Genomic DNA, 72,089 nt, shown 5'->3' with positions numbered 1-72,089 from the left:
TTCCTGTTAATAGCTCTGCACATAATATCATTTGCATACATGTACCTCCTAATCGACGAAATCGACGAGTCCCGAGAGTGTCTCTCGCATTCCCGCGGCGGCGTCTTGCTCTATGCGTCACCGGAAGGCGGAAGTATCTTATGGGGTGTTCGCCATATATTGATTCGTGAACACATTATATCGTAGAATATATTATTATAAATATATAGGCAAATCGTACACGTCTGACGTCTTGTAACATCGTCGGCGAAACACGCCTGCTTTGGCGTGGTATTTCTACCCTCAAGACGAGCGTATAACATATAATTATATTATTACGCCAGCTCTCCGCAGGTCCACCCTCCACCACTACGGAGTACGGACAGTCACCACCACAGCCAGCACGTCTACGACCCGACCGTTTGATCGGGTACGGCGTAATCGGTCTGCCGCAGTCTATATTTAAAACAACAAATCGGCGTGTACCTCTCGCGCTGAAACTAATTAACCGGAGCGGAATTCGTTTGTGTATAGGCGGTGCGAACGCGGGATAACCTTGTTAAAAAGTCGAGAGGGCGAAATAACGAAACGAAAAAAAAACAAAATTATAATATATAAACTATGTACCCAACACACACACACACACACACACACACATAATATTATTTTATGCTACCCACCTACATACGCAATAGGTATTATAAAACCGTCCGCCATTAAATTTCACTACGGTTTCCGTTCAGATTGTGACGCTCATCTCTGGGGTACGATTTTTCGGGACGTAACCGTCGGTGTGCTCGCGCTCATTCCGAAACGATATCACCTGCTAAACTGCCTCTCACCGAAGCCCATCGCGGGGACCCATCAGAAAATTTGCATACACGCGCTCGCACACATACTCACGGGCACACGTGCGTTTATTCGACGCCATTATTTTAAATTGCGTTCGACGATTCTCGGGGACCGAATTGCGAGCAATATCCGCCGAATCGTCCCGCCACGCCGCCGCACCCGCGTCCGCCGCTGTCAGACCTCGGAGGAGGAACATTATCGCTAGCGACGAGATCGCTTCGGTCGTGTATGATAATATGCGTACGTACATATTATAATATTATACATGCGTACTGCTGCGTTGCGTTATTATACGGGCATCCCCGATCCTTAAAAATAATACCACTCCTAAAATCGCTCGAATCGTTCAAGACCACGGACCTAGTATATCTTAGCCCGTGACAAATACTCTGATGTACTGCTTGAATAGCTATATATAATATATTATATGATATGTACCTTGGATGAATATTAATTTTTTTACCTGTTTTCATATATAATATGTTGTATGTAAAGCCACATAGCTCGTATCGCTGAGCTCTGGAACACACCCATTACCCCGTTTAATCGGGACTTGAAGGTTTTAAGCACCCTGAGCACGATTTCAACGTCTACAGATACACGTTTTGATGACAAAGATTTCCGGGCGATTGATTTAAACCATAGCCCTAAGGTATCGTTAGCTGTAATTTCGTTGTTATCGGACTAACATTATTAGTCATTAATCGTTGTAACAATACGTATTATACACAATATTATAATAAGATATTATATTATTTATTTTTTCGCTCTTCAGACGTCTCAGAGGATAAGTTTGTAAAGGGAATATACGCCTGCACACACGCATAATGATTTACGTACACATTTATTACTCTCGAGTCTCGATGCCATTATTTAAATCACGTTGTTCAACGATTCTTTGGGGCGTAACCCGAGCGCAAACAATATTGGAATTATCTCATCGTCGACGTCGTTTTAAAGATAATATCTGCAGAAAAGTTCTCAGACGACGTATCAATCGAAGCGATCAAATCGCATTGTAAACGTTTATCCAAATATTTGTCATGGGGGATAAGTTTCTTCGAGTGAAACAAAAACAAACAAACCATTAGAGGCAAAAAAAAAAAAAAATATCAAATAAATTCTTTCGTTAAAGTGCGAACGTTAGTCCTCGATAAAAAATAAAACTCATTTATGTGAATGGATCGGAATCTCTTCGGAGCTTTGCTCTCCGAAATTCAATAATTATCAGCGTAGGTACATCTTGATAAATCATCGTATGGCACACGTCCTACAATAATTATACGTATAAGTACACACCGTCACAGCGTATTTTTTTTTACAGACGATCAAAATGAAATCGTATTAAACCATGTATAGCTCTTTATGTTCGATCGTCTTACCGTACATTTTCCTTTGAGGGTATGTAGAATTATAGCATTTTAATTGAAAATTGTATCCGATAACCTAGGCAACTGCTGATTGGAAGTAGCGAGATGAACGTATACAATTATTATTGTATAATATTCCGACCTGGCCCGTACGATGGCGGTAATAAACTATTGTTAAATTATTATCCATCGAAAGCTCGCACATACGTACGGGCTGGGAATAACGGAATATTATCTATATACCATTATAATTATTATTATTATCGGGAGACGCTACGAAAACAGCATAGAGAGTTTAATCTCGAGAACTCCTCTTGGTTGCGCGGTGCAAGGATACGGCCGAGGCGGGCGATGCTCCTCTCCCCTTATTTCGTGCGGTATAGATTTTTGTTTTTTTTCGCGCAAACAATAAACGATAATGCGCCATCGTTACGTATTGTTTGACTAATTAAAAACAAACCCTGGCTCGAATATCTCGGGGGTATTAAAAGAGCGAACACTGCTCCCCTCCATTTTTTATGATAGTCGTTACTCGTGTGTATATATATATTATATTAAATATTCCTTTTTCATCCGTTCTCTAAAGACAATAAACGTATAATAATACAATATGTCCCGCCGATACGGTAGGTATATATTATTATATAGTGTTTGGTGTGTGCGGGGGTTCTCCTTTATTTAACGCTCCGTTGCGTTTCGCAATCGGGTCCGCAAACATTTAGAATATCAGACCACAAGTATAATTATATATAGGTACGTATAAAGTGTATACATAATAATAATATATAGGTACCTTATATACTGAACACTATACTATATTATGGGCAACCTCGAGTGTCATCCTTGTACAAAGTCGGTATTTTCTTTGTTTGTTTGCAGTTGGTTTTTTTTTTTTTTAACTCAGCTTATTGAGCGAAATTATTATAAATTATATTATGCAATCAATTACTTATATGCATATTAAATATACATTACTACATTAGTATAATAGGCATAGTGTGTTCGATCAAACTTTATCTGTTGCGCCTTAAAAAACCTTCTAATATGGCATGTATCAGATATGGGCAACTCTAACTCTACACCTAAAACCAAAGCATGGCTTTTAAGTCTCGCCTCAGATCGGACATATTAATTTTTTTTTAATTTTCTTATGAAAAAAGTCTTAATGAAGAGCGAGCTGTACAAAAATGGTATATGGGTCACAATTTTTTCGGACATGATGTATGAAGTACAAACATATTATATACAGCCACACATGGGTCATAATATTATATACATGGGACGAAAGTGTTGATCGCTTGTCTCGTCATAAACACATTTAATAAATATTGAAAGTTATAAGCTGCATACATCATGCAGATTATAGGTACCTATAAATATATATATACCTCTATACTACACGTTACACACCCTCGCTAATAATATGCAAATGTTTCGCACACAACATCGCTTATTTGTGTAGATGTATTCCTTGTATTTGAGAAATAACTGAACTGATATCACTGTTCAAATTCTTTGTTAAACATTATATTATGCACCGCTAGTTAAGGGCGATGCGAGAACTATGAGTTCACAAATCACGGTGACCTTAAATAACAATATGAAAACAACAATTGTTACGTAGCATTATTTATAGTGCAAGTTAGTGTAAACTTTACAAACGTTCAATGTACATTTTTCTTTTTTATTACGAGTAGAAACCACATTAAAATATATTTATTTCTGACATAGAAAAATTATATAACTTTAAGCACTATGCAGAAGGTATATAATGCCATTAAAATTATACAACTATAGTTTTTAAACATGTGTTGTTACTCGCATAATCAAAATGCCGTAAAAATGTTTAGCGTACTCTAAATTATGTATGCTTACCAAATTATAAAACTGAAAGTACATTTCAAACACATTTAACACGTTTAAATAAATTATAAATTTATATTAATAATGGTATAATATATACTAATTACATATTATTATTAATACTATTATTAATATACAATATTTGATTTTTATATTATTGTATTACAATCTATAAACTATATTATATTATTGATATAAAATTAAACCGCTTACACACAAAATTTCGTTAGTATTTAGCGTTCATCGCGTGTGTTAAACATTGTTTCAAATCGTTGGAATAAGATAAATATGAGTCACCCATATTGTGCACTTAGAGAAAAAAAAATGCAAATGGGATAACAATATATTTTGTTTCATTATATTTTGAACTGCGATATAAGTGTCAAAAAATGAACCCAACTTAATCATGCACCGCACTTATCAGTGTGATATGGCATGTATTTTTTTATTGAATTTTATGTTATTTAACTCCTGCTGGTTAATATAGTTACAGTTATTCCAACTACGGTTGGCCGTCTACATCATAATAACACTCAGAGTAGACAATGGACGTCCCGTTTTTTTTTGCAGGTTAGGTAGTCAAAAAAATTCTGCAGTGCGTATATTTGTGATCCCGATTTCCAGCAAAGTAAGCGAGCGTTGAACAGTAGGTTCACCTATAACTAATCTGAAACGACGACGACGACAACGAGTGAACATATCACTCGCGTTAGCCGAATCAAAAAAGGATGTTGTCGGAAACTCGAAAACCACCGGTTACTATTACATAGATGCGTCATCGTGACTTATAATACCGCGGACTGTACGCATGTATACCGGAATCCGGAAGTCGTGGTCTTCGAGATGCCGAACAAATGAATTCCTCGCGTTTATATACGTATGTGTATATATATATATATAATAAACGACGAACGGACGTCTTTAACGTCTCGACCGCCGCCGAGCAGCGAATCCACGATCGAGCGGCTGGCATATAAATCTTCGACTCGGCAGCCGCGGGTGGTCGGTCCGACGCGCTACTCCTCCGCGGCCCCGTTAAACGGATATCCATCACTATGCGGGCGCGCCCTCTGCCCGCCGCCATCCTCGGTAGTCGGGGTGAACGGAAAAACCGTTGTAGATTTCCCACAAGACAGAAGGAATCTCGAAGGTGTATGTAATGTATATATATATATATAAATGAGTGTGTGTGTGTCTCGAAATAGGAGCTAAACATTGGGGCGCGCGGGGATGGCGGGGCGGTTGCTAGGAGCGCAGGGTGGCCGAACTCCTTTGATAACTAATTAAGAAGGTTTGGCTTCTGCCAAGACAAAAGGAGTAATTAGTTACCGCCGTGCCGCGGCGGTGGCAAGTTCCTTTGGGCGCAAGCTGGCTAAACAATATCTTTTCCGATGCCCCGAGGGCACACAACCAACAGTCCAAATTAATAGCGCACATCGTAATTGCTTTTAATACAAACTGCCCGGTCGCCCGGCGGATCGACAAGACGCGCGGCCGAATTCAGTGGCGGCGGAGGCCCAGAGCAATCAAACTTTATGTGTACTGCAAGACGCGAGTGCGCCAGACTTTTTGAATTTACGATCCACGCCACGACTATGCATCGCAGTAAATAAATAAATTTATACGTATACGGATGTATATGAACGAAAACCACATAATTGGCAGCGGCTAGTGCATCGCAGCAGCAGTGTATAAATACACAAAATACTTGAAAAATAAATCCTCAGTATCTACACCCCTAAACTTGGACCGTTCCCCTCGACAAAACAAAAAAAAACCGCAGGCACACGGCAATCTTCCGAGGGGAAAATAAGCCTTTCTTTTTTTTCTTACCTCTGTCCGTGTGTACGGCTTCGACTCCATCCGGTCTTTAATCCACATCCGCCCCGCGTCCTCAGCACACTCATCTAGACAACTGCACTGTATGATATGCGAATGTATTGTTTCGTTTGTCGTGTAAGGTCCGTCGTTTCGTGTGATATATGCTCTTTTTCCGCATACGAAGACTTTGCACTTTATCCAAAAACCATATATTACTATATTATATTCATTATGCATGTCATATACTGATAAAGCAAACCGCAAATAATAATAACAATATTGTATCCTATATGGCTATATATGTAGAAGTGCATAACACACTTTGTAAAAATTCTGAAAAATTAGATATTTATATATTTTTGATTAGTAATTTTTAGATTAAAAAGTTCTAAAAGAAAAACTCATGCTATAGTATTTTATTGAATATACTATTTTTATAAAAAGTTGTTTAGGTAATGCATGCAAATTGGAACTTATTACAACTATAATATGGAATGAACTCTTTAATTTCGTAATCATATTCAACAATTTTACTTCTAAAATATTAATTATACAACTATACAATTTTAATAAACGCCTGCTGCTTAATAATATTAATAATTATTTCATTTATATACTGTATTTTATGACAACCTAGTAGGTATGTAAAATAAATGTATACGTGCCCACGAAAAAAATAATACCACATGTTGGTGGAGTTAAAGCAACACATTTATTTTATAAATACACATAAAGTCTAATTTAAGTTTATAAAAAAGACTGCATTCAAACACAATAGTTGCATGTTAAACGCATTAACTCATTACTAACGAATTGTAGATTTTATCCAAATCATACACCAAATTATACAAGTCTATTTTTTATTTGGAAGGTTTTGATTTATACTGACAAGTAGAAATATTAATGTTTCTTTCTTTTAAAATAAACGAGATAAATCAAATTTATGTTGAAATTATACAAATTTTAATTGGTAAATATTTTAACATCATTTTTACGAATCAAATAATGAAAATAGACTCTAAATGACATTTTTAACAAATATTTCTCTTTTTAACTTAAAAAATAAATTTATTATAATATACTTACTAAATTTTCAAAAAAAAATTAATACAAACTTTTTTTTCAATGAATAATATAAATTAAAACAAATTATAATACATTTAAGAAAATTCAAAAAACAAAATCTTAACTTAATGTCTCTATATTCTGTACTTAATCATATAAATTATAATATTAAAGAATATGAGTTATATTATAAGTGTTTTGTTAATTTATAACTTATAACTTATAATGTTTGATGTTGAATGTTGTACTTTCTTATTTTAAAAATATTGTTTTATCAACATGCAATTGATTATTTAATTTATAACCATATGCTACAGTTTTAAAAAGTATAGAATATAAAATAACTAAATTGAATTAAACATACATTGTTCATTCTCGATAAAAACGTAAAGTAGGTATAATTTTGACGAAAAGGAATATTTATAAAATATAACTATCATGAATACATTTGTTATAATAGTTAAATGATCACAAAATAAAATGTTCTGTTACATTTAAATAATATATTTTAGATTAAATTTCAATTAAATTTATTAATAGAATAATCAACTCAATAAATCACATTTATGATTTAAAATGTCTAAGATACCCTAGTACCTAATACCTATATATTACTAGAAAGCTTTTTAAGAACTAATAAACATGATATTGTAAGTGTAAAAAGTGGATAAGTGAAATTTTTAAATCACAACAAAATAACTTAAATCATTATTCTTAGTTATTTAATAATATATAATTTGGTCCAAATTTTAACATAAAATAACTCTAAATGTTAAATTTTGTCAACATTTGAACTCTAAATGATTATTCTATCAGAAAAGATGCTGTTTAAGAAAATCGAAGCACTTTTACTGTCCTAAAAGGCCGTCAGACACAACAAATGAATAAATTAATCTTCCATTCCCTGTAGAGTGTTTACAGTTTAAAGTGCCTAAGTCAATACGTAAAGTAAAAAATGTTCTACTTATAATATGAAAAAAAATTAGTAATAATACTGATATTGAATTTGGAATTTTGTTAATGCTGGTTACACCCAAATCATATTGAAATCAATAAGATAATAATTCAAAACTTATTTAATTCGGGTTATTTTTTTTTTTTTAATTAATGTAGCATATGTTATTTTTTAATTATTATATTATACTGTTCTTATAAATATTATTGTAAATGAAATTGATTTCCATAATAAAAAATATTATTATTATTTTAAAAAAAACACATCATTGTATAATCAATACATTCATCGCTTTGCTCAGAATCTAAAATGTACAAATATAAGCACTAAATGGAATGCATTTTTTAATTTTTATCCTTTTAATCATCTAAAAAATAATAAAAATCATAATTTTTGTGATTTGTTATACACATGAAATATTTGAAAGGTTTATTTGTTTGTATGTGTTAAAAAGTGTATAATAGATTTTAGCGTTTCGGTCACTCCCCAATTTCAGCCCACTGGGAACGCCTTTATTAATTTTTGTTTCAATTACAGGCCGCGGAGTCATCCAGTCGGGACTCAGGATTCAATTACCCTATGGAAATTTGTAATGCATACAGCATGTATAATATAACACAATATATTAACAAGTGTTTCACGTGTTCTGTCCGCATAACTTTCAGGGCCGACAATGAAAAAAAAAGTTACTTATTTATGTTTTTAACGAGCAAATATCATGTTCGAAAACAGTAGACACGATCGGACGCTATTTGGTCAAAACAACAGTATCGAAATATTTGTTCAGTGGTTCTCAAATATTCAATAGAAACTATTAGGTATACATTTTAAGTGGACTAAAAAATATTATATTTCATACAATGAGCATTTAGTTTTAAATTAATAATATATTATTATTATTATATATGTTATATTTTGTTATTATTATAACAAATTATCTGAACTAATTTAAAAAAAAAACAGAGTATGTAAATTAGTATACACATTTAATACGTCACTATAATATACCAATAGTAAATATAATTCATCTTGTATAAAGCATTTATGTTTGTATCATTTAGTAATTTGATTAGTTCAGAATTGAAATCTATCAAAATTACATTACCGGTGAATTGTTCACGAAGTCAACTATATACGTAACAACAAAAAAACACTGTAGCTTATGAATGATTATTGATTATTGTGGTTTGTACGTTTTAATATTCTATTTTTTTAATAAGTCAAACATTTGCTTACCTATTTAATATTTATATCATATTTTGAATAGTGTTCAATGTTCAATAAAAAGCATAAAAGAATCAAAGTTTTGGAACTCCTGAGCAACGGTCGTTGACGTGAGGGCCGGCTTTAACGATATGTAGGTACTTACCTTTAACCCGAAAGAGAATTGGTATATTGAATCGTAGGGTAGCAAAATAAAAAAATAAAAATAGGGGGTTACGATGACCGCCGATAAAGATAAGCTCGTAGTTAATTTATACGAATTTCGCATGTAAGGTCACGTGATCGAAGCAAAAGACATGAAAAATATTACGAAACGATATATTTCATGCACGGTTGTTCCACCGAATACGTTTTGCATATAAATAGGCCGGAAAATGATCGTCGAATTCAAATTTTTATATTTCTGACGTGAACCCGCCCCCTCCCCGCATATAAGTAGAACACAAGTGTCTTGTATTACAATACACGGTCATTGTCTGAAAGTTTTTTTTTTGGAAAACACGAGAAAATGTATCGCCATCAGCGGCGGAACGCTTCCGGTTTTATTCATGTGTACTACAAAACGCGGTGGTATTCAAGACAAACGATATTAGCATTATGTGTTTGTAAGCTTTGACATTTCTTTTCTCGTGTCTCCGGTTTTTCCTACCCTTCTCCTTCGAGCGCGCACGTGTGTGTGTATTTTTTTTTATTGTGGAAAAACGTTTTCCCGCTTTCCCTTTGACAGGACGAAACATTTGATGGATATCAAATCCTGTAAGGAACGAGACTATGACGTCTGGTCGTATATACAAGTATGCATTACTATACAGCATACGTAACGATTACTAACCCCCTCACTATAATTTTGTTTCCGCCTCGTTTTCTCATATAGAGTTACGATTTTGACGTGGTTTCTTTTTCAGTTGCATAATAATATACAAAATATATTATGTATGTATATACGTAAACACATATATATTTATAGGTTCATTTATATATAGGAATAACGTAAATATATTAGGACCCTTTTGCATGGTACTCGGTAAATCGTTTTTATAATACACATAACATGGAATCTAAAAATATGTCGATCTTCTAATACAATATAGTAATACTAAAATTCATTAATACACCTGTGAAGAAACCACAGAAGTGACTATTGACATGACATTTTATTTTCTCACTACAATGGAAATAACTGTACTATTTCCATGTGTAAATTCTAGGAACATATTATAATGTCGAAAAACTAATTTCGCGAGTCCAAAGGTAGATTGGAAATCATTACAAGTTGGTACTGCAGTTTAAGTTTTATTACCTATGTATTATATATTTTATATCAAGGGTTAGCAAATGGCAGTTCGTTGGTCACTTTCAGCCCGTGTACAAACCTTTTTGGCCCTCAGACAGTAAATTTATTTTTTAAGTGTTTTTATTTGATGGGGCATTAAATGAGATTTTCATTAATTTTGGTTTTATCTTTTGATTTTTCTTTTACATTCTTCGGATAAATATTTATATTACATTCTTATGGAACCCTGCAGAAACTCCCTCAATTCTTAAAGTGGCCCTACAAAAATATTAATTGGTGATCCTTAATATATATCACTTTTTTTTTATCATAAATAATTTAAATAATTCAATTAATTTCATATGTAATAAAAATAAAAATAATATATTATACTTTATATTCCACATAAATCCAGATATTTTAATTTTATTAATCTGTGGCTGGAAATGATCTTTATAGATAATATTGTGATACCTATGTGTACTGTGTATTCCCTATACTTCCAAAATATGTTATGTGAAATTATTTTTGGTTATTTCATACAATCGATTAAAATGTATTTAAATAGGGATGGATTTTAATTATGTTATATATTTCTTATTGGTAAGTATTATATTTAAGTATACCTTATACTATTATTATAACTATTTTACCTGCTTATATTAATTGAAATACTTTTATTAATTTATTATTTCTAGCAAAATGTATTTCATATATTATTATAATAAATTGTTATCAGCATGGTAAACGTGAACACAATTTCCAGCTAAGTGAGTTGAGCTTTTAAGGTGCATGCAGTTGCCACTATAAACAAACAGAACCTACACAAGTTACACCCGATTTAGAGCCAACTATAAGTGGTGTGTTGTAGGCATGATTATACATCGGACTATTATAACCGCACACGGAGTGTTATGAAATCATCCGAATCGATTGATAAAGTTTAGGGAACCCCAAAACACAATTATATGTATAATATAATATATACCTATATACAATATATATTATATATACATGCACAATCGGTATATTATTTCGGATGGAAGGTTCTTCCACCGTGCGCATTTGATCACATCAAGGCCATAAATTGTCAATGTTTACCCGTTCACTAGCCCTCCTCTCATCCACCAATCACCGCCCTATATCTATTTTGGACAAGGTAGTTGGCGGCAAAAACGTCCGATAGCTATTAAACCGGGTACAATACCTATATACTTTTGACAGCCCCCATGCGTGTTACGTAATACCTATAGTTACTGCGTACAATATTATATACCCCGCAGAGGAAGTGGGGTGAATGTTTGAATACAAAACTTGGCCCAAGTGTGCGTTTAAGAGCCCTTTTCTCCATTAAACCCGCGCACATCGATGTCTCCACACCTGTGCGTAAATCACCTCGCAAGTCTAGAGACTTAACCTGTTAAAGACGCTCCTTCACACCCACCCCACAACCCCAAGTATATAGTATATATTATTATGTTATATACATAGCCTGAGCGTCTTAATTACAAACGCACGTTTTCAGTTTTTGAAGCTTTGTCTACTATATAATCTATATTCTATATTATCATGTAAATTGTATAAGCAAACTACCTATCATGTTATTTCATTGTTCCGCACCAGTGTTAATAAATATTTTATTAGTTGTATGCAAACAACATTGCGTAATTAGAGCTGCAATATTTTTAAGATTGAAAGTATTTAATATAAATATAATTTTAAAAAAAAAATGTCGAATAAACTAATAACTATATATTATAATATGATTTATAAACTTTCAAAATATCATTGAATGATAAATGATAATAATATTATAACAAATCGTATAACGAATATAATGTACATTTTATTTTGTACTTCCATTCTGTAATTGGATTAGTAAACATTTGTTTTCTAGCATGTATTTTCTGGTAGTTATAGTCATACTTACATTGAAGAAACCAATAGGTGTTATATAATTCATATTACATATTATTGAACATTATAATATAAGACATATTCATACATATGTTGTATAATAGAAAGTAGTAACATAAATTTGAATCATTTTATGATTATATAACATTATAACTTAGCACTTAGTAATTTGTATGCTAAACGCCTAAACCAAATATTGAAAATTATTGAACAAGAAGCAAAAATTATTCAATCATTGAAATTTTAAGCCAGCATAAACTAAAATTAATTTAGTAAACATATTTTAATAATTTTAATGAAATCCTAAATTATATTAATTATTCAAAAAGATCATTCAATAGTCTGTTGTTATTATAATATTATTACCGTAAAAATATTTCAGGGGATTATATTGTGGAATATAATAGTATATAATAACCTATAATCTAATCTAGATATAGTTATCGCGTATGTATTTAAGGGTATCTAAGCTGTAATATTTATCTAACACCTACATTATAGGTACAAGGTATCTATAAAATAAAACAATAATACATAATATGAAATAAAAATAAATACTTAATACCTAGAAAATTTTTTTATTCTTTTAACTACATTTGGAAACAGTAACAATTTTTTTATACCAATATATTATATCCTCTTTTTAATTTTAATTTGAAATAATGATACGTATACAAAGTATACATTATATATTTATGTACATATTGTTCTTATAAATATTAATTTAAAGAATGATTTATAATCAGTTTGTTTATTATTTCATTTGTGATTTGTATAGGTGTGGAAATATTTCATTTCATTTTTTTTTAAAACAAACTACATTATTACAATGGTAGGTAGTGTGTTCAATATTATATTATTGTGTACTAAACACTCTATATACCCATAATACATTGACATAATTCGACAATAATTGTGAGTAATAAAATAATTCGTATGAAATACACATATAACAAGTGTATATGTTTATTGTATACTGGTAGGTGTATGTCTTACCCAGTATTGTATTTAAGGGTGGTTGGGGGTTTCCAAGTTCAGTCACTAAAGTAAATTTATTATATTCATAAACATTTTCTTGCACTTGTACATAAAAAAAATACTAAATACCTAATACATTTTTTTTCAGGAATATTTATTATCACGATTTAGATAAAGTAGGACAAGTGGGTACCAATGTTAAGAAAATGAAAAATATGATATACATAAAATAGTTTTAGATTATAATATTATATGAATGAGATGGATGGAGTATTATTAGCTGCGGTGCATTAATAATTGTAGTGACTATTAATTATTTTTTTATTGTTTTATTTTGTCTCATAAAATTATTATTCCATATAATCCACAGATTCTGCTCATAAAAGTATATGGCACAATGTATTACCTACAGCTATACCACATGAACAAATATAGGTAATATTTTATCAATCTTTACAAAATATACATTAATGATTAACACCCATATTAAAAATGTATACTTTGTAACTTTGGCATTGTTGGAATACTTAATACACTCTTTGAATACGATATGATGTGTGTATAATTTCAAAATATCCAAAGCGTATTTTTGGCTTAACGTCTGCACGAAACCAAGATAAACTCGTAGAGCATTCAATCTTTCAAATTGTCCAATTTACGGGAAACGAATTACGTATATATATACCAGCTACCTACAGTGTAGTACACGAACAAAAAGTTGGCAAACACTGCGGCAATCGTCTTTTATAAAGGATAACCACGTGTCCTTATTGAAACAACGCGCTATACAGAAGCGAATCCCAGGAGGAGAAATAAAAAAACACGTGCACACATCCAGGATAAGTCGTTAAAGAAGGGAAAATAATGATATATATATGTACTCATGTATACATATTGCACATATATATGTCTACTATACGGCAGCAAGTATTAATAATTTAACAACACTTTGATCGTTGTTCAATACATGTATATATAAGGCTTATGGGAAGTATTTTTTTTCAATTTCGTTCCTCGAGTCTATTATCTTCGAAACAATTTTTTCATCGCCTTAATAATTCACAATATATTATGCTTTACTCCACACCGTCCTCCCCCGTCTGGGCGCTGAACAAACATAATATTTTGTAGTTGCAGCAGTTGCAACAGGGCACCGAAGGGTTACAGCAGCGGCGATACACACCGCGGGCGCCATTCATCACATAATAGCTTCAGCTCGATTAAAATTTCACTACGTACTAAATCGGTTTCTTGTTTACATTCCACGCTCTCTCTCTCTCTATCTATCTGTATATATATGTACAAATATGAGTACCTATATTATATAGATACACATTCACGAACAAACACACACGTGTACAGACACGCTCATACGTCCATATTATATATTATATATTATAGACCCTTATTAATTTAATGAACTGTCCGGCGCATAGGATAAATGAGAAAAAAATTCTTGCTGTTTTCTATAATATATATAATATATATATAATTTACGCTGGACTTACAACTTTTGTAGCTGTGTGTTATGTCATATATAAGATCGTTCTGTGTAATGAGCTCGTGCCGTACCCCTATTATCCGTATAGGCTATATACTTTCCTTCGACCATAGTTATATAGTTCTTAATTCGCGGGCTGGCGGGCTGGCGGGGTGTGTCTTTGTTTGTGTTTTCCGAGCATACGTGACCAGAATTTCACCTGCTGCCGCACATGGCACATCCCTTTTATAATTTGTTTACCGACACCAGTAGAAGAAACAAAATCGGTCGTCCGGAACAAGAACAATAACAACCATTTAACTGATCGTCACGCGCATTCGTAACAACCCCGAACTTTCTGCAAGTAAAATTAAATTAAATTACGAGTGCAAAAGTGTTTTTTTTTTTCTAGGAACCTATAATGCACTGGATTTTAAGTCAATACCGCAGCAAGGTATACAATATAATATATCATTAAAATATGGCATGGTTTGCCAGTTTTATGTATTTCAACGAAATGTAGCTAGTTTGTACTACTTACATTATAAAATGTATTATTATGTTAAAATATCGAGTATAGTATACCCACATTCACCTATTTCGTACACTAAAAACCTTCCATTGGTTTTATGAAGTCTCATATACAGGGCATAGATAAATATTTTACTTGGAGAACAACGTTACTCATTTGGGACTAACATATACTTTTCATGAAACTTTGGTAAAATATACACCGAAAGGTATTATTATAGACCCTTGAGTTATATATAAGTACTTTAACTGTTAAATTATAATTAAAATTAATGCGCAAACTAACAACAAATTTCAGGATAAAATATTTTTGGCTTAGGTAACTATATACTGATTACATTAATGTGAATTTGAACTCATGGTGAAAAAACTGTTACTGAAGTTAACAATTAAATAATTAAACATTTTATGAATAATCATTGTTGATTAAACATAGTCGATAGTCAAAATATACATTTATATTATGTTGAATAATACACTCAATACTGTTATACACTTATACTAGATATATGATATATATATATATATCTAAACACAAACATAAAGATGTTGAGGGACAATTATTAGGAAATTAGATAAATAAATCCATCAATATCTGAGTATTTGGGATGATAAATAATGTGTTCTACCCATACAAAATAAACTCTTAAATCTTGAAGCGCGTTTTTCGTAGGTACTTACCACATATTATTTACACTGGCAACCAGAAGTGCACCACCATCGTCGACCGAGTGATGTGTAATGCGAATGTGCCAAAAAACGTGTTTAGGTGCCGTCCTTCTTTCCCCGCCAGTCATAGGTTTGACAAACCGTTTTTTCGTTGTCACCAGCGAGTATGACGAATATTCCCTGCAGAAAAACGCAAGAATAATATCCATCATAAAAAGTAATTTTATACACAACTTAGAAAGTATAGAAATGATTAAATTTATATCAATTCAATGTTTAAACGTAGATGTATGGTAAAAGTTAAGACTTGGATTATTGTGAAAATTAAATAAAAATTGTATTATAATATTACACTCAAATATTCAATACATGACACCCGGACGTGTATAAATACATTTTTAAAAAAGTAATAATTATAAACGCAAACGAATTCAGTGTTCACATACATAAGTGTGTGATCAGTGTTCACCCTTCCCTCCAAATACCTTTTATGTTTGCGCCTTGTATATCAGTAATCGTAAATCGGAATAATATGCCAGTTTTTACCTAAATGCACTATATTATTATTATTCAAGAAAAATTTTACTTTGAAATTTCGCTCGTTTTCTTACGAAAATTTGTGCTGGCCTGTGTGGTAACACTGATTTCATAGCAATGGCAAGCTTATCACAGCCCCGGCCGGACCATATTCACGTGTGATAAACAACGTTATTATTTGTAACTGATAAAATTCATAAAATCTTGTATTTTCGTTTGTAATTCTCAAAACCAGTATATTATCGTAAAATTGCTTTTTTTGCTATACGTCCTGACTCGCGCTTTCGAAATGCCTTCCATCACAGACATGCTAAACTTGAATAAACTGGACATGTTCCAGACAATGAGGAAGATATTAGAAACTGATGGCTCAAACACCGTCCGAAATCTAATAGCGTACAAAGACCAAATATTGTATATTTGGAATTCCGACGAATGCTGTTTGTACTCGCTACTGTTGAACACAGTTCACGAAGAACAACCTTCATACCAAGTAAGAAATTTATATTATTAATTTTGTTTAATTTATCCTATTGTAGGTTGTGCGTATCACTTTATGTCCGCTAAATAGTTGTTTTGTCAACGTTTATTATTTTCCATTACATCATGCCTCAAAACTACTTTTTGTACGACACGTCTAAAACATCCATATTAAATAGATATAGACTTATAGTTTAACTATCGTAATACAATTTTTTTTGTTAAAAAATACAGTAAACTTTGTTTTAATCCAATATATTAATATGTTTATGGTTTCTACTGTCAATGTATTTTGTTTTATTTTTTTATGTATGCTGGACATTAAAAATGTTAAATCACAACATATTAATAATTCAAAAAACGTATTGTAGTCGAGTTTAACCAATGCACGTTTGTTATATACGACAACAAAGTAGGTTCTAAGATGAACCTTCCATACCTACCGCTTTATGGTAGGTACTCGGTTGTTTGCTTTAAATTATAACATTTATTATTTTATTTGGTACATCATTGTGTCAGTATTTAATGACCTATTTGGTCACTAATCAATAATATAGATATAGATATTTAAACTTATAAGCATTTTATTTTTATACTCAAAATTATCTAGGCTTTGTTTAAATACATGTAATAACAGATATGATAAAATAATGTTCTCATAACTTTTGGAAATCTTTTTAATCACTTAACAAAATTGATTATTTGAATAATAGGTGGATACTTCACATATTTTATGTCTTAATATTTTACATTTTATTATTAATCTTTCATATACTTTCAAATAGTTAGTAATCTTTTTTCAGTTTGTTATTACACAGATCATTAATTACACTAAATTGACATTTTGTGTTGTTTCAAATTATAATACTTACCTAGATTATAAAATATAATGTGGACAATACAAGGTGTTATAGTAAATATAGTACGGTACAACTATACCTATTTCTTATTGTAAGTTAATTTACTTGATAGTATTAGCAATAAAACACCTACATTCCAATGTATAATAATTGCATTGTACAATCATAGATTAGTTTTAGGAATATCATAAAAATAAAGTTATAATTATTGTTTTATATTATAATTGTATACTTATATGTCAGGAGTTTTCGATCAGTGCGTAGTGTCTCCCAAGGGCGTTACTAGTTGTTACCATTCCCAAAGATGCCACAGTAATCTGCAGTGGGAAATGAAACAAAAATTTGTACATTTTATTATTGTCTTTATTTGTATGGAAGCCGTTAAAATTGTTTTCAAAATTGGAACAGTGGTGGACACAGAAAGATTAAAAACCCCTGCTATAAGTTGTAAATTTCAAGACATTAGGTATTATTGTTTTTTATTCACATGTACCTAATTCCAAATTCAATTTTTACTTTTTTCAGAATACCTAATAATTTGATTATATAGATGTTAATTAGTAGTTTTAATTCAAATTGAATTTCTTTCAAAACATTTAAGCTAGGGATTTGATTGAACTTAATTTGTATCATATGACTAGGTGAAACATATGTATAGGCGTCATTGATTGGTATGGTAAATCAGTACATGCTTGATCTTGATAGACTATCCTTTTTATTATTATTTAATGACATGCTTAATCTGAGTAAAATAAAATATAGAATTCATTGTTGAAACAAAAATATTTTTCCTACCTACATAAGTTTGACTGCATTATAATCTTAAATGTACTATTTTTGAGGGTTGCATAAGTGATCACTTAACATTTAATGAATCAATAGTGCTTATGAGTTATGGTTTTTTAAATACGTTTTAGTGGTCCACAATTATTGTTCCATTCAATTTTTGTGAACCATTAAATTAATTTATGTTATCCCAATAAATAAAATATATAGGGACATGATGAATAGAAATATGAATGGTTACCTAAGCCTGTACCTTAGTAAAAGTATAATTGCTAGGCATATATTGTAGGTAGGTACATTTTTTATTGTAAATATTAAACACACAATGCCCACATTTATATTATACTAAACAATATTAAATTATGATTTTACATGATTTTATTTTGCAAATAGGTACTTATATTTAATTTTTTAATTTAATAAAGGTAAAATGTATTGGTAATATCATCATTTTAAAATGTATTCTAAATTTGATTGATTTAATGCAAAATAATATGTAGTTGATAATTTAAAAACAAAATTTCCTTTTAAACTCAAAAGTGTACTTGAGTTTAAATGTAAAGTGCACATGTAAATATTTAATTTACAATTAATGTAAATACACGAAACATTTGCTGCACTTAATTTGATGAAACTAATGATTTTTTTAAATTATTGAATCCTCAAACAAATCTGAAATAACGGTGGGCTTAAAAAAATATCTTCAATCACATTAGATTGCACCTTTTAGGAAAACCAGCATAATTTTCTAATAAAATCTGAGCACATCCCCTACTGACTTCGGTCGTGTTGTGTATACAATATATAAATATATTATATACGTATATATAATTCTACGTTTAGTAACAATAATAATAATATCCATTAATTTGCAAATTTACAGTGCCGCCGGTTGTTCCGCTTGCAGACCCCTGCCGCTACAGTGTCGCGGCACTATACGATAGAGGTAGAGGGGGCAACAGGGACATTCTTCGCAAAAGTACCATTTGGCGTTGATTCCTCTGCCGTTTTTCCTCGGTTTCCGTTTAGCGGCCATAAATCGGCATGAAATATAAGTTCCTATTCGGAATCGCGCAATATAAACACGAGCCGTTAACACAAACGCGAGTGCGGGGACGATGACTATATACGCGTCTTCTCTCCCCCCTCTCCCGCTTACCTCCGACCGTGCTACGGTGTGTGCCACCACTTCACAGGACTAAGGGGTTTTACTTAACAATTATCATAAATATAAACAGGCCCGAACTTCCCTCGGCGACAACTACTACCACCACCACTATTACTACTCTGACTACTACTACAACTACTACGACGACGACCAAAGATGTGGTTTATCTTTTGAGGCCATTGTTGAGTTTATGTATGTATGTGTGTGTGTGTGTGTCTGAGTGGAGCGTAGGAAAAATGGAATAATAAATTGCCATTATCGCTCCCGATTGTTCCTTATATTATATTATGTGTAATTATGTATATAAGTCCGCGGCCGCGGGTGTTTCTTCTTCGCGTCTCATCCTTTTCCTTTTCCTGTCGGCCGCCGCCACCGTCGTCGTGGTTGGGGTAAACCGCTAGCGGCAATGTCGTAGGGAAACGTCTTCGTCCGGCTGTTGAATTATCGTTTATTACAATCCTCTTCTTATTATTCGGTGGCGTGGTTTGTCTTCCCTCTCGCACCTCCCGCGCTTACTTGTCGTCATCCTCTCGACCAAAGCACAGACCTCATGCACGCAAAACGGCTCTATTAATGCTAATACACACCCCCGTGGAAGAAGCGGACTCAGTTCGCACAATGGTATTTCATGAAAACGTCGCTGCCCGCCCAACAACTGCAATTGTTCTTTTGGATGCTCCTTTCTACCATCACCCCACCCCCCTGTCCATCGTGACGATCCTGTATTTCCTACTCCGGCATACTAATATCGTTTATGTTTCAACATTTGCTGAGCTCGAGCGATTTTTAGCACAATAGTGGGTACACCATCATAATATTGTAATACAGAAAATTCACGGTCGTACAAAGTAGACTTCTCGAATTATAAATTATTAGTCATCTCTGCAGTTAATCAGACATTCATTTAAATCATCTATATTGTGTCTTTATTGTTTACGAGATTTTTTACTCAACACATTGAATGTTACATATCGCCTTGTATCTATAGAATTCTTAGCCACTTTTATTAGATTATTAGACATTATTGAGATACACACACACACACACACACAAATAATCAACGTAATCATTTTTTATTTTATTTAAATCATGAAATTAAAAATGTAGTACTTGCCTTCTTTAAAAAAAAATTACTACCCTCAATTATTTGTATTATTTATTTATATTTTAGAAACGAGTTTATTATTTATAACTTAGAAGTTGCGCAGCTTAGTACTTATTTATTATGAAATATTTTTTTTTATTTACCTTTTTATATGTAAAGTGATGTCGTTCTTAAAAAAATGTTAAAAGTCTACATTAAAAAGTTTTAAAAATATTGACGAACCACTTTATATTTAACTGTAGTCCGATTGAATATTTTATTGATACCTACTTATTAAGAGATATCAAATTTATTTACTACTATATTATAAAAAAAATCAAGTAAATACATAAATTTATTGTACGAGTAGACTACATATTTTAATATACCTAACAAATGTTACTATCATCGTCGAGCTTTTTGAACACATTTGCAAAATTAACTACGAGTTTTGAGGCTACTGTGATACTGATTTATTATTTAATCCACACGTATACTATACACAGTACCTATAAAAAATTACATAATCTATTAGATATCGAAGAGAATGATGAATCGAGGTTGGAAAATTAAACATCTAAATTACTTTTTCATTATTATGTATTGATGTAGTTATATCAATTTTAAAAGTAAATGTTTGCATGGCAATTATTTTATCGAATCGTATTTAATATTTATACGTTTATAATGTATGGATGCATAAATATTTAGAGAGAGTAACTATTTTCGTGTACCCATATAAAATAATATGTTCGATCGTAACTCAGTATGCTCATATCTAGATGATATTATTATTATACTATATTATAATATACTAGAAACTAGAAAGATTCATAGGTCTTGCCGTATTGGCACTGCTAAATGTAAATTCAAATTCAACAAACAATCAAAGAACCCATCACTATATAAAATGTTGGTTGGATTGAAAATAATATTATTCTGAATATCTATTATACGCGCATTCACGGATCATCATAGTTTTCGATCCATTTGGTCTACCGTACTAAAAACCAAAGTCTTTAAATTTACACGCTACATTAGTGTCTCGTATCCACTTTCTCCCTTCCTCTGTAGTCCTTTTATTGTTATTTTAATCCTGAGTGCTATTTCAGAGACTGATGTTTATTATGCACATTTTTAGAATGTTGTGCTGTCGAACCCCGGAGTCTGTTTAATGAACGTTGAATTTTGAAAAAAAAATGAAAAGTGATGGTTGGAGATTAAATCGACTGCGAGTATTGAACATTTTTAAATAAAAATATAGGGCGTGTCCCGGGATATTATATTACAATTCCGTATCAGAAAATAATCGTATTAGCTTAATTAAAAAATAAATAACGAGGAAAAATAACATACACCCGTCATTCTATATGATCGGTAATTATCGTTATTACTTTAACGTAGTTACTACCTATAGTTATAAAAAATGAATATTGTTTTGAAAAACGAAAAAAATCGAAACAGTAGGACCACACCCTGTGGGTCATTAGAATATTAGGCAATGTGTCATATGATGTTCATGTATAAAATAACAGTGATAAATAAAATATTAATGACGTGACTGATGGAAAGAGTGAAATGAAACTGCAATGGACTGTTATAGTAATCGACTGTGGTCACGCTGACTGTTGTCAAAGAATTCATTATTGCTGGATGGGTTATGTTAATATAACGATGTTATATATTGTACATAAATGTTTTATCCTCTGAATTATTTAAATCCAGTTGAAACTAATTTTAACAAAAAAAAATCGTCAATGCGTAGTCATTTTAATGTGAAGGCATACCTAATAATAATATTGTTATAAAACATTGAATACCTAGTATAAAAATAAATATCAAAGTTATTGTATACGCTATAAATAAACTATATTTTTCTTAAGATATTAAGTGCGTATAACGTAACGTATTTTGTTTTCTTCCCCAATACAATCGTATATTGAATGTCAGTGCAATTAATTAGTTTATAGTAGTAATAGAGTTTATGAGCCGTATAACTTCTCATAAATTAATCAATAATAAAAATACTGATGTTTATACATGTACATATTTTAGTAAGTACATTTATTGACAGTGAAAGGTTAATGTTCTTGATGACGATTAAAGGTTAATACGCTTTATAGAATAATATTACAATAATATCGAAAGAACCTTTAAGATATAATATACACTTATCAAATTATTATTTATATGTATTAAAGCTCCGTACGTATATATTTCAGCCCTACCAATAAATACAAGTCCAGGTTAATTCATTATCCAGTGTCAGAGAAAAAGGCACTCATAACGGATGTGATGCGATTACCCGTTATGTCGGCATTGTCCCGAGAGAAAATCCAGACGGATCGGGTACGCGTTTTTATTGGATGAACTTTCTTCTCCTTTTCTTTCTTTTTTTGTTTCCTGTGTTTCTATTTCTTTTTCTCCGTTCTTATTACTACTATCGTCATCAAGGACCAAACTTTTACTTATTTATTGTCGCGTTTCTCACTTTATGAAAAATATATCTAAAGATAAAAAAAAAATATCTCTATCTGGGCCTTGCAATCTAAAGGGGAAATGTTTTATTCGACTCAATTTTTCTTGCTTTAAAACAACACGGAATTAAGTTAAATCCGCGGCCATTAGACCTTTTGCGCCCTCTGTATTGAGTAGTTGGCCGCCCAAATCCGTGACACGGTAATCAACGGGTTTTACTTGGCAATATAATAAATAATGAAAACCATTCGACGTGGAAAAATGATAAGACATTATAGCAAAGATATTTGGAATGGTCAAATAGATAGGGTGTGGTGAAAAAAAATGTATACCCGTGATCCATGGCCTGGAAGGAAATATGGCTAAATGGAAGTGCACGGCATTTTTATTTTGTCCATTATGTCGCAATTAGGATTTTATTTTTACCCCTTTGGTTTCCATTTCCTCCTCTCTCGGAGATTAAAACGAAAGTTGCCTTTCGGTAATTAGATATGCAGGTCCGAGTGGGTTTTTGTAATCTGCGGTATTCTTAAGCTAGGACACGTAAAGGATTAACCGACAGAGGGTGAGCAAAAAACTAGTTTAAAGGACATTTTAGGATTAAGCACAGTTTAAAAAGACATTTGAAAAAAACATCCTCGACACTGGATTTCGTAGCAGCTTTTAAGAGCTACTCTGAATTTTTGAAATAAGCTTCAACTCATATCCTACTTTAATATCAAGGTCTTAGTAAACTTTTTTAAAATTATCTTTGCATTTTTATTTTACAATTGCAAATGCTCAACCATAAGACTCTCGTTTGTTTTATTATTGACAAACATCCGTTTATTTATATGAAGCTATGTTTTATAACCATAATATTTTATTTAAAATTGGAAAATTTACTTAATATTTATATTCTTACAAATAAAAAAGGTATTTCGACACTCATAAAAATACGATATTTATTCTAGGATATTATCCCAATATTATAGGCTAGTAATTTATCTGTTCACTTTTTTTTTTATTTTTCTTTAAGTTGAGATTACAGACTATTTTTTATTCTAACACTTTTTTGGTGCGTTATAGTGATTAGATTTCTTTATGTTGTAGTTTTTAGCTCTACACAATTATTAATTAAAAAATATGTGGTATTTGTAATTTATAATTTAATATCGATAGGTTATAAACCTATCTAAGTAGTATGCCTATCACCTTAATTACTTTAGTTGTGATATCAAAACAAAATTCTATAGATTATTTCCAAAATGATATTACTAAAATTTGTAAGAGCACTAATTTTAAATTCAAAAATTTCACCATGTTCACTAAGAATCATTGTTTTATTAAATCTAATGCAGATAATCAAATAAAAAATAATACAATAGGTGTGCATCACGTATCAGATTATAATATTTAAATGAATACTCTAAAAATATAGTTTAACATTTTAGTAAATAATAATGCCTAAATTATTATTTCAAATACATAGAACAACAATTAATTTTAGATTCTAGTGAATGAGTCTTTTGTAGTAAATATTATGTGGATTGTAATAATTGTATCGTGTATCTAAATTATGCATGTAAATATATTATTTTAGCTAAGGTCCCTACATATTCTTATACATAAAAATGCATTGAACTTATTGTTTTAAAAACCAATCAGTATTAATTCTGAAATATTGTTGATTACCGTGGGTTTTAACTGTGTATATAAAGTTTTGCATTTGTATAAATATATAAATAACATAAGATTTATGCAGATTGTACGAATTGTACATAAGTATTACTTGATATCGGAATAATTAAACGTTTAATTAAAAGTCCGTCGTCTACGGCCGATAGAAAATACCGCTAAAAGCCTCGTATATACGCGCATACAGGCGGCTTTAATTACAAGCCCCCGGGGTCATGAGCGGGTTAGGCGAAGAAGTGGGGTGGCGAACAAATTTATGTGCAGATTTCAGACCTCTGGGAAACGAGACTTTGTTTGCGGTGACAATTTGAACGATTTATGTTCACTATGCACGCGGTGGATGTTTAAACCGTCTGCTTTACCTCTCTAGAACCCAATGCTTTTTAACGGGAACCCCTGTGCTTGTTTTTTAGGATCGTTAATTCTTAATTTTTGATATTTTAACATCAAACCACAGAAATCATAAAATTTTGTCTAAAATTATAACTATTTTAATATAGGTACAATTGTACAAAGTTGTTCTCGAAAAAAAATGGAATTTGTTTACAATTAAAATAATCATCGCTTCTCGGCCTACCGGCTAAGATCAAAGTGAAAATAATAAAATTGGTATTGTTGAAGTTTTATGTCTTAAATATTTTTATTCATTTTAAAATGAAATTATGACGTATTCCAATTGGTTGTATGAAGTGTGGAGTTCGTACTTATACAATAATTATGAAATTAAACCTTACTCTAAAGTCTAAATGTATTATCCTTATCATACTATGTTTTTTTAATCTTTAAAACTGGCACTGATATTTTTTATAATGATTCTTATGATTATGTTATTTATTATGAATTTATTTATAGTTTCATTCTATACCTCATTTCTCACCCAATATTTTTGGAGGTCAAACCCATTGTAGTAATAATATAAAAGGACGATCATGTTTATGTACTATAGCAATTTTGCTATCTTAAATCTCTGGAGGTTTCAAAAATATTTTTTCACACACATATATACATAGAAATATGTTGTATAAGCTATCCTGCAGTTAGTTATGGGATGTATCTAAGAGATGTAACAATGATAATGAAAAACAACCGACATGGGATGTACAATATGTACATGCCTTACCGACTAAGAAAATAGATGAATAGCATCGGGGACTCTCATCACGTTCGTGTAATTTGAGGGACAATGATTGAAAAGCGGTGGGTTTAATACTGAAAAATGACTGGAGATCAACAGCGGACGATTTCTCAAAAAAAAAAAAAATACAACGTCAACCAACACTAACTTACGACCTAGAATTTTTAAGAATGTCTGAATCATGGCAAAAAAATGATAGATATACAGTTTTTATCGCTGAGGGGAAGTAATGCTAACGCGGTCCCCCCTCTGGTTCTCGATACCACACAAAAAAAAAAAAAAAGTTTTTATCGCTACCTTTTTATTTTGTTTATTAAACAAACTAAGTGTAATATTATAGGTAATTAAAAAAAACAACTAAATCAACTAAGAATTTAACTTCATTGTGAAGTAAGTAAGTAGATTAAGTAGGTTACGTTTTATTTGTGATTTACTTTCACCTACAGTTTTAACTTTTAATTATAATGTAAACAATTGATAATATATTAATCACAGATAATTTGTTATCTAATTTGCTTGTATATAACTACGTTTGAAACAGTGTGTTAAATTCAAATTTTCTATTATTAAACGAGATTCGTTATTTATGTATTTCCATACCTACGTATAATAATATAACTGTATTATTATGCATGAAATTGTTCAACTTTAAATCTGTAGAAAAATGTTGACTAACTCTTATATTTTCATTTATTAATTTTTAATTAATTCTTCATTTTTCATTTTTCATTTAACATCACATTCTTCGTATAACGTAACCATTTAGTTTAAAATAATTATAGTCACAACAAAATATCAGAATGTGCACGATGCATTTCAAATTTTTAAAAATTCTTTTAATTTGGTTGTCATTGGATTAAGATTTAAGGTTGGCAGTACTTTTATGTGAATAGAATAGTAATAAAAAAAAGCATGCATAACATATGTTAGGATTGCTACACTACAGAATCTTCTAACTTTTAATTTCATGGGACATGTAAATGTATTTACCTAGCGGCTACGTCACACTTTATTTCTACATTTTCCAAATTAAATATGAATAACACATATTTCTCGCCATAAAACAACTAAAATTTTTCTTGGTATTTGATATTTGATTTTTAACTGTATGTTGTTTTTTAATTAAAGGAAAATAATTTAAAAGTTTTTATTTTCTAAAACTCGTTTTCAGTTCCCAGTTGAACGTGAAAAGAAATGGATAAAATGTAATAAAAGGGTTAAAATTATATTTAAAAAAAAAGAAGCAAACACCCTGGGGTAACTTTTCCACACAAATACGCAAAAAAATCCATTCCCATTTCTTAGTTTTTTTTTCCACTAAATGCTTCAGGCTTATTTGGCTAAAATTACCAATGTGAATACTCTCTAATGTTTGAACTTCAAAAAAAACTCTCCAGTGGCAATGTAAATAATACGCTGTGTTCTAACAATGCAAAATTCGTTTTCACTCACAGTTTTTTATTGACATTAATTCACATTAGAAAAACAACAGTTATTTCAAACAATATTAATATAATAATGAATTTAGCTAGTTGTGTACCTACTACCTACCTACCGTATATCTCGCATGGTTGTACATTATACCCAATTTTGTTTTAATCCATAAATATATGTTTTTCATTGTAAATGTATATCATTAAATATTTGCCTTGTTTAATAATTAAAACTATATAAAATTATAATTTTCATTAAAAGTGTTCTAATACTATTTAAATTTGACTGAATTGGATACCGACTAAACTTTTTTTTTAAAAATGATTCGCGTGATATAATTAATTTAAATGTGTTGTAGAATTGTATTATTAAAATATAATAATGTTAGCTTTATCAAATATAAACCTGATATGAATATAAATAACACAAAAGGTCAAATATTGCGTTTGTTATTTTATGGTCACGATAAAAAAAATGTACTGCAGTTTTAAATACCAACCCTATCACTTAAATGAACCTTTTCCTATCAACCCTTCACATCAAATGATGTATGGCTGTATCATTTCTTCGTTATATTACTCAATGAACCGGTGTGTATTATATCGTCGATGATAATAAAAAGCCGACGGATTACGAGTGGTGTACCATTTTTTTTTTTATATTCATCCCATTATTTATCACCCCTTCACCCCCTTCTTTTTTAACCTATACATTTTTTTGAGAGTTATATTTATTTTTTTTTTCTCTTATTGATATGCAAAATACGAGTGTACATTGGGTGAAATGGTAAACCGTCAACGCCGTTGCTGATCGGATTTCTGGTAAATAAAACAATTATTTTATGGCCACTGTTCAATCCGTGATTCACCATATATGAGTAAACAGTAATAATAATCATAATAAAAAAAAATTTACTCATTCATACTGTATTGTAAAATTATTTTCAAAGGAATGACATCTGTACTTTTTTGTTGGAATTTCCTCCATTTGCACCAATTGTATTTTTCACGTAGGCACCTACATCGCGTGTGAATGAGATTGGGATTGCCGAAGTTTAGGCCAAAATTAAGGAGGGTTACCAGATAAGAAAAAACTTTTCCGTGTGCATTTTGTGTATACAAAAGAATCTGATTGTCACGACATCGTTTTACAACGATTTATTGGGTTTAATGTATTTTTATTTACTTTTTTTTGTAGAAAAAAAAGTTGTAAAAAAACCACAGTACAACCGTGCAGTCACGCGACCTATTGAAATATACCGAAATCAATCATTCCTATTTTCATTCGTGGTCTCGTCGTCTCTGTGGTTTTATATATTATAATAGCCCTGACTGTTTTATTTTATTTGATTGATATTATCTAATTTCCTAACCGGAATCAACGTATTATAAACAGCTTTCGGGGTCGACAAACGATTTATATCGTATGATGGGAAAAATATGGCACTCGGAAACAAACTGCTATAAGCCTATAAAAGAACTGAATACCACATAATTTACACAAAATGAATCAATCAAAATAGCCTCTTAAATTGTTCGAATATAAAATAATAATTTAAAATAGTTTTTATTTAAATCTACATAGTACCAGAGTACTTACGCATATCCCAATATATATATTTTTTAATGTAAGTATAGGTAATTTAATTTCTAAATAATAAATAATAAGAATAATATTTAAAAAAAATGATATAGGTACATAAGGTTCGCTGAATTTAAAATTGTAAAAACTTTAAATAAAATAATAGAGATTCTTCATAAATAAATCATACTTATTATTACCTCATTAGACTTGTCTTGTATAGCGTATTAAATTTATTTGAAAAATGTTTGTTATTAATGTTTTATTATGTAATGATTATATATAAATGTGAAATAACAACATATTTTCAAAATATTTATAATTGTATAAACTGCAGTAAAAGATCATCACTGTTTTCAAAATTATACTGCATCTATACAATACTAGAATAAAATAATCATTAAGATTCTGCAAAATAATGCAGTGTTCCACTAACATTGGTCCTCACGGATGTTTGTGTTAATGTGACGACAAAAATGTAGAGCTACCGTACATTTCTCCTAAGAGTGTTTTTGAATATATAAAAGATTTTTTAAACCTTCCTTTTCTCAGTATAAAATTAATACTTGTTACAATGTAATTAAATATTAATTGTTAGATATTAATATAATTCGTTTTTATACCTAATTATGTAGGTATTATATTGATTTTATAATTTAAAAAATAAAAAATACTCTAGATTTGACAGTTTATAGTTTATCTTAGAATAATAATCGTAGATGATTTTATATGTTGGAAATGCCTTTTAACCAAATTTCTCTATAGAAAAATTGTTTGACATTTTTTCTGTTGCTAACTTTAAAATTTGATACAATATTTTAATATAGTATATAAATGTAAATAGTTCATACTTCATACAATAAGTCCCTATTGTACTAATTCTGAGATTCAAAACTACTGTATTTTGTATTTTGACTATTCTCTCCAAAATATGTATTTTACCATTCCTACCTGAATTGTTTTAGACATAATATGTAGTTATACACATCCCCCGTATTCGTGAGGTATCGGATTTTTTTGTTTCGACTTATACCGTGATAAAAACGTTAGGCCAAAACTTAATGTTCCGAGGCGTTTTGTAACGACTTCAAAGGAAGACGGATGGCCGTAATAACAGTAAGGGCTTATGGTTCGGACTTTGCACAAAGGTCCTTTGTGCTAGTGGCATCCTTTCAACTCGACCATTAAGCTTTTCCGCGGGGCACACATACTAGTAATATATTACTGGTAATTATAATAATAATAATAACAACAGCAATATTATCATCGTCATGCGTGTAATCTAGCCAAATCTTGTGTTCGTTCTCTCCCGGAGAGTTTTAAATAATGGCCGTCCACCTCTACAATTAAATTACATCCATAGGGGTAAGCAGGCAGGGTGTCTGTCGTCCGTCGTAATTCGCGTGTCCTGTGATATACGAGTGTACCTGTTGGATTTTCGGACGTTTAATCACAAAGGCTTTTGTGCGCGAGTTTTCGAAAAACTTTTGTCTCACTATACCCCTCGGGCTCGTTTCATAATGTTTGATAATTATTAATTTTAACTTGCTCGAGGAATTTAAAATAATAAAATAACAATAATAAAAGTTATGACCAAAACAAAGCGATTTTATATCTTATTGTGATGTCATGCGCGATATTATACCCGTTATATTTAATTTTTTTGACACTACCACACGATTATTTAATTAATCATAAACTTAACGTTTAGATGTAGCATTTATTACAGTATACTTTAAGTAAAAATTTTCCTATAAACGTTGTGCATTACGATACGTAGACCATATAATATACCTAATATAGCTTCATATTACAAATATATAGTCGTTATGCAAGTGTATATTAAAACCCCATTTGTGGCAACAATTATAATAGGAATTTGAATGGGAACATTTAACCCCTAAAACCGCTATTATTTCGAGTCTGTAAATGGACCGAAACAAAATCAAGCCAACTTTGCGTAACTCTCAGTCAGACAACGCGTAAGCAAAATTCAGTCGACTATTAAACGTACAGTAAACATTAACTTTAAAGAAGTAAAATGTATAATATTTTATTTGATTTTTGTGGGAATAACGATTATTAACGAATGAACCAAAGTTTAAAAAAGAACTGTACAATTGTTTGGTTTTATTGGTGTTAAATACTATTCACCTCCATTGCATAATAATATATTGAAGAATTTTGTTTTCATTTTTAAAAATATTTATTCTTAATAAGACAGTTTGCAATTTAAAAATGGTCACTCTATGCGTTAGGTATATTTTTCAATATTATAATCTTTATGTGGTTTCAATATTGTTTTGTTTGATAAAGGGCGTTCAGTATTACTGTACTTAAATATGTTTTCCTGCAGGAATGTTCCGTTGGTCTATAGAATCTGCGGGATGTGTTTTCCGTTGAAATTATTTTAGAAAACAGTAAATTTCTAAGGAGAAATTATGGAAAAATGCTTTCGACGGTTTGAAAACAACGACGTTTAGAAAGAAGTGGTTGCCGGCAACGGTTGGTTAATTTATATATCAAATAGTTTCCATTATCTCGGTTTGTAGTTACGTACGTGTATGTTTAATGGATAGCAGAAAGCTTTTATGCGGCACTATTTATGTTTGGTTATGTGCACCGATTGATTTATATGCGCCTGAGAAGTCGCGCACACAGGGTCTTCTTCGTGTAAAACTTCTAACGGTATTTTTTCCCTCGCGCGCCATTCCCATCATTATTGTTATTATTTATTCAGTCACTCACACACACACACACACACACACACACACACACACACACACACACACACACACACACACAAGCGACCCGAGCCATTAATATGAAATACTGTTTAATCGAAGATATTGTTCTTAAAACTTTACCGAGGGCGTTTTTTCTGCGTTTTTTTATTATTCGTTATTTATTTATTATTTTCCATCCCCCCGGTCTTCGGGCTCTTTAATCGTCTACACTTTGAGCCGTCGAACCCTCTTCGGGTAGAAGAAGAAAAAAAATAATAATAATAAAAGGAAATAAATAATAAGAACAACCGACCGAATAATATCGTCTGCAAACGACCGAAGGCCATATTTCGTAAAATTAGGTTTTTATTTTTATTTATTTATATTTGTTGTTATTATGTTTTTTCTTGCTTTTGTAAAATGACTTGTTTTTCCTCTGGGAATTTCCCGCCATACAATCGATTGTGATCCGTGGTTTTGAGGTAAAATATACTAGCTACATATAACTAATATGCAAATCGTTATGATTGATTACTTATAATAATGTAAGATTATCCAATGGTTTGAATGAGAGGAAATAAGAAAATAAGGTACCGTGTTAATTGAACACTTTTTAATTAAAATATGTTTTAAACAAAAGAACCATGGGTATTGTGTTTGTGTATAATATACAGTATTATAATATAGTATTGTGCTTGTAAAAAAATAGAAACCCGATATAATATATTAAACGTATATAATATTCTTATTCAACAACAAATTAATTGATTTAGTGATGTACTTATACAAAATTGTTATGTTTATGTGGTTACACTAATATAATTTTGCTAATATCTCGAATGACTAATCTTTTAAAAATCATTAGTTTTATTTGAGTGAATTGTTGATAACTCGAGATACTTTGTAATCTACCTTAAGGAAGTTTCCTCGTCTCATTTTAACTAAAACAAAACATGGTGTGAACTTTGTCGTTGAGAACGAAAAGACAGCAGAGTAGTCTAACGATTTTGGTGTGATGTTATTATTGTTCCTCCTCTACCACGCCGGCGTGTTCATGTAACCAATTTTGTCTTTATATAGCACATAGAAAGCAATAACCTTTGATGGGGAAAAGGCCGCCGCGTATTGGATGTTTTAATAAAAGTTTAAATTGAAAACGATTCGTAGCCGAGGCCATGAGGGAGATGAAAGTTTTATAATATTATTATAATAAATATCCGCGGAACGTAATCGTTATGCGAAGCGAAAAAGGGCTCTACTCTCCCCGATTGATTATATATGTATATTGTATACATGTCTTCGTCTTCCAACGTTTTTAAACGAGTTTCGAGCGTATTCTCTCAAGTTTACTGACATCAAAGTCACCTTATATAATAGATATTATACATGTTACACAAGGTCGGAAAAGTCGAACAAATTAGAGAATAATATCAACTTAAGCTGGCGAACACATTAATGAAATTTGCTTAAATTCGATTTTCATTGAATGACATAAATTTGACGTGCTATAACATTAGTTTCATAGTTATACTTTCGAATAACACACATAACTACTACCTTCACTAACTAATGGCTTCACATGAATTTTAAGATCGTAAACTGGTATACATTTACGAATCATATGATTTATTATACATTATTATTATTATTATGTTGACTATTATTTTTTTTAATGACTTTAATTTGCTGTTCTTTGTAATATTAATGTTTACTTTGAGCAGTCGTATTCTAAATTGCAATATTGTATCGTTTCAATACACTAGATTTTTTTTTTTAGTTTTTTTTACATATTATGAAAATTACTTAAATTTTCATAACGAAATAAGGATCTCTTCTGAAATTGTAATGGGAATGTTTTTATACTTTATTTTGGAATATAGGTGCTTTTATAATAGGCTAAGATTTTCAAAGCCTCCAATCTACATCAACAATCTTATTATATATAGTAAATCAACTTAAGATTTTATTTAAAAAAAAATTACTTTCAAGTGAATAATTACTCCTTTTATATTATATAGTCATGTATCGCACTTCCTGCCAAGTCATGTGGCACCCCTCTGGTCTGTACACAATACAATTGCAGCTGTATGTAATATTTAAATATTTTACATGCATATAGATACGTATGTAGGTACTCGTTCATATTATAATATATCGTTTTTATTCCACACAGAGTTTTTTTTCTATATGTTCCAATTAATTTTTAAACATGCGTGTTCATTAAAAACTCTATTCTTGATCGCACTGCACTTCCGTTTGTTCGAAACCACTGAATTACTTTTCGAGTGTATTTCTGTTTGATTTTCAGAATCATTTATTTGACTTTGATGTCTTTTTTAAACTCCATTTAGTTACGCACCACAAAAAGTCAACACTTTTTTTTCGATTTGTTTATGGCGTGGGTGCTCCTCTTACTCCTTCTATCATGACTTTGGAAATTTAATAATAATATAATAAAATAATACAAATAAAAAATGCCACTCTTTTCCCTTTTACTTTGGTATTATAAGTGCGCGATTTTCACTCTTTACCGACGGTATACTGTAATTGGCGGCTCGAGTCCTCTAATGACTTTATCAATAATAAAATACGTAAAAGAATAAATAATAAAAAATCAAAGCCTGATAACGGTTCGGCTAACTCGTAAACGTTAAAAGAAAATCTTTTGATTTAAAAAAAAACCCACATCTTTGGACCGTAAAATCGGTGATTTTTATATGTGCTTCTCGCCTTTTTTTACAAAGCGAGTTTTAAAAGTTTTAACGAGACTGCCATTTTTTTTACGGGCGAAATAAAAATATTATATTGTCATGTGTAAAAGCTAATCTCGGTATTTGATTTTTACAATTTATAAACGATGTCAACATAACGATCTTGAAAACGGCGACAATCGTTTCAAAATTATTCTAGCTGCAAAAAAAAATTGTATTCTAATATTATTGTATGTGCCTTTTATTATAAAATATAAATGTGTTAGATATTAATGATCCATTAGTAGAGTTGAGTCGTTAGTAATAACTGCTTATTTAGAATATGTTTTAATTTAATTCTAACTTATGTATCTATTTAATATATGATACGTATGGAAATGTCAACTGATAATTACTATTTTTTTTCACAAATATTTATATTATTATAGCTGTTATTGTTATAATAAACAATTTAGATACAGTGTTTGGTGTATTTCGATTTAAGTGCAATAATACTTCATGAGCCAGTCGATTTAGGTGTACATCCCCCCTGTAAACAACACAGATTTTTCGCTCAATTTTCTGGGGATAAGGTTTGGGTCTATTAAACAATTGTTAAACCCTGCTTTAAGGTGAGATGGGTAAGTGACAGAGCCAACCCGTGACAAAAAGTAAGTAGTAGTTTTAGTCATATATTTTAAAGCTTATTCATATATTATACAATTATTTATACAAGTCGCGTTCCTAATATTAACATGGAACATGAATTGTTACGTATTAATTGTTATGAATAAAATATACTATTGACTTTGCCACAGGTTTAGATTTTAATGCTTTAAAATTGCATACAGTTTTCAGATTGTTGATTGCATATCGAATTTTAGTAAATAAGTGGTAATCCTATATGTCATCCTACTTTGCTGTTCGGGCTTATATACCGATAATGTTCCGCGTGCTTATGAAAATTAAATGGAAAATCTAATAAAACAAATGTCGCTCGGTGTGGTTATTTATAACGGATTGGTGTAATAGGAGGTAGAGGAGTAGGCGGGTTCGGTCAATTTGTTACCCTTTTAATTAACGTTTGGGAAAACTGGGAAAACGCGAATATGGAGGACCCCCTTTTTGATAATGTATTGCCCTCTCCCGTGCACGCATTATAAAATGACACTGGTTAATGAAATTCTTGTTCTTCATTAATACAACATTATGTGTGTACACATATACACCGGGATAGTAATGTGTGCGCGTGTGTGGGTATGTGTATATGCTTCTATTTCGGCGGCCTTCTTCGGCAGAGCACACAAAAGGGACGACCCTGAAAATTTATGTCTTCCGAGAGACTGGAAACTATGTGCTATTATCCTTTGGTTACACACACGCGCGCGCCCTGGCGTAAACACATTCCGAACGTAACAACATTTTTGTAGTGCCGATCCATCGTAGTAGGAAGGAGATAAAACACTTCAACTGCGTATGCACTGATAGTACATTATCATGTTTTACAATAATTTCCAACATATATCATAATAAATAATATGTACACCTTTGTTCATATTGTTTATTAATTTTGTCGTCAGTAATAATAATTTATGTACCTAATACCTATCTAATTTAATTGTAGCTATTAATAATAACTGTTCACAGCAAAAAGTCAGTCTATGCACTAAAATCTATATATTATAAATTTACAATAGCAAGTACTGCAATTGTTAATATTGAATTCCACACAATTCATCTAAAATAAAATATATATTATTTGTATTTAAAATTTTAAAAATGTATTCCTTCGTGTTGTGTGGTAAATATTTAAAAATGCACTGTGCATTTATCAGTAAGGTACAGTTTGAACTTTTTAATATTCGATACTACCATCAACTCACCATAATATTATTTATTTTTTAAATTTAAAAAGTGTTGTGTGCGTGTGATACTACAGATTATCCGTAGTAATAATTAAAAGCTAGTATAATATATAATATACAAAATCATAATTCAATCCAATGCAATTTTTTTAAAAACAAAAAAGATGGTTTTAGTCCCTGTTTTAATCGTAATATTGTATACCAAATTACATTATCGATTATCGAATCATACTATATTAGTGGTATGGGTAGGCGCAAGTTACAACTGCAGTATATTGTTCAATAAGAAGCTAAAACTGATTGTCCCAACGAGTGGCTTGAATTGATAAGCGGTATGCAATTAACCGAATGCATTGAAATGAAAAGTTGTAAAGAATTAGAACGTCCTGCCGATTCTGTAGCCACCGGTGGCCGTCGGTTAACTATACAACAATAATATTGTTGTTGATTTCGATAACACACGGCGGTTGTGTATAGGCAATTCAACTACATTCTGGTCTGCGGTGGCGTTGGCTTAGGGGAAAATGCGAATGCGGACATTCGGTGTATCATATAGTAATAAAGTCGTTTTACTATGTATTATTGTTATTATTTTATTTTCAAAAGACAACTTCTGCTGAAACTGAATCATAATATCGTCGTTTGGGCTGGTAAACAACACGCAGAGATAGGGTTTTTTCAGATTTCCATTTTTCTTTTCCCGACCGAAGGTAAATGCCGAGCTTTTTAATCCTTCCCCTTTTCAAAAAAGGATTATACGACACGTAGAACAAAAACCTGGAGGGAAAAAACTCACAAGCTCCCGTGCAAATACGCGTATATATATATTTGTGTATTTAAAAACGACGCCACATGTCCCTTACTTACTTACTAATCCCACTGGGTCACCGCGATATTCTTTACCCTTCGGGATAGGCTTAAGTGCATATAATATATTAATTTATGATATGTTTTGTTAATTTTTTTTTTGTTTTTTATAACCAAACGTTTTTTTTTTAGAAACTGTTCCCCGGATCCCCGCCTCTATTCGACGTTGACGAAATATTGATCAATGAACCGGGCACTCTGTGTGCGCTTGTAGGCTCCAAAGGCGTATCAGTGATGAGGTTTCCGAAACGGATGGGGTCTAAATCTCTGTACGACACTGGTGGCAGTCAAGGAGACGGCATAACGTGCAGGTAAAAATGATACGTGAATTATTATGTAAATGGGATTCTGCTGCGTGGACCTAAAAGAAAAGAGAAATAAAAATAATAATAATAATAAAATGAAGGAGAAATATAAATATAATATATTATATGTACGTCTAGCGCGGAACCGAGGGAATCAGCATAAATTAGCTTCAAAGCAATATAGCTTTGTGTGACAGAAACATTGGGGTTTTACTTGGGTGTAGACCGGAGGACGTGAGGTCTTTGATAGGAGGAGATTTCATTAACGGTCAAAAAGTCCAAGAGCGTTCTTTTGACGTTATGGAAAATAGGAAAAGCCCCCGCGTGTCCGCCAGCCCGGAAAATTAACCCTTTGCCGCCGACGTCGTATCCACGTCACGAGTATGTATGACAGATCAGATAAAAATATCTAAATTATACGAACCAAACAATAGTATGTCCCCGATAGTCTATTGTCATACACGCGTTTTAGTATGTGCGTGAGGTCGATTTTTTTTCCCTCAAAATTCGATTATCACCCCTATATACATAAACTTATAACTTTTAATGTAATATAGCTTTTTGTTATCATATTATGTCGCCGTATGCGGTTCATATGTTAGGTATATATTATTATAGTTTTTTTTTGTGTGTTGTACCAGAATCCTTTCACGATAAAATACCCTTGTTTATTTTTTTATAACCACTTAACTTTAGTTTATAAGTAAATAATTTTGGATTCGTCTGTATATAGCAAACTATAAAATGTACACGCTATAATTATATAATGTAGGTAAATAAGCTATTAACAACTTCTATTATATAGTAACAGGTTTATATTATAATTTCGTTGCCTAATACAATATTCTGTTCACCTTGTTTGATGTACCTACCTGTAATTGTATCTAAAATTAAGTTATGAGTTCAGCTAAGCAAAATAATTATATAATAAAATAATAATGACAAAATAAAGTACTCAAATTACTCAAATTAAAACAGATTTTTTAGCTACACAACAAACATAAATAATATCTAAAAACCCCTTTTTTACTTTATGAGGATAATTGTATACATTAACGCTATTTTCTGATTTGCATTTTATGACAATTGTTTTCTAGTATAATTTATTTTTGTTTTATCTTTTTTACATAATATTAAGTAGGTATATAGTTATACGAAAATAAAATTACGTTGTATTCGTTATATTAACGAATGACGTAAGTCATAATTTATAAATTATATAGATAATCTTATTATCTACTTTATCAACTTAACTTCCTTATTGTTGTTTATTTATATATTATGTGCACTGGCTGTACTGCACTGCATCACTTGCATACAATGTAGATCTACAACTATGCTATTTTATGTATTACTGGCAATATTTTTAATTTCGTTTGCCTAATGTAATATGTACAAAATCATTTTATAATTTATTGAAATTTATTAATATCTTAAAGCATCGACAAGTTGATGATAATTAGTTTATGATCACCTAATAAAAAAATTTATTTCAAATATATTTAGTTGGATAATCATAAACGGTTTTTACTTGTTTTTAAATATATTCAGTAGGTATGTGTTTATTCGAGCAAAAGTAGATTGTTTTTTTTTCAAAATCATACTTCAATTTTTAATTTGATATTCGACTTAATATAAGATAAATACTGCAATTGACCATGGTATTCTATACCACATCCTCATTATCTTCTTATTTGTCACGTAATTTCGTGGGTCAATATATAAGGTTAGCCTTAGTCATATAGACATAATATTTGGGCATTGTACATTGTCCCTATAAAGATCCCTCCTATTTTTCAGATCCCGGTAGATTCATTTACATATCCTAACTTGAAGATTATATTAATCGGCTTATGTATGGTTGGAACAACACAATATACATCACATGATTAGCGACTCTTAACCTTAACCGTTTAAACAAAATAATTAATACTAAAAATAATATTTAAACTTGCCCAACAGGTAAATACTATGTATTAAAATTTATACATATAATAATATTAATTAATTGATTTAAGCTAGCTCATATTTAACTATAGTACCTATTATAATATTACAGGAAATCGTTTAAATAACTTAAGTCAATTTTTATAAAATACCTACACTTTGTTACACCAGAAGTATAATACTTAAATCTATAAAAAAAAGGAATATAATATTTTCAAATGAACGTTAAGGATTAAAATCTAATCTGGTTTATGATTGGAAATTTCATGTTAGAGGAAATATATCTCCATTAGTCCATTGAGAGTGGAACTATATAACCAAATAGCGGTATTCATAAGGACGTTTAGGGACTGGAACTACAGATAGGTATATACCATACGGTTATATAATAAGGGGTTTTGGGAAAACCGAGTTCCGGATTGGCTCCTGGTGAAATATTAAAATTAGTATTCTAAATCCATACGTATTCTCTGTGTGTAATATACCCGTTTCCACCAACCGCAATCTGACCGCAGGAATCACGAATGTATATACGCCTCCTTTCGGTGGCCAGTTTCGCGGTCGCATAATAAATTAAGAATTTATACATTATTGTTGTGTGTCGGGTGGTTTCCCAGGGTCCAAAGGGTATAAATGAAAGCACGTGAGATTAATGTTAAAAATCCCACAGTAGTTTGTTTAGGACTTTTGGATATTGTTATTAGCCACACCGCCAACCGTCCGTTGGGAAATAATAATATCGCGTTACGATCAATATTTAATAGACTCTCAGACAATTAAAAATTATAATACTTGAAAAACTTTTGTCTTACCGTTACAATGCGTCTAATAAATAATATGCATTCGTATGAAAAAAAATAATACAGAAAATAAATTAGATATAGCCGTATAGGTGTACAATTAGAACGCAATTAGATATTATCTAATAAGTATAACTCTACAACAGTTTACTGATAAATGTCTTTAGCTTTATGATTCACAATTTTAAGTCATCGGAAAGGGAGTGTCCCTGGAAGTATGTTGGAAAAAGATAATATCAAATGAATTTATGTTAGTGTGATTTTGAGTATAATATTTTATAATGTTTAGTGGCTAGCTAATTATAATTTAGTGTATCTGTTTTTAAATTGTTATTAAACTATAAACTGGAAACTTTAACTTGGTGATATCTACCAAAGTAGCAGCAGTTTCGCCGTAGGTATGTAAAAATTATTTTGTCATTAAATAATATAATATCTTGTATATTCTCAGTAGATAAACATACAATATATACTGACAACTTACAGTTAAAATTGTAATTTGTATAGGTACTATATATTATCGTCAAATTGATAAACTGAGATACTTAAAACAATTAATAATCAACAAAAGAGTTAACTACCTATGATAAAATAACTGTTCAATATTTAAAATTATTTAGTTTGTGTATAGTTTTGTAGATACTATAAAGTTAGGTACATAATACATTTATATATAAATAGCCAATAAGAACCATGGTTATTACATAATATACATGACGTGTAGAAAAGTTTTTGGTATCAATAATAGTAGTTGATGATGAATAGTATAATTAATTACGATTATCTCAAACTTAATTTCAAACATTTAGCAATAAATATAGTAAATAAATATATATATATATCTATATATATATACTGATTGATTAGTCACAAGAAGGACTTTAAAATGCTGTAAAATTATCTAATGTGATAATTAGATGGAAATCGAAAAAGTGATTTTTAAATATTTTGTCATTATTGTTTCTCCAAGTTTAAACCTCCATTCATTTTTTCCTTTGTATTACCTCACTATCTTATATAGGATGTAATACGATTCACTAATTATATTGTTCTCTCTGCTTGTAAATTATGTATTTTTACAATAATTGACAATTGCGACAGTGTTACCAGATACCGCGTGAGGGTATTTTACTTCGTTTTCAGAAAATTACCAAAACAAAATAATCGTTTATGTGTATTATACATTTATACATATGCATAATAGTAATCATATAATACTACAGAACTTTTAAATCAAATAGTTACAATAATATATTTAAAATAATATTTTACTTCAATGTCGTGAAAGAATTTTATTTTAATAATGAAAATAAAACTATTCTAAAATTTTTGGAAAAGTTTGAAAACAAAATTAAAATTAAATATATTATTTTATAAAATGCAAATTTAACAACATTTTTATATATATTATTAGTACCTATATTTATTTGTCAACTCGTTGCTTAAGTTTGTTATAATGTTTAAAAAAATAGGAAGGTAGGTACTGTTGTTAATATTATTAGGTATTATGTCATCGCATACCACATTACCACGTATGTATAATCTATAGTTTATGTAGGCCACGATTATTTGAGAAATATATTTTCAATGATTGTTAGGTGAAATAGAGAATTTTCTTATGTATAAATTGAATTTATGAATCAAAGTAATTACCGTGTTCCGTGTTTGCATGCAAACCAATAATATAATATTCTTAATAACGTAACGACTAACTATATAATATACGGCAGTGTATAAGAAGTAGTAGTACACATTTGTACAGTTTTAATAGCATTTCAAATACCTATCCAAACGATGTTTATTGAACGATACAATATATTTAATAACCGTTTTCGGCAATTATTACACATAAACTAGAACGTTGGTGACTGGTGTACACAAAACGACATGTACGACGAGAAATAATTGTTATCAGCCGTACATATATTTATACGTCATACCTCCGGGGTTGTGTATTCGTTTGACGGTGTGCACACATATATATATATATATATATAAATATGTACATAAATCTAACTAATAAGTAATTATTATTCACGACGGTGACGTTATTATTATTACCGTATATTCGTGATATAGGCGGTTTTCCGAACATCGCGAGCCCTCTATAAAATATTATTATGCCCATATATACACATACACACACATATATATACCTATACTTTTCAGCTGTCTCTAATACGCACGCACGCACGCACGTCAAATCCACTATCTTGGGCTTTTGAACGCCTATAAAAACCACACCGCGATCTATATAATATATGTAATATCGCACCGCCGGTGTGGGTGGGGGTGTAACCATATTATACACCTACACGCGCGCTGCTGCTGCTGCTGCTGCTGCTGCTGCAGAGAAGAACGAGGGTCGCGTCGTTCGGAGAACTTTTAATGAATTCCATAAATAATAGACGAAACTTCTTTCGATAAGAAACGGCGATGACGGGTTTTTATAGGTTGTCCGGGGGCCGGGCGGAACCACGGATTTCGCGGTGGCGGCTCACGTTATATTATATAAGTCTACCGGAAGCTGGGGAGCCCGGGGGCCACACGTGATCCGCAGCGATTCTTAATGATACCTCTTCCGATGTCTCGGCGGGACCCGCGTGTATATATAGTATATAATGTAGTCCTGGGCTCGGTCGGTCGCTATACTTTATCTGAGCGCGAGTGTACACGCAAAGCGTTTAATAAAGAACCGCCGAGTATCGGATGACGCTCACATACTTTTGTTTTCGGCGCGCCGAGTGTATTTTACGAGCACCGGAACGGCGATTAACTTTTACGCTAATGGACCGGCTATTAAGGCACCGTTGCCGACGCCATCGCCACTGACACTGCAACGTCCACCGGCTCCCGATAGTCGATATATACCACCAAACCACTTTTTATACCGTGACCATGCTGTACTACTACGAACGCACAGGCAGCCCGTGACATCCCGTCAAATAGACGTTACTGGTGTAAAATATGTGTGTGTTTATGCGACTTCCCGGCTCAGTCGTACCTATACACTATACAGCCGTGCCATACAATAATATTATAATGAATTATTTCAAAACACTAAAATTTCAGTGCGGTCTACAATATACGTCTGAAAATGTTATACTAAATAATAAAAATTAATTACTCCGTTATGAACATTTTAAAGAAATATTCATTTTCCATTGCATAAAAATTAATCAACCCAATATTTAAGTATTTTATATGTTACTATAATACTATGTATAATTTAATATACTGTCAAATTGTGCTTATAGTATATTATTTTATGTTTTAAAAGTATAATAAACTAGTAAACTACTCATTTTGTTTGTAACCTACGTATATGACAGAATTCAAAACATTTTAGAAACAACTATTTCCAAAATTCTAATTAATTATCTTTATGCGCGTGGTCTCGTATAGTAGGTACTTTATATTTTACGATATTTTATTTATCTGATAAAGCACGAAATTTTTAAGGTAGGTACCCGAAAGTTTTTATTATAATATATTTCATTTCACGCATTTTCTAGTCCGTTTGGTTCTTTTTCGAGAGGGGTGTGTACACTCGGCTGCTTAACGCGTGTTTTATTAAAACTGGGCCAAAAATCTTTTGCTCCGATTACTTTTCATCCAATTTTGGCCGGAAGTAACGCGCAATCAAATCCGCGCGCTTATCAACAAAGCGGTACATCCGGCGTGACTTGCCAAGAGTACACACCCTTTTTGTGCTCCTGACGTTTTCGAAATATCGGTAAAAAGAGGGACGAATTGACGTTGGCTCGGTGTCATTCAGCACTAATTGACGGCCGGGAACCGAGTGAAAAACAAATTAGAGTTTGTACATAATTTATACACACGAATAATAGATACTCGAACGGTATTGCGATAATGCGATGGACGTGATAAAAACAAAAGTAGGTTATGCTAAAAACAAAAAAGGGGTGAACAGTTAGCTTGTGGGTGCATAATTTATTCGAATAAAATATTTATATTATCATCTCGATCAATCATCAATAGTCAGCTGATTCCAGTTTCTGTAGACCATATTAGTATATTTTCCTTTTTTTTATTTAAATAATTATCATGGTTTACTATTATTTTATGGCGTTGCTTATAGTGCTAGAACGCCTTTAATAATGAATGAAAAAAATGTAAGCCCACAAAAAAATATACATGTGTTTCTCAAAAATATTATTCAAGAAATATTTGATCTAATCTTTCCTAACTGCAATTATTAGCAATTTCTTTACGTTTTCGACGACGATGTGTAGGTAGGTTATTCGCCACTTTCTCGTTATCGCGTGTGTACATTATTAAGATCAAAAACGGGGAAATTGAACGCGTTGAAAAATGAATATGTTCAATCACTTTATATAATATATTCCACCATCTCACTTATATTGATGGGCGCCCATAAGTAAAATTTTAGGTAAGGTCATAATAAAAAATTCTCTAATGTTAGATAATAATAAAGATTTATAGTTTACTAAAAAACATTTTAATCATTATAGAAAAAAAATAGTGTATTTTTATACTTATTTCATATCCTAAAAGTGATTTCAAAAAATAATTTGTCTCTGAAATTAGGTAATACGTCCTATTGAACTAAAAATTCATATTTTTTACCCCAGGGGTGGGGAGTGCCATGATCTTGCCCCACCAAATGAGCGCACATGCCTATATTACCTATTTATTATACTGTGATACGCTTGTTTGGTGTATGTCTTGCTGCTACATCGTACTAGTGTTACGGTTACCATCGGTCGCCAGCGAAATACATAATTGTTTATTAAATAAATAATTAAATAACAATACATTTACACGAGAGAGGAACTTTGTCGTCGGGTAGAATTTTATTCAAGTCCACTTCCATAATAGTAAACTCTGTGTTGCCGGTACAATATACTATAATATATGCCTATTCCTGTATATTATGTAATATGTATATTGTATATTGTTTATAATATACTGAACCATCATATCCGCCTCTGCACCTCGCGGCGGAGCCACGCGAACTTTACTAATAACGTTAAACTTTATTGACTTAACAAATTGTAACAACTGTGTATATGGTTTCTATTCGAAATTCGGCTGATTTATTAATGACTGTAAAACGCATGGTTTCCTAATGAATTTCACTATAGAATGAAAAGCAAATCCGAATCCCCTCGTATTTGTTTACGAACGAAAATACCAGCGCGCAATTACATTTCGACCGAGATGAACCCTCCGAGTGAATATTCTGCAAATTATCTTATATGCCGTACATGCGTCGTTGTTAAAAAAATACAACAACAAAAACATTTTTGCTCTGTCAACGACCGACTTAGGTCGTCCTCGCAATTTCAAATTTGCTCCGTCTCGGTAAACTTCCAAGTGCGCTTTAAACATCCGTTATTGTATCGTATCCAAACGCACTGCGTACGTATATACACGACATAATCGTCTTCCTGCGTTATTAAACGCTACGGGGCGAATTACTTAATTCTTTTACAATTTTATACACGAAATACTCTCTTTCTATAATTGTTTGCAATTGTGTCTTCTCTGACTTTATATTGTGTTATAATTATATTGATGGTTTTATTCCTCTATTTAATTTTTAGCTTTTAGTTCGTTAAGTTATGTGATCATAAAAAAAAGCAATTTAATTACGCTCTTTTGATGCCAATTCATACAATTTATACAACTTTATCTAAACAATACATCACTCGGTACAGTATAAATTGTTTTTCTGGAGAATTCGCGAAGATAATATATTTTTTATGAGTTTTAACCATTATATTTTGACAACGTTTACGGGCGTTTTAAATTATCAAAGCCAGAAAACATTTTTAAATTCCTTAAATGCGTTCTATAAACAGTGTTATAATAGTAAATTTGTGTATTTTTGACGAATGAGATGATTAAAAAATATACTTGTACTTACTTAGTTCCTATTTAAATATTTCAAAATCATCATTGCAATATGCTTTTAAAAAAAAAATTAAGTGAATAAGGAATCATTTATTAAAAAAAGATTTTGGGGCGTTTATAATTGGATGAATATCATGATATAGTTGCAAGTTGTAACTATCTACCTATACAAAAAAAAAAAATTAAAACAAAACAAAACTTTGTAGCACATTATGTATTATTAAGACGCGATAAATTTTGATTTACGCCGAAGCTATAAATATCATATTATAGCTGGTTTACGTGTTCTTACCTATTTATACTACGATCTTAATAAATTTATCGTATTTTTCGACAACTGTATACTTATCGACACCCCATAATGTTTGTATCTATACTGTATATATTTTTATATCATATATAATTTTATTTATTCTCAGCACATCGCTTCTGCAAGACAAATTCTTCATAACCAAACACTTGACGGACGTGAAACGAGTCCGGTGGTATCCAGGCAGCCCCGAAGACAACCACCTCGTGGTACTCACCAACAACAAAAACTGTTTGCGGCTGTTCAAGGTTGACAAAGGCACTGGTAAGCTCGTGTCTATTTGGCGACTTGGCCCGCAGACTTCTCGGATATTGGCTTCGTTGGGCGACACGGCTGTGGACTTTGATTTTGCTCCACCCATACTCCTCGGCAGCCGAATCCAATCGGATCCGTCAATCATGTGGCCCATACTCGTGTTGCAAGGAAACGGTAAGATAATATGGCATAATATTATGATATGGTTGACACTCGAATTTTTCTCAAAGTTGCACTGAAGCTGAATATTTCTTTGTAAAAAAATATAGTTAAATAAAGTTAAATAAATAAATAGTAGTATAATATGTAGACGAATGGCGGCTAAGTAAAAGGTGTCCAAGGACTTAAAGCAACTTAAAAATTTTTACCTGATACTAAATGTGGTCAGCCTTAAGAAATCAAAAATACATTTTTATTTCATTTGTTTAATACCTACAGTCTATACACAACGTTATGTATGAATTTTATGGATACATAATTGTAAACATTTGCTGCAGTATTTTAAAATATTTATTTATTATGATTTCAGATTAAATTTAAATAAATTAAATTCCCGGTTACTAATGTCTTATGTGTTCAAACTTTCAAATATTCCCAACAGTATATAAGTAAATTTGGTAGTAAAGTTAGTATATTATTATTAATTTTACTTTTTATTATAAACAAATTGATTTTCATATACTGTAAAAGCTTTCTTTTTGCTATGAAATTATATTGTAACTGTTATATTTGTACATACTTTTTGTAAATGGAGTTTTTTTTCTCCGTTAATAAATAAATAAATACTGTAATGGAGTGGACACATAATTACGACCAAATCTTTTTTTACCGAAGTTGGGAGGGTGGTGTCAATAAGTGTCAAAATGTGCACTACAGTGTATATGTGTTTTAGTTTTGAATATCCGAGAACTTTAATAATGGTTTACAACTTATCTATACATGTATTATACTGTGATTCGCAGGTGAAGTTTTGTGTCTGAACACAACCGTCGACGATTCGATGAACATAAAGTCAGACAAAATAACAGGTCCGCTGACCATGTACCCGCCTGCCGACGACAACTACAGCGAGGACGCCTGTTCCATTCTTGTCATGGACACCATACCACCCTCGGTTGTTATAGCGTCAAATTTTGGCGAACTGTACAATTGCCTTCTGTTGCCGGATACCCAAGCCAAAGTCAGTGTTTTACACATTCATATTTTGTTACTATTTCATTATATTGAATTATTACTTGAAAGATGAGTCTGAGATTTTGAATTCGAAGGTTTCTAGTTTCATTTTTTTTTTTTCATATTAAAACGTTGTTTAGAACATACAATTATTATTTAAAACAATTTAATAACTGTAAAGGAATTTCTTCGTTTTGAACTTAAAGCAATTTTAATCAATTCTTAGTGTGTTACTTGAAATGTTTGCATGTATTTTTAGTTTCTGCAACTTTTTAGGGCATCAAAATCCCAGCCTTACAGTTAGTAGGTATCAATCCTAGTCAATGACGCCGTAATGATATATTATACACTGCGGGTTTGTTGTATATATTGCGTATAATAGTAATTGATGTACCTGTGTATAGAACAACCGATTGTTGGTATTAAATGTTAAAAGTTTAGAGGTCCGCAAAAGTTTGTGATCCACTAAGATCTGGAAACTATTAAGTGAAACCAACCGTCGAATTAGTTTGTCAAACGAGCTTAACCCCTATTGTGGTTAACGATAATTAACGATGGTTTAATCTAACCGTAAAATAATACATTAACCGTTAACGATGTTTCTTTATTGTTTTCTAACCCGCAGGTGCTATTACACCGATTAAATGAAACAAAATATTGCGTTTAAATTTTTAAACCATATTTTAAAAACAATTTTTCTATAAAATTACTTTTCGTATACAATCAGATGTACCTATATTTTCATTTATTAGGCATTACATTATTGAATAGAGAATTTGGTTTCGTCTTGTTTGTATGAAGAGGGTAACAGTAACACAAGAATTAATTTTTTAAGCCTTCATATTTGACACTATATATGTATACGATACATAGCACTCAAAATTTAGAATGTGACGACGTGTAAAGATAATCAATAGAAATCAAACATTTTTTTTTTTTTTACTTTATTGGAAATATACAATCTGTACCTATGAGGCACAATAAGTACATGCGATGAGAGATACATATATATACAATTAACATTAGTACAATACTAACCTAAACATATATATTTACATGAGTACACGGGTTGTGAGAAGCCATCCATCAATGACACTCACTGTAAAAATCAAACATTTAAACAAAAAATAACTATTTATGATACGTAACTAAAAATATAATCTAAACGTGGACGATGTCTGTTAGTCATGTTTGCAATGTTTTGCTATAAACACCCATAAATCCTTCACAGCTCATCAAGACGTTTATACCGTTTCCGCGATAAATAAATTCACTTTAAGTATTGTAGGTATTTTATGTCTCCGAACTTCCTTCGTCTTGCTATCTAAGTAATCTAATAGAAGTCTAAATTATAATATTGTTGTAAGCTGTAATATACATCTCAAATTCTCGTGTTTTAGAACGAAGATGAATATGAGCCTAGTGAATACCAGCACAAATACAGTTTGCACATAATCGAAACCATCGAACTAGAGTTGGGCTTGAACATGGAGGACAACGGCGAATACGACAGTTCCAACACGATACATTTGAAAAAAGACGCAGCCGTCACGTCCAGATATTGGTGTTTGCATAACACTGGCGTACACTCGGTCACCGTACCGCTAACGGAATTGTTGGACGAGTTTTCAAAAACCCCCGCTGGTATAAACCATAATTTATTATAACATAGTCAATAATAACTATGTAAAGATATGATGAATTTTGCATTTTTTAAATTTAATCCTATACAATGCTAAAATAAACGCTTGTCGAATAATATGTTTATAAATTGTACCGTATATAAAATTCGGTATAATTAACTGGATTAAATTGACATTGACGTATAGATCGATGCATTATTAATAATTAACTACAATTTACCTATAAGTTGTATTGTGAAATGGATTCTTTACAAGAAAAAAAAACCGCTTAACTACATTACACCTACCTACTTTTCAGACGACTTCCGCGGATCGCCCGACATTCAAGGACAGAGTTATGTAGAATATTACATTTGCACGGGTCTTATGAACGGCAAAACGAAACCTATCAAAGGATTCGCCGTCCTAAGCTTTCCGACTGACTTATTAGTCACTTTGTTGAGCAACGGCGAAGTCGTAACTCAGGCTGTTCCGGATTACCATTACAATAAACTGTCTATTGCCAATATGTATATGAACGATCACAACGCCGATTCTGAAGACCAAGTGGATAGTTCTGAAAACGTAAGATCGTACATTGACATTATCTAATTAGGTTTCATCACTATAAAAATGTGATTTATATTTAAAATAAAATAATGTGTTTAAATACAAAATCTAACACTTGAATAATTATGTATGATAATTATTTGTATAATTTAGGTTGACAAAGATGACTTCAGCTCATTTATATCTGCAATACTGCAGAAAGATAACGGTACCAAAAATACTATTCTGAAATTAGGGCCAGATGTTCCCAAAGAGATTGTAGTACAGGTAAATATTACTTTTACTTAATATACATAATCACAATACTTATTTTTTCTACATAAAGATAACCTCATATTTTAACTATTATTTTCAGATGGTTTTACAAACTATGAACATGCGAAGAGGTACATTAAATAATCACAAAATAGTTTCTGAAGAAATTGAACGGAGAGTGCGCATGCTAACTCAAGCAAAGGAAAGGCAATTACAAGAGATGCAGCGATTGGAAGAAGCTCGTCAAAAATTACAGGATGATGTAGAAAATAAAGCTGAAAAGTTAGATGAGATTAATAACAAACAAGAAGAATTGACCCAAAGGTAAATTTCAATGGTTTTGTGGTTTGCTTTAATAGTATTATCAAATATCAAACTGATATATGTTTTCTTAACTCTGTATAACTTCTAGTAAACATGTTTAGGTTTTTAAATTAGTGTATATACTTTGGCCTTAGGGCTTGAGTAACTGATCGTAATAGTCTAATTAATTTTATACCTAATAGGGATTCAATCAACACTTATTGATAACTTTTTTTTTATTTAGAATATAACTTTCTAACAATTAATATCAAAAAAAAAATCCATGAAAATAAAAATGATTTTGTTTTCTATAAACTATTTACACAATTTTTAAATTTGTATATACTTTTTAAAATGTTTTAACATTGTATTTAGAGCTTCTTCGATCCTTTTGAGACTTGTATCAGCAGCACCTGATAGTATATCAATAAAAAAAAAAAGAGAATTATTGGGAGCTTATAAAACTAAGATGGAATTGATGAATAAACGTATCGAAGAAGCCAGAGAAAAATATAACATTGTGCAAACCGAATCAACAACATCTGTATATAAACAGTTATATGGAGCCCGTTCATTAAAATTAACTCTTGAACAAGAACTAGTTATTAAAGGAAATTTGTCTGAAATGTATGTATACATAAGTAAATTATTTAATATGTCACAAGTGTATTTGTAGTTTAAATGTATAAAATGCGTTTTGTTTTTGCAGGGGATCTACAATATTAGATTTAGAAAGAAAAGTGAGAGACTTAAGAATTGTAATTAATACTATTGCCAGTTAAAATCTAATATCTACGAGACTGACCTACTAGTTGCAAATTAAATTTTTTTTTTCCAAATATTTATTTTTCATTAGTATTGTATTTTTTTTTTTTACAATTTTTTTCTTGTTAAATACCTTTATAAATATATTGGTATTTTAAATTTCAAAAAATTAAATGTAAATATAATGATAATTTTATAATTTATTATTCATTAATTAATATTCAAATATAACCAATAACCATTATATTATGTATTTTATAGATTTATCAAGTTGATGTACCATATATTTCCCACAATTTTTAATTTCTCACTACAATATATCTTAAAGTATATGTTTTTAGATTCTGGGCCGCTCTGTTTCAATGAATTTAATGATTTTACAATGATGTGTGTTTTTATATATTTTTTGTGTTATCACCTTTTGCCTTTGAGATAGTAAAAATGCATCAATTTTGGTAGGAAAGTAAATCTAGTTGAGGAGATCAAAAGTAATAAATTCCCAGTCGTTTTCAAAGATATAGGGAAATTAAATAAAAAAATTAGTGGAATTTTTACACAAAACTAGATTTCACCGAGTTTAAGGGTATTAAATGTTTAGAATACACTCATCATGTTTACTATTAGTTTAGTGAATTTCAGATGCTTATAAAAGAAAAGTGTGCCTATTTAAATATTGCTATAAGAATAACTTATTTAATAATTACTTATGTATATTTTATATTAAATTGTCAATGTTTTGACATAAACTAAAAAACTGTATCAACACTTTAAAAAAAAACCAACATTTCAAAGGTGTATAAATAAGCTATTTAAAATTAGACTAAATATTTTTAAACTTCATTTTTTGTACGTAATAAATCATACCTTTAATACATTGTATAATAAATTATCCCAATTAGTTTGAAAATATCTGGAGATTTATTTAAAACTACTTTCAAAGTAGGTACCAACTGATAATATTTATCAAAAACCACCCTCAGATTTTAATTTATAATCATTTTCAATGCTCCAAGAGGCGATGAAAGCCATCAATGTATTAGGTGATGATAAATTATTAATCTTATATTAATCAAATTATAGTTGTAGGTGACTACCTGTCTTACCTACCTATTAGCCTATTAAATTTTTCTTTCCCCGCCGTAATTTCACTGGTATACCTATTAGGTTAACACTAAGTAAATAAAACTTAATATATTAGATATATTGAAAAATATTAGATACTTATGCTCAGAACCAGTGTTGAGATTAGATAAGTACTTTTTTACTAAGATAAAAATAATTTTTTTTAATCTTAAAGTCTAATTTTTTAAAAGAAAACCTTGCTACTACTTAAATAAGGCTTAAACACAGATCGTAGGTTTACACAATAGACATGATTATTACCGAATAGTATACCAATATCAATAACACATTTTTAAAATTAATATTTACCTACTTATAATGATTTGATATTAAATAAAAGAATACTTTGTTTGTTGTTAAATACTATTATTATTATTATTATTTATGTATATTATAAATTATTAACAATATAAAATTATTATTTGTACAAATGAACTCATCAGGATAAATTGATCTAGATTGGTGGTAATCGGAAAAAAAAGTCCCAGAAAAAAAAGTCCCGGTAAAAAAAGTCCCACACTAGGAAAAAAAGTCCCGAAAAAAAAATATTATTCTTGTAGGTACTTGTACAGTTCTATAGTAAGTTGTGCTTTGTATTTTAGTGTGTAACTGTGTAAGTGTAATGAATAAAATGCTTGTACATATATTTGTCATCTACCATAATAATTAATAAGTAATAAATAATAGAAAAAAAAGTTTACTGGAAAATACCAAAATACTTATTCTTATACTGCACTTGTACAGTTGTACTTTGTACTTATTTTAGTGTGTAATGTATTGGTAGGTATAAAATATATTTGTCCGCAGATGAAGCGAAATTAGCTTTAGATGCTGTAGGAGATTCGAAAACTGTTAAAAAACTAGGGCAAACTCGGACAGTAGAAAAACGGCTGCAAAATTTATGTATACAAATACAAGCGGGCAATATCGGTGTTTTAGATTTTTTAACAGCCGTAACTCGTAAGTCATAATATAAGAAAGAGGTGTACCTAATTATAATATTACATTTTTATAGCATTATTATTATAATTAGGTATATTGGTATTTGGTACTTTAATTGTATTATTATTATTTACTTTTATTTGACTTAAGTACTTATTATTGACTATTTATTATTGTAATAAATTGTAAGTAATTAACATCTTTTATGATATTATATGACTTTGTATGTATTTATATATTCATCGGGACTTTTTTTTCCTAGTGTGGGACTTTTTTTACCGGGACTTTTTTTTCCGGGACTTTTTACCGGGACTTTTTTTTCCGCGATTCAGATTGGTAGGTGTCAGGTGAATTTTTTTATCTTAAATAATTAATTATATGACTTGCAACTATTTATCTAGATAAGATAAAAGATAGGTGGTTAACTAAAAGTGTATCTAGACTACAAGTTGAGAACACTGCTCACAACAGTATTATTTTGATGTAGCGGCTGTGAACTTTAAATAAATAAAAATGTTGTTGACAATATGACCATCAGACCCCTATTGTAAACACCATTCCTAGATAGGTACCTATCTACACTATAGGATGACAGTTAAATGGAGACCGATTGGGATTTGTAAAATGCCAAACTATGCGCGTCAGATGCATTTTTGGATTTTAAACTTTAATAGGGTATGCTGCAAAAAGCGAATGAAAAATTGACAGACAATAGTACAGTACCGAGTTTCCGTTGTAGTTTTTTTTTTATTATTATTATTGTTTAAAGGGTTCGAGTCGGTATACACTAAGCTTACCCATATCTATACTATACCTGTTCATAATTTATGTAAAACGCCATTATTTGTGACGTGATGTTTATGTACTGTGTATTATGTGTGCACACAATTTGCTCTGACTCAACGATCGGGTATGTGTGTAATAAAAAAACAAATAAATAGTTTAATACAAACTGGCACGGCGTAACAAACAATATGTATATATGTTTATACATTAAATATTTATGTAGGTATATATATGCTACCCATACGTAATATTTGCTATATATGTATATACGAGTAGTCGTAACAGTAGATGTAGGCACTTACCTTAAATATTCAAAATGTTAATACTTAACAGTCTTCTATATTATTATAAGTTTTTTATCGGATATAGGTTCTGGTACTATTGAATTTATTTTAATATACGAAATAATAATGTGTGTTCGTATATTTCAGACAACAGCGGATGCAGAATCTATGTAGGTATGGAGTAGGTTTTGGTGCTTCAATTAAAAACATTTATCCCATGCTGATTTTTAATAATTAGTAGACCAACTTACAAACTTCAAAAGTTAAATTTAAAAAAATCATCTGACCCGACTGAATTTTCAACAGTTTAAATGTCGGTTACACGTAGGTACCATGGTTAAATAACCTGTAGATAACCGTGGTAGGTACCTATGTAAATATAGTCAATAGCACGCCTGCATGCCTATTTGGTTCGAAGTGTTTTATAATACATTTATACCTACACATAATAATATGTTGGTACATTGTAAATTATAATATTATATATTCTGATCGATTGGAGCTTCAAAAAAATACTGAGCTCTCATCTTTGATCAAAGGACCTTATAATTTCGTAAGAATATTTAACCAAAATACACTCGAGTAAGTAGCTTTCTAGTGGTAAATAATTTTTATTGTATAATAGTAAATGCCTATAATAGGTATACCTAAACCTAAGTTCCATCCGTTGTGTCATTTTTGTTTCAATAAAATTGTATTATTATAATATTTTTATTAATTATTAATTGTATTTAAAATTATGTATAAGCGGCATGCCACATAACAGTATAATACTTACATTATACATATTATGCCGATGTGAGATTCACAAAGCATTTTTCTTTTAAAAAATATTTTGTTGACTGTGACAGTTGGCTATAGTGAGAGGAAATTCTGTGCAGTTATTGTTAAACATGTTTTTGACTTATAAATAAAAGAAATCTAAAAACACTTGTGTGGACTTTAAAAAAGTATAAATAAAATAAACCTAAACAAATTGAACTGAATGAATACTAAAAAATGTCATGGTTCGAACTTGTGGGAAACTTTTTTTACATACCTACTCCGCTCTGATCATTTTCTCTTGTTTAAATTGATCAATACATTTCTGAATAACAATACAATTTCTGAATGCCATTTAATAATACCTACCTATCTACCTACCTACCTAAGTACCAATTGAAATACATTTAACATTTATAATGTATAGGTATACAACTAACTTTCAAGTGTAAAACTGCTTCATCATCGTCTTTTCCGGATCCAGTGAAACAGCGAATTTGCAACCAGTGAATTTTACGACCTTGTTCATCAAAAACTGTCACTTGTAACGTGAGTTTTGGGACAGAATTTTTCCAATTCCTTCTTGTAAACAACACACTCTTCGGTCATTCGCTGGTAATTGACCACCATGCGGTTTCGCAACAACAATTTTTGGTTTATTTTAAAATTTATTTACTTCCAGAAATTTAAAATTTCGTTTTTTAACCTTTAGGTATTTTCTTTTAGACCAACTATACTCATTTTTAACATATTTCGACTTTCTATATAAAAATTAAATTAAGAACTGAATACTTCCACTGTCTGAAATCAACTAAAACAAAACAATACTTTACAACTTATGCTTGTTTTAATAGATGTTATTTTATAGGTTCCCTATAAAAATATAAAAAATTTATTATTCTATGAAAATTGTTTACAATTTCAAAATAGGTACCTACATGAGTTATGTTTTTTTTCCCATTCAACATTATTTTAGCTTAAGAGCAATGAATGTATTGATTTTCTAATGATGTGTGTTTTTTTGTGTGTCTGTCGTTACCTTTTGGGCAATAAAAAATGCTTTTTATTGCTAAGACAAATTTTCGATCTTTTGTTTTTTTTTCAAATATTGTCAATATAAATGTATTCCTTGGTCAAAAAACTTGAAAACTTAATACAAGGTTCTTCATAAGTTGTTGTTAGTGGAAACTAACATAAATTAGAGTGTAAATCCATCATAATTTTTTATGATCATCTGAAGTTAGAATATCTATAATTTGGTTTACATCGTGAACACTTGAAAATTATTATGTAGGTAGTTAAAAATCCATGCAAATGTTTCTTTTCATAGCTAACTCATAAGCTACTCATATAGCTCTTCATAAGTGTTTTTACCATTAACAAAAACAAAAGTTTATTGAAAAGTAAAAATTTATTTTCATTATTGTTTTAAGCTCAAACCGCGGTTACATGCTGTGTATGGAATTTGCCAATGTTAATGGAATAGGCACTAATTTAACCTTGTACTTTTTTTTGCCATTATAGGGAGGGCACATATGGATACACACTGACCCTAAACTCGATTTTTACTACATTTTTTTAAAATAAATTTCTTCAAAACCATTAACTTTGTTAAAAGCTAACTGTATAATAACCATCTTATTTTCTGTAACCGTGGCTACTGGCAAGGCATTAATTGATAGCACTTAACAAGGATTACCTAATATTTGCCTTGGTTTCATAATGATCAAATAATAATTATAACAATAATATTTAACAAAGGAAAATATATTTGAAATATTCAAATAACAATTTTACCATTAGTTTAATAACTGTGTAACAATTTTTCAGACTTAAAAGTTTGAACAAACAAACAATTCAATTTTTTACAGTACAACTGTACAAGTCTTACCAAGCATTATTAAGGTAACATTCACCCATTAAAACTTTGAACACAAAACCTATTTAATAAGTTACAAAATAAAAATTATAATTCTATACAGTAGCTAAAAATTGTGTGACCAATCTCAAAAACTCATGAGGTTTTTCAGCATGTAGCCAATGACCAGCACCAGCTATATAATCAATTTTAACTGAAGGGAATATCTGTTTGATGGCCTCATGATCTGTTGGTTTCAAGAAAACTGAATCTCCGCCTCCAATAAAATATGTTGGACCATCATATGTTGATTGAATAGGTGGAAATACGGCAAGATTATTTTTAAAATTAACATTGATGGATTCTAAATTAATGCGCCATTGGTATTTTTTGTTCACTTCGATAAGATTGGTTAGGAGGAACTGTCGAAGTACTGGACTCTATATAACACAAAAATAAAAATTATTAATAATTAACCAATAAATAGTTAATATTGACATACTATAAAATTACACTTTATGTTAATCCCAATCTTAGGCATTTTCTACTAATTATCACGCATTTTAATTCTTATTCAAGTTTTAAAATAAATACAATATGTATTTATTGAAAGTCAAATTAATAGTTTAGAAATTCAAAATTTCTCAAAAAAAAAAAAAATGTTTATTTTCATATCCACATGTCAAAGAACTTAAGATTTATTTCTGTATCTGACTTGAAAAAATGTACTAGTTTCTTTAACTTAACCTAATTATTCAACAAATACTGAAAAATAAAAATTAATGATAACAAAAATCAGACATTTAAAATTAAGTATTTAGTAATTTAAAATTTACTTTACTTAAGATGAATATAATTGACACCATAAAAAAAATCTATTACCTATAAGAGTGGAGTTTACATATTTGTATTTTAGCTGTTTTCGCCAAGATTTTAGAAAACTAACCCATTTAAATAATTACCATTATTGCTTATAGCTATAATTTGATAAAAGATAACCCTACATGATTTAATATTTTTATAATTTTTAGTAAATTTAAATATATAATTGTGAAATGTCTTCCTTAAAAACCTATATCTATTTTGTGGGAGTAATTTAACCAAAAAAAATTGTTATAAGTCATAACTAGAATACAATTTATTTGTTATATACTTATATCTAAAAATTAATTTAATAACTTGACACAAAATTAACAAATTTTATAAATAAATGTAAATACCATTTGATTAACAGTGAAAGGTAAGTATATTATAATAAATATTAATTATTGAATTGACTAAGAGCAGTATAATTATTGTTAATAATACAAGTATAAAATAAGTAATTTAGACTAATATAATTTTTTTAAAGTATTAATTAAAAATTAAATAACCTTAAAGACTTAAATAATTATTATTTTGAACTTAATAATTACAGATAGTTTATACTCACAAGTTATAACTTAACGTACCTCTATCGAACTTTTCATATGTTCATCTGCCATTTTCCGAACTTTTGATATAGGTCCATTAACATCTAAATTAACACCTCTTAAGACATTTATAATACTTTGAATATCACTCACTTCTTTGCTGTTGATTGGTGATATATCAACTGGTATTAAGGATTCCACAAGTTCTGGCTAAATATATTTTGCTGATTATTTTTTAGCTGACATTTAATTAATAAAAATATTAATATCAAAACAAACCTTACATAGATGACTGCTAAGTACATCATTGTTCTGCCACCCATGCTATGACCAATCAATGAAGCTTTTTTCACACCCAAATCTTCCATTAAAAATTTAACGTCTTCAGCCATAAGTTGATATGATTGCTCTAAAGTATGTGGTGAGTCTCCGTGATTTCTTGAATCAACAGTAATTACCTTGAAACAAAAAAACAAAATATAAACATATCTTGTAGAAATCATGTGGTATAATTTAAGAAAATAGCTTTGTCGTAATTATAATGTTTTTTTGTATCAAAATACCATTATCATCTGTGATAATGTAGTAAGTACCTACATATTATATTACCATGATATACCTATTAAGACCCTATACCTAATGAATAATCTAAAACTGAAAATAAATTAACAAATTTTTATAATCTTATCAAATCATATCCATTACATTGTTTTGTACACTTAAAATTCTAACACTTTTTCCAAAAAAAAATATGTACTTTTATGAATTTTATGTAAGTAGAAATTAAATATAAGATAAATAACAATCGATAATTAGAGCAATGTGTAATCCAAATTAAAATATATATACCTAGATACAGTAGTTGCCAGATACATTGATCAGGCAGCGATAATAAAAAACCAGGGGTTCTCCGTACTTGAATGTTAATATGGAAAATGACTAACCTAACCAAAGAGTAATTATCAATCTATATTAGTAAATTCCATAATTTACATATCACAGTAATCTATTAAAACTGTCATCGTTGGCTGAGTCATTTATTTTTATAAATTTATAATAAGCAAATTGGTGAGGCGACTGAGGAACACTGAGCGGTTAAAGGCTAGTTTGGACTACACTAACTGAAAAGCCCCGCCTTCGCCGATGGATCAATTTTTCTGGCAACGACTGTGGGTAAATACAATAATTTTGAATACAATAAAGTTTGTCAAGATTTATTTTAGAATATATTTGCATTTTAGATCCATACTGATAATACAAATTTTGAATAAGTACTGCTTATATTCTTAATTTTACTGCAGATGCCTTAGATTTAAAGTACATAGCTATATAGATATTGCAGACACAGACATTTTTAGTTCTAAGTAAAAGGTAATAAAATTAAAAACTAAAAAGTTATTATGTACTAAATAATATTATTACTTGTTACCTACACAGGTAAAAAACATTTTTTTTGTGTACCTAGGTAATAATTCACTGGTGTAAACTTACATTTAGGATTAGATAATCATCAAGTTTTAATGTCTATATTTAATATTTATATTCAGCAAACAAAAAATTGTAATGTCAGGAAACAATTAAAATTTGACCAAAATACAATTTTTTTAATTCATTGAATAAAATAAAACCATACATACAGTAACTTAAGATAACATAAAAGTATTTAGGAGATAAAATAACAATGAATAATTCTGCTAAAAAAATATGATTCAACAATCAGTTAGATACAGGTAGTCCTGTAGATTGGTTTTATATATTCAGTTTGATAATTTACGAACATAAAATTAATTAATTTAACAAAAGGAATATTTCATAAATATATTAGTTATCTAATTAATAAAACCTAATAGAATGGATGCCATTCAATGTTGGTATTTCTTATCTAATCTAAGGTCGGTGTTTGACCTTTTTACTTAGCTTTTTATTAAAATTCTATACATTTCAAAATTCTTTACACGTATATTAAAATATTATGTTATGATGAGACTAAAATTGTAAATAATAATCAAATAATTTACAAAGCTTCAAGTCTAAGCTCTACAAATCAATGAATCATATACCTAATAACTTTCCGTAATAAATAACAATAGTTTCTTTTTGATTTATGAAATGTTCAAGAAATCTATGCAAGCAAATAAAAACACCATATGACGAGACAAGACTAATGTGTCTTACATTTCTAAAATTAATTACTTATTACTAAAATAAGTGAGGTAGTTATTTAAAGACTGAAAATAGTAACACATCTGTCTAGGTTTCTATTATCAAAAGAATGATTCATATTTTCATTAAACATAAAAGGTAGGTAGTATATTTGTGAAAACTCTTGAGACACACATTTCAGCAACAGTTTAAATACTTACTTTTCTATGGGTCATGTTGTGAAGGGATTTGGACAAACTGTTCCAGTTGGATTTGCAGCCAAACAGACCATGCATGATGATGATTGGCGGTTTTTGTCCACCGTCCGCGGCCGACTCGTATGAGGTGTATGACATTTTGATGGGTTCCAGTTTGGCGCTCAACGGCCGCCGGCTCTCCTTAAGCAAGCACGTCATGGACAGAAACATCTTGGACTTGATCATGGTGGTAACGGCTGAGTGGGACTTTGGCGTTAACTTACTCGGAACCGTACGGCCGACTAAAAATGGATAGTGCGCAACGCACGTGAAATCCAACAGAAATTCGACGACGTACCAACTACCAGTCCGGAATGAAATCGAGATGATGTAATGTTTTGTAGACTACTGTAATAAAATAATAATCTTGGCGGCTTTGGAAAACGGATGTTCGGATCAAAGATAAAAAAGGTTGATGAAAAAAAATTTGGCCGATAACAGCGAAAAGACGTATCTATCACTTATCAGTACAGTTAATTGATAGTACAGAACATGATAGCACAGAATATTTCTGTGATGATAGGCTTAGTTGCTTCATGGACCTTATACCATTACCCTAGTTATAAGCACGAATTAAAATATACTTGTGGCGGGTTTCCACTAAATACGTGAGCGCATACGTGCATACAAATCCTTTGCTGTGATTGGTTGTTTAGGTTAGGTTACCACACGATTTATCATGTTACCTTGTTGTTGAGCATAGCTGAACATTTTTCGTGTATACGGCACACGCATATAGTGGAAACCCGCCTTTATATAACTTATTTGCTTTAACGTCTGCCTGTGAACGGTGAACCAACCACGAATTAAAACAATTTCGTAATTTATCAAAAAATAATTTATTATATAAAGCTGGAGAAGTCGCTAATACAGTATAATAGATAGTACCTATTGGCTATTACGTATAGTAGTATAGGGTACCTATGTTGCATTAACTTTTGTCAAAAACATGCAGGTATGCATATATAATATATTACGGGTGCTATTATAATTTATTTTTATCATCATATATTATTGTTATTTACTATTATAACTCAATATTGACGAGTGACGACTGACATAGTGACATATCGTATAAAGTTATCGCCTGTCAATAAAATAATGGAGTAAATGCAGACTTCTGGCATTGATGAATAATTTTATAATTTGCCATTCTATCATCCTTAAAATTGTAATTTTAATTTAAATTCAATATTTTTAAAACTTCATTCTAAAATAAAAGTTTTTTGAAAAAATATCCAAAATGATTCGTTAAGTGCAGCAAAAGCATTACTTATTCAATAAAAACTGAATATGAATTGAAATATTAAAAAAATTACATTGTGTATTTAAACTAACAATAAACATATATATTATGAGAAAGCTTGTATTACATTTGAAAGGTTTTTTACAGAAAACATATTTTTATTAATATCCATCGGAAATTTACTGAGGAGATTTAAAATATTCTTGAATAGCTTAAAATCTAAAATATACCTACCTAATACAATCAAAATGAATACATAAAATATTAATTATTAATTTCATGCTCGACAGTATTCAGAGAAAATATTTGACTTGGAATTTTACAAGCTAGTTGCCAGTTGGTGTAGTCGGCGCGGTAAATATAATGCATTATGCATTGTATACCTTTATATTAACTCTAAAAAGTAGTAATCACATTTATTTGTAGTAACATTGTCATTTAATTGTTAATAATAAATATGCATATACTTCTAAGATTTAAATATCATCTTAATCAATAATCATATCAATTCATTTAAAAATTAAAAATAATAGGTACTTTATATACCTATTGTTATAATTTACTTTTAATAAATTATAAACTATTTTGATAATATTGCCATGATACCATACTTCATTAATTCAGTGAAAAAATCGTAAACACGGACCACTTTGATATGAAAATTTGTAATATTATATATATCTTCGGTTATATTATATTGACGAAATATAATAGGTACATACTATCCATGGTGATTGTTAAAGTAGTTACAGAAGAGGCAGTCGATTAAATATTCTAAAATGTCAGTTATCAAAGCAGACATGAACAAGAAACATACTGTGTTCCGTACAGTTTTTTTCAGAATGAATCACAATATTTTCAGACTTAAGTTCAGTTGTAGATATCTGATTAGTGATTTGTTCCACAGTGCACACACACAATTTCACTGATTCCCCAGAAGCCCGAAAAAGTTGATGTTTAAAGTAACTAAGTTTGTTTTCATATTCTTTTGGGGGTTAAATTTACTTTTTATACTTCAAATAAATATTTAATTTCACGAACAATTATGCTACCCTGCCTACCCAACACGTATAGTAAATGAGTATTTTATTTCTGAGATCAAAATGCATAAAATACGATTTATCGAATAATACAAATGCCGTTTGCCGTCGTTGTTTTTCCGGTCCCCGATCATATGATAATTATAATTATAACCTATGTAAGTACTCGAAATAGACATATATTGATTTTCAAATACCTGCAAATTATTATTATATTTACAACATTCATAATGAAAAAAGTTGTTAAAAATGACTAAATAACTAATAAGCAAGCAGCTTTTCAACTACTTTTAAAGCGTTTTTCCAATTTTGGCAAGCAGTTGTTACAAGGCTGCTCAAAGTCTGATTTCCAACACCACCACTTCTAGCAAAAACTGCACAATATTTGCAAAATGCACCTTGCAATTGCTCAGAATAGCATAACCAATTAAATTTCCCTAACCAATGATGTTGAAATTTGATTTTTCTTTTGGTATGTTGTTCAAGTAATGGATATAAGTAATTCAATGGTGGTGACCATAAGTTTGTCAACACCTAAAATGTTAATATAGTTAAAATAATACCTACCTAATTGTCCTAATTAGAAAATATAAAATCATGATGTATCATAGTATATACTCACTATATGTTTTTCAACATCAGATAAGCTTCTACTAATAAATAATCCGATATCATTTTTCGGCACTGATGGCACTACGTTTACAGCACATTCCAACTTAAATAAATAACATGCATAGATGCAGCATTCGCAGTGTATTAATAAATTTACATAGGTGTGTCTAGTTTATAGGTACTTACATTATTTTGGATTGTTTCATTTTCCGATTGATTAACGTGTTCATGTTTCCTTTTAAGATTATTGGAGGGTTCAATGTTAAGGGTTCTAGTAAAAAATGTTGTAATTTTATTTTTATTGTTTTGTGACATCTTTATTAATTATTGTAACAAAAAGTCTCTCTAGTCCGCACATAAAGTTTCAATTTTGAAATGATAATCAGTAACGACTAACGACAGTAACACACAATATACGATAACCACTTTACTAGATAGTACTGATAAGAGAATACTAACCAGTTACCAGTAATCACTAACGGTGAACATGTTTGATTTAAATGTTATCTGGTTATCATAATACAGTTCTTAACAGATAATGCTTGTAATCGTTGTATAATGCATGTTGATATAAAATTAGAAAAATTTTAGAAAATTGCTCCTGTGAATTATATTATGTATACGCAAGAACGCACAAGAGTGCATCGGTTAGTGAGGTCATGGGGGGGGTTCAAACCCCACGAACCCCCCCCTTGAGTACGCCCCTGGCTACCCAACACGTATAGTAAATGAGTATTTTATTTCTGAGATCAAAATGCATAAAATACGATTTATCGAATAATACAAATGCCGTTTGCCGTCGTTGTTTTTCCGGTCCCCGATCATATGATAATTATAATTATAACCTATGTAAGTACTCGAAATAGACATATATTTCGGTTAAAATTAGAAATATTTACCCGTTATAACTGATAAATAATAAGCCACAATTATAATTTATTACTGGTATTTTTTTTAAATGCTAAGTTATAGAACACTATTAATTTATTGTAATTTATATTGTATTGCATATAATATTGTATATATTTATAATATTACATTAGGTATATCATAGTGATAGTAAGCTCCATATCCTAACCAGTAACTACCCCGTAAGCGGGCTTAAAAAATAAACTTTTAAACTCTTCTAGTCGTATACAGTAGGTAGCCATAAATTATGTAATATTCTAGCTGACCCGGCAACGCTTCGCTAATATTGTAAGATTTCTCAGATATTAATTTTCTATTTATTTTCCGGATGTTAAATAATTATTTTTATTGTAGACCACTTTAAATCATTTATCCGCGGTAATGTAGTCATATGAATTTAAAGTCGCCACCACGGATTATTCATAATGTTGAAAAAAAAATTAAACCACCTGTGTCAAAAGAAAAATTGATGCTTTTTGTAAATTGTTTTCATTTAATAGATTTAATGTGTGAAGCGTCAAAATTAAAGTAGATGGGAAAGTGAATCTATAGTTGGTGCATTGGGGAGGACAAAATTTAAAATTTTCAGTAGTTTTAAGTTTAAGCTTTAATAGGAATAACGGGAGTTTTTAAGCAAAACAAATTTTTGACAAAATCGATTTTGGTTTTAGGTTAGATTACCAAATAACTACAGATACATGAAATGTTCACCGAATGTTTAAATTATTAGCATTTTCTAAACACCATCAAGTTTTCAAAATATTTTTTATGGACATTTTCTGTTTCTAATTTATTTTTTTTCCTATACATGTCAATAAAATTGTATTTATTAGGTCGAAAGGGGTGAATATTTAATACATGGTTCATCTTGATATATGTTGATGGTAGCAGTTGAAAAATATTTTAAAAAATACACGATTTTGTCTAATAAACATTGAAAGTACGAATTTCGACAAAGTACGTAAAATTTGAGTTAGAAATTCATACAAATTGTTTCTGTTTTTAATCTAAGATTTTGAATTTAAATACAAGATTCCTTTTAGATTTGAAGTTGAAATTTGTACATTGGAATTTACTCGATTTCTCATTTAGTGATTTTCTTATTTTGTTGTAACTCAAAAATGAATAACTAGATACTTGAGATTTACACCATAATATGTCTATTTTATCAATTCAAATACTTGATAAAATGTTCAAAATATAAATTTAAAATTTTTATAGCTAAGGATTGAAAATTTAAAACAATGTTCCTTTTAAACAGTTTTTTTCGTAACTATGAAATCTAAAAAAATATATGAATACAGTTATTTTTCAGATATTTTATGTTCAAATTCGGACAAAATAGCATCATATAAACACAAAGGAAAGTTTAAAATTTTTTAATAATACGGTTCCAAAACAGTCCAATTTTACATAGGTAGGTATAATGTATATTTAATATTTTTCCATCATCACTGATCATTTTAAGAATAATATTAATTAAACTTACCGGCTACCATATTAATAATAAGTAATAACAATATAAAATATCCTAGACTGACATACAGTCTCCCCTCTGAATCGTTTTTCGTATACAATGATATGAAATCATTGGATTCAAATTTAATACCATTCATTACAGCGACCTAATGACACCTAATGTACAGCAGAAGGACATCTTATATTTTATGTTATATACCAGCTACTATTCAATTGAATTAATAAGTGATTTGTAAATAAGAACAGTTTTTATTTTATCTTCAAAATATTTATAAGTTTATCTCACGATGATCAATAATACTGGAATATAATATGATGACTACAGCATGGACGAAGTATCTGACAGCATGAAAAATTGGATAAGTACGATTTTCAATTCACCAAATCTCCTATGCTCGTCAGAACCAGACAAGCTTAACACTATTGCTGCACCGAGGGTGGCACACTGCACCAGCGACCAGCAGCACAACCTCTCTACCGACTTTAAGGAGTCTCCTCCCTAAAGCCGAAATGAGTGGCCTGCGTTTTTCCACCTTTACAACCACAGTCGACAAAGTAGTGTCTGTCGGCTGTTGAGTACAGGGCATGTTTTCAGGACCAGATTGCTCTAAATCTGTCTTTACACCTATCAGTTACTACTATACTTATTTTTCTTGGAACAGATTCCAGTCGCCTGTACGTTGACCCAGACTGGATACCGTCAGATACTATCCGCCAGAATTTCAGATAAGACCGGGCTAACTTAAGAAGACACAGCTCTTCTTCAACTTCAGCCCATTTTTGCTGAATACCGACCATGCTGATTTTTCGGTGGGTGCGCTTTAGATCTTATATTATTTTTCTCTTCTTCTTTGTCAGTTTTGCTTAATCTCGAAGACGCAGCAATATTGACTTCTTGGTTATACATTTTTAAGTTGGAACACTTAACACGTGAAAACACTTGTAAGTCGGAATGTCGAATGAATCAGAAAAATGTTCAGTCGATCCCATATCAAAAATAACAAGCAATCGAACTTCATAGCAACTAAATATAATAATATACGGCCAAAACATTATTATTTTTTCTTTAATTTAACTTTACTCTAATTGATATTTTATTGATCAGCATTAGGTGCTCTAAAAATAATTATTGTATAACAAACTAAATATAAATAAATAAATAGTATATATATAGTAAATATATATTGTAAACTAAATATGTATTATAAATAATATTTTTTGTTTAATAATAGGGATATTAATGATATTATACATTTAAATTTTTTTTTTTATTCTTGATATGCATTACGCGCCGATGCTCCCTTTCCAATTTTTTTTCTCTAACTTAACCCTAGTTGATTTTTTTAAATACCTGTGTTTAAACATAGATAACGAGCTGGTTCCCTGTAAATTGTCAGTGTTTAATGAACTAATTATTTTGATTAGCATTTTCAGTTTAACAATTTTAAAATTTTAAACTGCTGTCTTTAGATTATGATTTTAAGGTAAACTGTTTTTTAATTGTTTTTTTTTGTATTTCACTAGCGGATCCGCACCACAGATTTCTATATAATGTAGTATAGAAGTCTGTGATCTGGATGATAACGGCAGTGCCTTCTACTGTCGTCTTTTCGAAAAACCCCCAGTGATGGCCGCTGAATTTTGCCGGCACATTGCTCTGTCACGTACGATTTTAGTTTTTATAAACATCAGCAGCTGACCTGCATTTAAGGTACAATTCATATTTACCATATTATTTTTAACGATTTAATATTTAATACTATTAATTATTATAGATTAAATTGATTAAAATAAAATATTTAAGTCTAAAATGTCAAAATTGTAGGCTTAGAAAACATAATATGATATTATGGCTTAACTGATTTAACTATTAGTAGTAGCCAAATAAAAATAAAATTCGTTCAGGGAGTTTTTCATACCATCAAAATGCTGACTACTTATAATATAGTCAATAAATTATAAGTTTATTATTTTCTTTTATCTAAGCTTAAGCCGTTGATATTGGGGGAACTAAATAGTTGTCTGTTAAGCAAGTCAGGCACAACTGTCGAATCTGAGTGTGTTTGTACACCGAACGTTTCGAATTTTAGCCAAAAATATCGAATATTGAATAATATATTATTGTTATTAACTTATTACGAATTAATTCACGTATTAATATGCTGCTGCTGCTATTAAATACACTGTCAATATAACTAGAACAATAACAAGATTATAAAATTATAGTAATTTTTGACTATGATAAAAATATTCTGCTTTTAATAATCTGAATGATATTTACCAATTTATTTTACGATACTACATCATAGTATACGCTGTCAATCAGTAGGAAACACTTCAGCAATTACCAATGGCATCCTCAAGAATTTGTCAAAGAGACCTTTTTTGCCCATGAACAAGAATACACAAAATTGATCAACAAATGTTAATTTTTATTACTATACTTCACTTTACATTTTATATCTATACTAATTTATAATAATTATACTGTACTATACTAAATAGTTTACTTAATGTGATTTTTGTGACTACATTTATTTGACTATAACTAAGTATAACTTAGTATGATTATTGATTATACTAATTTATATCTAATTAATTGATAAATATAAATGATGGGTGATTTAACCTACTGATTACGATTGTCGTAGAGTGGTCAAACGTTATTTCACTAGAAATGGAAACAGATGAGAAGATTAATCTTATTATAGCTCATAAATTATATATATTATTATAAGAGTTAGGATTTTGGTGACTTTTACATTTTTTTCTCTAAGTGTTATACAATTCTAACCAACAACTAAATTTGTTTCGTAATTTAACAATTTAAGATATGTAATTTTTATTTTGCATTTTTTGTGTTAAATTCATTTTATTACATTTTTAAGGTCATTTTTCAGTAATATTACAAATATTACTTTCATTTTGTGTATTTAAACTAATTTTTATTTATTTTAAGATTTTTTAACATGTGTTGTAAAGGTAATCCCAATTAGTACCCATAGACAATTACCTACTCGAGGCCATTGATATCGAAAAAGTAATATAATTAATTGCCGATTTATCCGATAAGATTAAATATCGAACGAACCCATAACTATTTAGGTGCACAATAGTAGCTTTAGTAGTGAATTCGACACGTACCTATGGGGTTCTACCGATCTTAACTGTACAAGATGCCAAAAATTAAGTCAACAGTAGGAAGCCGTTTACGTGGTTTTGTGAGAGACTTGGTGCCCATATATTTTCTGCGGACGGTATGGTGCTTTTTTGTAAAGTTTGTAATGTTGCAGTTACCTCCGAAAAGAAATTTACAATTCAACAACACATCAGTCAAGATTAGCATGCTCGTAGAATTCAACGAAAATTGAATGAAGTGAAATAAAATAATCATTCACAAGTCTATTATTTTCATAATTAATAATAATATTTATTTTTAAAATAAATTTTTTTCGCTCATCATATTTTGGTCATTTTTTAAATTCATATTTTAGAATTTTTAGGTCATTTTTGCATTTTTGCATTGTTGTGTATTTTTTAGGTTATTAAAATCCTAGCTCTAATTATTATCCTACTATCGGCTGTCCTAGGCAGGCGTTATCCGTGCCACATATTTTTTTTTTTGTATAAATATATTTGTATACTGCAGTCTGCAGCTGTATGATATTTCAATAATAATTGCAAGATTTATTTTGTAGCAAAATGTAATTATATATTTTGTTTTTTTTTTATTCATGGTACAGCATCAACTACTAGGGTTATTAGCTGGCAACAAAAATTGGTAATTAGTACATAATAGAGTATAGTTATACAATAGATTCTTAAATTAAATTAAATTAAATTATACATATCAATTTGTTTTAAAAATATGATTATTTTGTTGGTGTTGTCATGGATAGGGCTGAGGGCTTCAAAGAGGTTGTCGGGCAATTTTAGACTTTTTCTGGTATCTATATGGATACGGCAGTGGATGAGGAGGTGCTTGACTGTGAGAGGTTCTCCACAGGTTAGGCACATTTCTAGTTCTTCTCTGCGCATTAGATGTCCATGGGACATCTTTGAGTGACCTATACGTAATCTATTGATAACTACTTCATCTTTGCGATTTGATGTATGGGGTTTAGGCCAGTATTCGGTAGTATTTTTTATTTCTCTCAGTTTGTTATTGGGTGTACGACGCCATTCAGATTCCCATAAATTGGTACAAAAGGTGTTGACATTCCTATGGATGTCGATGAGTGAGGAGTACATGCGTATTTCGGTCAGAGGGTTATTTACTGCTTCACGAGCTACTTTGTCAGCTTTCTCATTGCCATCAATTCTATATTTATTCACATCTCATCTTCAATAAAAGTAGGTACCTACCTATTTATTTCAAAAATACCCCTCTGATAGTGATTAGCTTAATGATAGTTACTATTATAACTTTAATTATTTTTAGTTTTAATTTTTATTTGATTATCATTTTCATAAGTATGATTATTTTTAGATATATCGTATGTTATTGCTAATATTTTAATTTTAATATTGAAAAATTACTAATAGAAATCTTAAAACGAGTTGAGTTTAGTAAGTATTGTTATTTTTTTATTTTATTTTTTTGATCTTAAGCATCAAAACCTATGTTTATTAGAATTTTGAGAGTTACGGTTGGTTGAGAAAAACCTGGGGGGTAAGGATTTGTCACTAAAAACCAGAGTAGTCAACCATCCAGGATTTAGTGACACCAGGCGATGATCGACCGAAGCACACATCTGTGACTACTGACTGCGGCTAACCTCCGAGCTCTCATTGTTATTTTTATGTATTATCAGAACGAGTGTTTACTAATTCTTTTTATGTACAACCAGGTAAAATAAGTATAACTATTTTATAACGATTGCATATTAATTGTATTGCACCAAACTACCAAAAGCTACCGGTAATATTAAATATCTTGAAACCGTCAATGAATCTGCGTTTAACTTAAGGGAGTAATAAACTGTATAATTTATTGTTTTCAGCTGAAAATGGATTTTATAATTCCAATTTTGAATCGAAATTTGGTAAGTAATTAAGAGTGGTAATATTCTAGAAATTAAAAGAATATCGGGTGAATTTTTAAAAATAAAATACTGATTCTCCTTGTTGTTTGATAATGAATCAACGTGTAAAATAAATAAGTTGTAAACTTCTATTTTTATACATTTTTCGGTAATTCACATTTGCAGATCATAGTGATACAAAATTTGATACCCCAGATGGTTAAACGGAATTCATAAAGCAAGTGAAAACAAAGATTGACTTCGTGGCTTATAATAATGTGACTACTTTAGTCTTTACCCAAAGAAACTGGTGATGCTGGTGCAACATCGGATACTTTAGATGATTCGATATCTACAAGTAGCAAGAGAAAAAAGATTGACGAGTTCACGGCTGATAGTAATGAAATTTTACCTGAAAAAATAGGTAAATTACTTTTTAATCTATATATTTAAAAAAAAAACTATTCAGGTTAAAATTGAACCACTTTCTAGCACGTAAACGGATATCTTAATCAGCGTCTGACCCACGTTTTTTTTATTGGTATTTAGTATTTGGTTGACAATCATCGGTACTCGCCGTTGTTAGTGTTGCCCATAGAGTAATATACTTATTGTGTACGCCCTTTGTGTGTATGTGTGAGGTGTGTGTGTGTGTGGGGGGGG

General features: G+C 30.3%; 3 protein-coding genes across 3 annotated transcripts; 1 reads left to right on the top strand and 2 right to left on the bottom strand.

Moving 5' to 3' along the window:
• The first annotated feature begins 16,674 nt into the window (after positions 1-16,674).
• LOC111032283 (nuclear pore complex protein Nup88) lies at positions 16,675-51,671 on the top strand. The gene is made up of 10 exons (XM_022312548.1): positions 16,675-17,007; positions 37,478-37,656; positions 46,718-47,037; positions 47,826-48,043; positions 49,437-49,680; positions 49,978-50,243; positions 50,382-50,495; positions 50,584-50,807; positions 51,162-51,413; positions 51,496-51,671. The coding sequence occupies exons 1-10, from the start codon at positions 16,804-16,806 to the stop codon at positions 51,566-51,568; spliced, it is 2,094 nt and encodes a 697-aa protein (XP_022168240.1). The 5' UTR covers positions 16,675-16,803; the 3' UTR covers positions 51,569-51,671.
• Positions 51,672-57,232: 5,561 nt separating this feature from the next.
• On the bottom strand, positions 57,233-61,302 carry LOC111032284 (protein ABHD11-like). Its single transcript, XM_022312549.1, has 4 exons — positions 61,081-61,302; positions 59,002-59,175; positions 58,757-58,927; positions 57,233-57,745 (listed from the first exon to the last, which is right to left on the bottom strand). Exons 1-4 carry the CDS (start codon positions 61,300-61,302, stop codon positions 57,422-57,424), a joined length of 891 nt encoding a protein of 296 aa, XP_022168241.1. The 3' UTR covers positions 57,233-57,421.
• A 2,361-nt stretch (positions 61,303-63,663) lies between these two features.
• On the bottom strand, positions 63,664-64,363 carry LOC111032289. The gene is made up of 3 exons (XM_022312554.1): positions 64,201-64,363; positions 64,025-64,117; positions 63,664-63,936 (listed from the first exon to the last, which is right to left on the bottom strand). Exons 1-3 carry the CDS (start codon positions 64,327-64,329, stop codon positions 63,664-63,666), a joined length of 495 nt encoding a protein of 164 aa, XP_022168246.1. The 5' UTR covers positions 64,330-64,363.
• Positions 64,364-72,089: the final 7,726 nt, after the last annotated feature.

This window comes from Myzus persicae, unplaced genomic scaffold (assembly GCF_001856785.1).
Source record: "Myzus persicae strain clone G006 unplaced genomic scaffold, MPER_G0061.0, whole genome shotgun sequence".
In the NCBI taxonomy this organism is placed as follows: Eukaryota; Metazoa; Arthropoda; class Insecta; order Hemiptera; family Aphididae; genus Myzus; species Myzus persicae.
The sequence above is the reverse complement of the archived record's forward strand: the minus strand, read 5'-3'. Positions and strand labels throughout refer to the sequence as shown.

Bases quoted from the DNA above. Each gene is read 5' to 3' on its own strand.
- LOC111032283 (XM_022312548.1), top strand. From the start codon at position 16,804: ATGCCTTCCATCACAGACATGCTAAACTTGAATAAACTGGACATGTTC. The intron at 37,657-46,717 runs GTAAAAATGATA...ATTTATTCTCAG, and splicing joins GGAGACGGCATAACGTGCAG to CACATCGCTTCTGCAAGACA. The intron at 51,414-51,495 runs GTATGTATACAT...TTGTTTTTGCAG, and splicing joins AAAGGAAATTTGTCTGAAAT to GGGATCTACAATATTAGATT.
- LOC111032284 (XM_022312549.1), bottom strand. From the start codon at position 61,302: ATGATCAAGTCCAAGATGTTTCTGTCCATGACGTGCTTGCTTAAGGAG. The intron at 58,928-59,001 runs GTAAGGTTTGTT...AAATATATTTAG, and splicing joins TGTACTTAGCAGTCATCTAT to CCAGAACTTGTGGAATCCTT. The intron at 57,746-58,756 runs GTACGTTAAGTT...TGTGTTATATAG, and splicing joins ATATGAAAAGTTCGATAGAG to AGTCCAGTACTTCGACAGTT.
- LOC111032289 (XM_022312554.1), bottom strand. From the start codon at position 64,329: ATGTCACAAAACAATAAAAATAAAATTACAACATTTTTTACTAGAACC. The intron at 64,118-64,200 runs GTAAGTACCTAT...TATTTATTTAAG, and splicing joins ATGAAACAATCCAAAATAAT to TTGGAATGTGCTGTAAACGT. The intron at 63,937-64,024 runs GTGAGTATATAC...TTAACATTTTAG, and splicing joins CTGATGTTGAAAAACATATA to GTGTTGACAAACTTATGGTC.